This window comes from Arvicanthis niloticus, chromosome 16 (genome assembly GCF_011762505.2).
Source record: "Arvicanthis niloticus isolate mArvNil1 chromosome 16, mArvNil1.pat.X, whole genome shotgun sequence".
Lineage (NCBI taxonomy): Eukaryota > Metazoa > Chordata > Mammalia > Rodentia > Muridae > Arvicanthis > Arvicanthis niloticus.
Window position 1 is genome coordinate 26,956,026 of NC_047673.1, and position 71,669 is coordinate 27,027,694.

Consider the following 71,669-nt stretch of genomic DNA (forward strand, 5'->3'; position numbering starts at 1 on the left):
TTTGTCGCCTCTGTCATTCCTATTGAACGCTTCTAGTTTTTATTATGAATCTTCCTCCCGCTTCTTTTGCGGCCACTGATTTTATCTGATATTAGATTCTCTGCAATTCACAAAGTTGGATCTCTCGTTGTGCTGTATTCCTACAGAGAAAACCTGACTTTATGGTAGATCAACTCACTTGGGAGTCACTTTTATCCTGTTGAAGTCGCTTTAAGCTCCTTTAGGGAAGCTCATATATTTTTTCCAATGACAGTTCCTTATGACATTATGACATGATTTTGTCACCTACAGAAGTCATACTGGAGAACTAAATGATAAGGTGTTAAACATTTCCAGGAGCACAGTAGGCCAATTGTTGCCTGTCAGTGGTCACCACTGGGAGCTGCTTGCTACTTATTATAGTCCATCCAGTATTCTTGTGGTGCATGCTGGGTATTTCCCAGCCCTGTATTCTCCCAAGAAGGTTCCCACTGTCTTCTTTAAGTCTTCCAACATGTGACACCTTCTCCATGAATGTCTCATAGTAACATTCTTGAGTAGAGAAGCACTTCCTTCTTCTTCTCCAGTACTCTATAGTCTTCTTCCTCATTTTATTTTCTCCATAAGAGCGATCACCTTGTAATAGCGACATAATGCCAGTTGATTTTATTTATTGTCTGTGTTTTCCTCTACCAACTCTCACCAGCCATATTTACTACAACCAAATCTCTACAGGGAGATATGTTGCTTGTGCCATTCACCAGTGCCTCCTCAGGGTCTAGAATGGTGCTTGCAATATTAATCGATACTCTGATCAATGATGGTCTGTGATGTTAGAGTTTTAAAGGAAGTACTCCCCAAATGGGCATGTTTTGAACATGTTTTCCCAGTTAGTGATGGTGCTTTGGGAGCCTGTGAAACATCTGTGGGCTGTGGCTCAGTTGGAGGTGTAGATCACTCAGGATGGGCCATTCAAGGTGATGGCCAGGTCCAGGTCTGCCGATTCTCTCTGCTTTCTGGTCAGGAGCCACACCATCAGGAGTCTTGCCTGTGCTTCATATTTTCTACCAGGCTATCACCACCTGATGGCCTGAGAGCCTCTAAGCACGTGAGACAAAATCAGTCTTTCTTCCATTAAGTTGTTTCTGTCATGGTTGGACATGGTGAAGCAGAAGTAACTAATGCAAAATCAATTAAAGCCGGTTGCCATTCCTGAGATTGGCACCAGGAACTGGGAATTATCACCCAGAAAAGAGAACATTTAAAAAACAAAACCAACCAACCAACCAACCAACCAAAAAACAAAATAAAAAACCAAGAAATATGCAGTTCAACACCATTTCTGAACTCAGAAAGTCAGTTAAGGGCCAGTGAGACGGCTCAGCAGGTAAATACACCTGCTGCTAAGATTGAATACATGAGTTTAGTCTCTAGGACCTACATGGTGGAAGGAGAAAACCAGCTCCCACAAGTTGTCTTTAGATTTTCATTCACATGGTTCATCCCTCTGCTCAAGAATAAATAAAATAAATGTAATCATTGTTTTAGATCCAGGTAAGAGACCCGATTAGGTTAAAAGATTCTGAAGACAAACAAAGTTAAGTCCTGAGGTGTGTGTGCCATGCAAGCATTCATTACCTGCTGGGAAGGTCTCCTTGGAGGAGGTGACCTTGGAGGACGTGACCTTGGATGTGAGTTTGAAGGAGGTGCATGTTTTGAAAGGGCTGTGAGGCTTTGGAGCCAGGAAAGTCAGAAAAGACATTCTGAAAATGCTTCCTTTCCATGGTCCCTAAGCACCTACACATCCTGATCTCTGAGTTCAGGACCATCACTTGGGTCCCATCTTTTGGTTGGAGAACAGCCAGTAATGGATGCTATGGAGGAATAGTAACACTATGACAAGAATGAGCTCTCTAGTGATCCACTGTGGTTTGTCACTGCTGTGACAGACTCCTGTGAATGTTAGCAAAGAACAATTCAGGTGTATCACTTCTTATATCCCATTAATCATGTGAATCTCTGGTCTCGAGCCTTGTCACCGCCACACTTCTGGAGGCCACAAGGAAGAATCCACTGTTTACATGTTGAGCTCCTGGAAGCTCTATGCATTCTTTGCCTCCTGACTCCCAGCCAGCTAGCTCATCATTCTGACCTGGGTATCTATCAGACTGCTCTCTTCCTGGTCCTCGCCCACACTCCCTCCCCATTCTCATAAGGATTCTTGTGATGACATAGAAACCAGCTCAGGGTAATCTCCCATTTCAGGCTCCTTAAGTTAAGCACATGTGGGAAGTGGTTCAGCCATGTAAGCCATTATAGGCTCTGGGTACTAAGAGAGAGGCTATTTTTATTGGGTGGGAAACATTCTGGCTACCACAGACTCACAATAAGAGATGAAGTGTCACGCGTGGGGAGAAAAAGGAGGACATCGCATATGGCTAAAGAGAATGAGGTCCAAGAATAAGATGTTTTAAAAACAAATGTAAATGTTATTTAAGTTATTTATTTATATCACCCATGTCTGTGGTTTCTCAGCTGCTAAGAGCTTTTAAGAGTCAATGCTATTTATAATAAAAATAATAAAGCTGCCATTCAGGTGGCTATATATTATGGGCTGAATGTTTGTGTCACCTGCACTTCATATGGTGAAATTCTTAAGCAGGAGACTTTTTGACAGAAGGAGGGTGGAGAGCCATCATGGGATTAGTGACCTTTTAAGGGGTGTAAGAAAGAACTAGCTTTGTTTCTCTTTAAGTGAAGATTCGACAGAAATCCCGTCATCTGCAAAGCAGGAAATGGCCCCTCAGCAAAGTGAATTTGACAGCACCTTCATCTTGGACTTCCAACCTTTAGAAGTATAAGAAAATAAATGTCTGTTGGTTAGGCCACTGTATCTATGGTAACTTTTTGTCACAGGCCAAACTGGCTAAGACAACATATAATCCCACTTAACTGAAGAACAGTCCTACGTGTATAGGTTTCTCATACTTACCCTGTCAGCTCTGTGTGAGAACTAGTCTATATTCTCGTTGGCTCTTTTTGTCACTGGATTTATTAAAGCATCTAAAATAATCAGATTTCAGAACATAGATATTTCAGAAGAAACCAATATAATATCTTAGAAAAAAATTGTTTAAACCAGGCATTTGAAAAAAAAAGTTGGCTTATGCAATCAGAGCATACAACACATTCAAGGAAAACTTGAGAGCATATGGCATTGTGGTGTTTTCAGTTCTGTGTGATGGGCCCACCGTGAACATGAAGAGGAGGTACAAGTTACAGCGAAGCTGTCAGACTACGAACTATGGCGGACGCTGCAAGCGTGGTCTCGGGATGCACTTTGCGATTCATTTTTCTGTTTCTATTTTTTCCTAGTGCTTTATTGCTGTCTCTCATTTCCAGAGACTACAAGTGCTCCTTGCCTGTGTTTAGCACAATACATTTTAACTCCATCATGTTCTTTCCAAGAAGCCGGCGTTCACCTCTGCTGGCTTGCTTGGGAGAAAGAACGTCGACCATGCTAAGGCAGGATGTGGGAGGTGCAAGGTGGGAGGAAGCTGTGAAATTCTGTTAATCTTACCTTTACCTGCCGCTTCATCTTCTTTCTGAACAGCAGTATTGGGGGCGGGGGTAAGATGACCACCAGCTAGGTCCTTCCAACTCTCTTAGGTTTATGCTTAAGTCTGCTCAAACTCAACTTGCTCAATTAGCCATGTGGACTGAACCAGGAGTGTCCTTCTGGACTTTAGCAGTGAAAAAAAAAAAGGTATCTCTAGATCATCACTGAACCTGGGTCATTGAGAGGACTAAGTCTGCCTATGAACCCAGTGAGGAGGACTGGGAGTAATAGAGGCGGGGCAGTGGAGATTGAGATGGAGAGGAACACAGAGGGAAGGAGGGAGGGAGGGAGGGAGGGAGGGAGGGAGGGAGGGAGGGAGGGAGGGAGGGAGGGAGGAAAAGAGGGAGGGAGAGAGACAGTGAGACACAGAATTCTATGCTTTGCAAAGTAAGGTCAGAGCAGCAGACACACTGCATCACCTGAGTGACAGTGACAGACATGTCCCAATTCTGTAAAGGCAGAATATCTGCATAGTTTTCCAGGTGACTCCTGTGCAGCTTAAGTATGACTGACTTAACCCTTTCTGTGTCCCTAAAGGCCCGCTCCCAGTGAGCCCAGCGCTCTGCTTCTAGTCTCATTGGGGATCGGTGGCACAAAGTCCCCAGCCACAATGCAAGGAGATCTTCCTGGACAGAGGCGGGTCTTGCCCAGGATAGCGGGAGCCCAAGATTTGCACCAGAGAACTCCAGGCTCCTGTTCAGCAGCCTGCAAAGAGGCGTGGGAACTGGCGCCCGCCGGCGTCCCGCGCCCCTCGCCTCTTGCTCCTCCCTTCTGGGCTGTCCTCACTCAGGCACCCAGCGGGAGCAAGATCCCACCGTCTGTCCCTCCTAGGCATGCGGTGCCGGTTGCGGATGCTCTTGCTCCCTTTCTCCTTGGTGCTGGTATCTTTGGGCGGCAGCATCGGACGCTCAGGGGCAGGTGAGTGGGGCCCGTGGTCAGGGGCGCCCTCGAAAGGGTCGCAGCTCTGGTTTGCAGGGAGCAGGATGTGGGGTGCGGGGTAGCAGTATTGTACTAGCAGCGTGCTGCAGGGACAGAAGGCAAACTTCGGTTGCCTTCACTGAGTTTGCAGTCCTCAGCTGAGCAGTGTGGCTAGTAAGATGTAGAAGGGTGGGGCTGAGCATCCCACAGGGACAGCCCTGGATGATCCAGGACTGCCAGGCCCTTTGCAAACCTGTGGATAGGAGGAGAGGTAAGATCAAGGACAAAGGTTTTCTTGGAGTCACCCAGCAAGTGCCAAGAAAGCTCTCTCCAACCCCTCCAACCCGCCTAGATAACCTTACCTCTGAGATGGACTTCCTCGAGTCCAGGACCGGTGGGACTGCTTTCTAGCTCTAGTTTGCCACCAGTCACGGTCGGGTCGGGGTGTGTGTGGTTACAGACACCCAGTACAGCTAAGCGGTGCCACTCTCTAAAATCTGCCCCTGGGAAAGAACAGTTGGGAGCATTTCCTGCTGCACCTGTTGATGACACTCCCATAGACAGACCCAAAGATGTCCTGATCTGGGGGAAGGAGCACGACATGTCCCAGGGTAGCTGAGACATGTACAGTTGTTAGGGGGTGAAGTTGCTGGCTGCTGATGTCGACAGAGGTTGTAGGCACCCAGCATTTGAGAAACAGCTGCCTGGGGATTACCAATCCCATCCCATCGCGTCCCATCCCATCGCACAGGTGAACCTGGTCCTACTCCATCCAGGTACAGAAGGCAAGTGTGAAGTCATTTTAATCTTTGCATCTTTGCTTGCCGTTAAGCCAATTCCAGTCACTTTGGAGGAGCCCTTCCAAGGCTCTGGCCCTCAGGATTTGTACCTAACCTGGCCAGCATCTAGCTTGTAGCTGGTCTTCCTACACTACTTCTGAAACAGGATTTAAAGTTACTTGGTGTTTGTTTGTTTTGCTTTATTTTCTTAAATAACTAAGTAGTTATTTCACATCTTGTAGTATAAAGTTATCTTTACATGTGTTTTAGGACAACATTTATCAGTGTACCTTACACCATGATTATAAGAAAGTTACTGTGAATTAAATATCAATAAATGATAGTAAATGACATATGTGCCTTTATAGTAAGCACCTACCTATATTTTAAAATTATTGGAAACCAGTCTGCAGGTGATATCTATAATATATATATGCAGTTTCGGTTCCCAGATAATCTCTGAGACAAAATAATTTTCAGTTGTGACTCACCTAATGGTCTGAGCTTTTGAGCATTGACTGCAACTCTGAGAGATCCTTCTGGAAGGATCTGCTGCAAGAGGTGGCAAAGGAGTCGCCGGCTGATGAGCATCGATTAGCAGCCTCTGCGCCGAGCGGCCTTGTGCCGGCTTAAGCCTTCCATCTCCTTTGTAGGATCACTTATTGCCCAGACTCACTGCGTACACAAGGAAACTGAGGTCACCTTATCAGTGTGTGAGAGGGCGCACTGGGGAAACTGCTGACGGGACCACTCCATGAGCTGGTTAAGATTTCTATTGTAGATGTGGGGTGGGGAGGCAGAGGAGAGAGAGGAGGGGAGGGGATAGAAAGAGAGAAGCCAGATATATCTGGAAGGGTTCAGGGAGGGAGGGAGAGGGAAAGGAAGAGAGAGAGAGAGAGAGAGAGAGAGAGAGAGAGAGAGAGAGAGAGAGAGAGAGAGAGAGAAGCCAGAAGCATCTGGAAGCGTTCAGAGAGGAGATAGAGAGGAAAACATAGTAGCCTGAACATAGCCAGCAGATTGGGCTTTGCCAGGGCAAGGGACTCTGGGCAGAGTGGGAGAAAATAGCTATGTTAAGCAAGATCTCAAGAGATAGAGATTAGGGGATAGTGAAAAAGAATAAGAGGATCAGAGTTAGTGTTACGTAAGTGAGAATGGCCAGTTATAAAGACGGGGAGTAGCTGAGGGGAGAAAGGGTTGGGAGACTGGTGTAGGGGCTTTAGACTGTATGACAGGTACTTGTGACTAGGGACTGAGGGAGCCACCACAAGCTTTACTATGCAGCCACAGGTACAATCGATGGAGCTGTGTAAGTCCCTCCTGCCAGAGGAGAGGAAAGTGACCCCCTTTGGCAGACAGGAATCTTTGTCACAAGTTCCTGAGGAATGCTGGCTTCTATCTAACCACCAGAAATCCTATCGTTTAGGTTGAGCTCACGTCTGGGTAGGTGGACAGCTTGAGACCTACCAGACAGTCAGTAAGCAGTCCAATGAAAACATTCCAACCCAGGTGATCTGCTGACTGAGCCTGTTCCCATAGTAGCAGTTTCCAGACACGGAAGGGTCTCAACAGCTTTATTCAAGTTGCATATTATAGCCTAGATGGAAGACGCAGAGATGCCAAAGGTGGCTGCTAATCCAGGAATATACGGGACTCCTGGTGGGGAGAGAGGTAGTTTTAGTGTTTTTTTTTTTTTTTTTATGAGCCGAATTTGTTTTAAAGTCAACAAAACTGATAACACAGTCTTAGAAGAATGCAAGTAAGATTGGGATACAGTCCCTTGAGAGGAGCCATCTGCTCATCAGCTTTTATGTCCACTTCAACCACTTAGCCATAGCTGCTGCTGGGAGTAGACCTTGTTGAGTCTTCTACTGAGTGTAGAGACTCCAGCAGATACAGACCATATAGCTTATGTCTTCTAGGAACCAACCATTGGCTTTCCCTCTCTAAGAGTTAGCTCAATGCAGTAAAGTAATAGTCAGGTCTTCCTGCAGTTTCCCTCTGAGGACACTCCCCATCAACCTTTTGGCTAACCACTGAACACTGAGCTTAATAAATAGATGCTCATGACTGGAACAGAACAATACAAGTTCAGTGTTTTGCAAATGACTGAAAGCTTCCAAATACCCATAGCATAGCTGTTAGAGAAACATTCTTAAAAGAATGTCATCTTCGATCCTAAACTCCATTCTCATTAAACACGGGTCTGTATACATGTCTAAGATTCAGTGAAAGTCCTTACAGCCTAGCCTTCAAACCTGTAAGTGCTCATATTCCATGGCTTTGAGACCAAGCTAGAGCCGGAAGTACAGCACGCATGTCTGTTGGTACACAACCTTGAGTCTCCCTCAATGAACAGAACAGGCACATAGTGTAAGGGATTTCCTGGTGAGACCAAGTGAGTCTTCCTAGAGGAAAGACATGACATTCGATGGCCTCTTACCATGATGAAGAATTAATTGTCTTGTGCCGTGGAAGCCAGAAACCCTCCTGACTCTGCTCCTTGGTTGTCAACTGCAGGCGAACTAGAGTGTAACAGGACACGGCAAGTGGCTTGTGGTGAGAAGTGCATTCCTGTGACCTGGCTCTGCAATGGGGAACAAGAATGCCCAGATGGGACCGATGAGCAGTGTGGTAAGCACTTAGCAAGATGCTCTCGGGCACCAGCCCTGGTTTCCATGGTCAGGTTGAACGTTCTTAATCTGAAAGTCCGAAATGCTCTAAAATCCAAAATGTCTTAGTACAAACATGTTACCGCAGTGGGGACATTCCATACATGACTTTATGTGATGGGTCTCAGCCAAAAGACAGGTTCTCTGAAAATATCAAATAAAATTACCTTCAGGTTGTCTGTGTGGAGTATATTTGAAACACAAACTACTTGGGAGGCTGAGACAGGAGGATCGCCAAGTCCAAGGCCAGCCTAGGGTATAGCCTGAGTTCAAAACCAGCCTGGAGACGTTATCAGGACCTTGCCTCAAAAATGAAAAAATGGGGAGAGGTTAGCATATAGCATGTGCAAGACCCTAGGCTGATCCCCAATGTAGCACAAATAAATTAGAATTAATTAGATCTGGGTCCCATCCTATGGTATGTTAATGTAGTGGTTCTCAACCTTCCTAATCTGCCTTTAATACAGTTCTTCATGTTGTGGTGACCCTGAACCACAAAATTATTCTCATTGCTACTTAGTAACTGTACTTTTGCTGCTGTTATGAATCATAATGTAAATATATATGTTTTCTAATGCTCTTAGACAACCAAGAGTAGTTGGATCCCCAAAGGGGTTGCAACTCACAGGTTAAGAACTGCTGCCTTAGTGTGTTTAAGTGTGTGTGCTCATATATGCAAAACTAAAATGGAAAACCCTTTAATTTTCAATACTGTGTATTCGGTTGACAGTATCCATCCTCATGATTTTTGTCCCCCCGAGAAGGTATTCAAACATGAAGAGTGGCCACAGGTTCTTATAGACTAATCCAAGAATCTTCGAGTATTAGTGGCAACACTGTAAAAGTAAAGTTTGCACCTTAGATGGAAGCTTAAGCATTGGTGTCTGTATTAGTTTAACCAGACCAATCCAGAGGCTTGTAGGGAAGTCTTACAGATCACAATACTTGAAAAGGTCTTTTGTATGCAAATTGAACAAAAAAGAGTATAAAACTGTTTAGAAGCCAAGTTAACTGTTTAAGAAATATTTTGTTGCTATGAAGCCCCGGTTCTAGGTGCTTAGATTATTCAAAGCCACAGGTGGGTCACCTGAATGGTATTACAGGCAGAAAGATTCTTAAGTGATGAGTCCTACCCTTGTGTCCTGAGTATAAGACAGAGAATAAAGTCCTCATGGACAGAGGAAAATCCCAGTGCATTGGTGTTGATGCCCTTCCTTCCCTATCCCACGTGCTTCCTGGATGGTCACTTGCTGTCTCTAATCTCACATGAAATACCAAACACAATCAGGACTCAAGGTGCAGCACAAGGGTAGAGGGTTTGCTTAGCATGAGCAAGGCCCTGGTTAAATCTCCAGAATCAAATAATAAGCAAAAAGCAAAGAGACAAATGAACACACAGAAGCCTGTGAACGTTCACAGGGTGGAACACACTTCCATGCTTGCTTTGTTGCGTGGCCTTCGTACATTCATACACACTGTGCTAGCTCTCCAAGTCTCCTGACTTAAGTGCAATAATCAGAAGCAAAATCTATTAGTTCTCAGGTTGTCTTAGATCTGCATATAGTCTTAAATATCAAAGGAATTCTAAGAGGTGGACCACCATAGCCTCCAGTCACCTGGAGGGGTCAAAATGTCTCTGAATGGTTAAACGTAATTAAACGTCAAGTCTGTCATGTAAAACCCACCTTTCATGTATGTGTTCATCAGTCATGTGTGACCAGCTATTATTTTAGTCAGAACATGGACAAAGTATTTTTGCTGTCAAAACTTTGGCTAGATAAGAGTGTTCTAAAAGATGGCGGGAAGAGTAGGCTTTGAGGGCTGTTGGCTCATTGCTCCTTGTTAAGGCAGATGTTGACTCTCACTCAGACAGGATCTAAAATCATCTAACAGGCATATTTCTGAGTATGTCTGCAACGGTATTACCATAGTTTAACTGGGGAGCAAAGACTCGCCCTGAAGGTAGGTGGCACTTTCCCATGTACTGACGCCCCAGACTGAATAAATAAAGGGGAAAAGGAGAAACTGAGCCGGGTGTGAACATGCATCTCTCTCTAATTCCTTACTGAGGGTGCAGTGACGAGCCACTTCACACTCTGGCCACCATGCCTTCCTTCTCTGCCACTATAGACCATAAGCCCAAAGAATGTCTTCTTCTGTCAAGTTGCTTCTGTCAAATATTTTTTGTCCCAGCGATGGGAGAAGGAAGTCATGCCATAGGTTATTGCCAGGAGTGTGGAAGGGACCAGCAAGTTCAGGGTCGTGATCAGTGTCAAACTGAGAAGTAATTATTGCTTTGCTATTTAAAATATATGGCATGAAACCCATCCAACTGATGAGTGTCTTCTCCATGCCTGTTATTGAATCCCACCCTGGCCTGTAGAGCAAACATGTCTCGGACACCTACAGGCCTGGCAGTGTGATGGTGGGAAGTGCATTCCTGCCAGCTGGCTTTGCGACGGTGCCAGTGACTGCCCAGATGGCTCCGATGAGGTTTACTGCGGTAGGTACAGCTTACTTTTAAAATTACATCTATTTACTTATGTGTGGGCGCATGTGCATGTGTGTGCCCCATGAACCATCACATGTGTGGAGAGGTCAAAGGACAACTTGGGTTCCCAGGGATTGAACTCATGTCAACAAGCTTAGGTGGGCAAGGACCGGTACCGACGAGGCCATTCCATCAGCCTTGTGAAACTTGTTTTCAACTGTCCGTTCATCATCTCTGCTGACTCACAGCTTGTATTAGCGTCAGCAGTGCTAACTGAAAGTAAGCCATAAAATAGCCTCAGGCTGTGCGTGCTAAGCCACATGCTACATTGCCTTTGGCGTTATAGGAGACTCTTGAAACTGTTTCTTTGTGTTTTCAAAATTATTAACCTTATTGGCTCTCTTAAAACTTCTTTGGAGAGAAGTTTCAGTGCAGAAAGCCATGTCCATATGGCCAATGACGTCTAGCTAGCATCTCTTAGTGGTTCTGTAGTCCAGTTCCAAATCCATGACAGCCATAGCGCTCACTTAGATACGCATGTCCATCACAGTCCAGCAGTCCTCTTCTGCCCACATAATTCCTGCTTTCCAGAGAGCTTGACGGCGGCATGTCCAGACTACAAAATCCAGTCTCCAGGATCGGCTCCGTGTCTGGATGCTGGGGAACCTGGCAATGCCCATCAGAACTGTGAAGAAGGGTCCATAAATGCACACTGTCCTCACACCCGTTGCTTGGTTGGGCAGTGGCAATGCCAAAACAGGGCATGTATCATGGACAGCTGGAGGTGTGATGGCATCGACCACTGTGGTGATGCCTCGGATGAGCAGGACTGCGGTAAGTCTGGCTTCCCTACTGACATTTCAAGGGCGGGGTGTAGTATACAGGCTGCTTTATGTAGTCTACATTTAATCCCCATGGCAGAGGTTGCCATCCTTTCTCTAAGAAGAAGATGCTTCCTAGCAATAGCCAGAGTATAGTTATCCATGGAATCGCAGAGCTGCTTAGATAAAAATCTCTTGTTATATGCTGAATGAGCATCGCCTGGAATGTTCCCAGCGATGAAGAGCAGTCCATAGACAGTCTGAGCATCAGTCTATGAAGGAAGCATAACAACAGGCAACTCCTGCTCTCACATAGTGGTGGGGGAAAATCTCCCACTAAAAGGGGTAAAACCAATCTCAAAGAATGGCAAGTGCCACATTCCTCTTTAAGACAACACCCCCCCCCAGCCCCAGAATAGGGGTGCCTCTGGTTTGTTGGAGAACCAGAATCCCACTCAGTATTTCCCGAAGTTAAGGCTGCACATTGTATCACACTCGGCTTCTAACATTTGTAAATGAAGCACTTCTTAAAGGAATACTCATTTTGGGTCAAGTGGCTGGCTGGCTCTAGGAGCGTTTTAATTCCAACTATTTAAAGTCAGATCAGTCAAGTTTAGCACAGTTTCAATCGAGTGCCCAGATGTCTTGCTATTTTTGTGATTGAGTCTAAAGCCCTGATTCCCTGGAGAAGAAAAAATAAAAAAAAAAAAAAAAAAAAAGAGTAAAGAGTTCAAAATGGTAAGCTTTCCTTTCCAGCCTTCAATTGCTATAGGCTATGGAAATACCTACTGAAAGAGTTGTCTCCTTCTACGCTCCTCCCCTCTAAGTAGTAATGAAAAAGAATGATCAACTTCCTCCATAGCCTCCTGTCCAGAAGGCACTGTGAGCTGCGATGGTGGGAAATGCATCCCAGAGTCCCTGGTGTGTGATGGGAGAGCTGACTGTACAGATGGTGCTGATGAACCCAGGACGTGTGGTAAGAAACTGCTTCCTCAGCGTAAGGCGGGAGACTGGGGAAGACGAGATGACATAACCTAATGCTTTAGTCACAGTATTAATTACTTTTCGCTTGGCTGTGACAAAGTGTCTGGCAGAAGTAATTAAGGGAGCAGGGATTTACTTGGGTAGGCAGTCACAGGCCATGGCTGAAGCTCGCTGTCCAGGGCAGAAGGTGTGTGTAGTTGCTGCTTTTCTCCTCTCTGCAGAGTGGGAAGTAGAGAATTCAGGCTGGAAATGGGGCTGAGGCTGAAACTCTAAAAGTTCTGCTCCCAGCGACCCACTTTTTCTAGCTAGTTCCCATGTCCCAAAGGTCCCACGCTTCCTAATATAGCACCATTATCTTGGGAGCACATGTTCAAACATGAGAATCTGTAGGTGACATTTCAGGTTTCAACCCTAACAGTTATCATTTGGGCCAACTCCTTGAAATGAAACACACACACACACACACACACACACACACACACACACACAGAGTCATCTTTTTCCCTTATATTTAAGTACATTGAGTTTTTGCTTATTACATTAAAGTTCTTGGCTTTGGTCTCATGACTGAGCAAAATCCCCTAACTTGCAAAACAAGGGCAATTCTAAGTTTGTAGCTTTAAGGAGATTAGTTAGCTAAAAACCTATATTCAACACTGCTTCTGTATTCTGGAATAAAGCCAGGAGCGCATCATCTAATGTTGGTAGCATCCATGGATGTCACAAATCTCAACAAGGGCCAGACCCTTAGCCAAGGCTCAATCATTTGTAGCAACATGTCGAGTGTTTACCAGTCTAGAGATCCCTCTGCAGAGCGCCTTGGCTGAGCCTGGTGCACACAGCCGCTTTTGTTCAGCTTTCAGTCTGGAGGTTTCCTATGACCCAACTTGACTTTGCAGATCCAGTACAAGAAAACTACAAAATCAATTAGAGCAATAGAAACCATTTGGCAAATGTCTGGGGGAGGAATGAATCAATTTGTTTAAGAAAGAAAAAATAGAATTCTCCACAGATTTAATTGAGAAAGACCTCAGAAAGCATGTTTTCTGGTGAGGAGGAGAGGTTGCTAAAAAGTAATTCTGGCTTTTTTTTTCTTTTTTCTTTTTTCTTTTTTCTTTTTTCTTTTTTCTTTTTTCTTTTTTCTTTTTTCTTTTTTCTTTTTTCTTTTTTCTTTTTTCTTTTTTCTTTTTAAGACAGGGTCTCTCTGTGTAGCTCTGGCTACCCTGGCTTGCTCTGTAGACCAGGCTGGTCTCAAACTCATAGGTCTGCCTGTCTCTGCTGCCCAAGTGCTGGGAGTAAAGGCGTGGGCCACCACCACCCGGCTGTAACTCTGTCTTTTTAACCTTCTGATTTTCACTAGAAGAGTTACTGTTGGGCCTGCTGGAGAAGAGACTGAAATGACCTCAAGTCATTTGGTCCTCTGTCTCCTGTCTTCCTTGCCTAAGACTCCCTTAAAAGCTTCTGAAGAAACTTTGTACCACAGGAGTTCAAGTGAAGGTTTAAACGCACTAATGACAAGGCCAAGTGTAGGCTTTGTGCCCGAAAGACAACTCATTGTATTCATAAATACAAAATACAGGACTCAGTGTCCTCTTTATCCATACACCCCACAGGAAACACACCAGAGGGTCTTGGCCTCTTTGCAGGAGGAAAATAAATATACCAGCACTTGAAATTGCAGAAAGGCCTCTGGCCAGCTCCTCGACTTCATATCTCTCCAGGGCCACAGTCTTCCCCTAGCCTTATACTCTCAGGCAAGAGGCCAGGGTCAAAGCGTGGCTCTCAGGGGCCATCTGTTCCTAGGCCAGTATACGAGGTACCTGGTACAACATGTCTTGTAAGGCATTAATCTCCACTGACTTCAGTTATCTTGTCCCTACAGGTAAAAACTGCTCCCTGATGAACGGGGGCTGTGAGGGCCCATGCAGTGATACCCACTGGGGTGTTCGATGTTCCTGCACACCAGGGTGGCAGTTACAGCCTGAGGGATGGAGCTGTGGGGGTCAGTATTCCCCTAGCCTGTCTTTTAGAAGCATTCTTAATGTGGTCTAACGTACACAACACGGAGTTTTAGCATCTTAGGTGTTTTAAGTTTTTTGCTAATTGGTGCTTAGATTTATAACAAGCAACCATCACCACCATGCCGTTGTAACTCTTCTCATCATTCCAAACAGGAATTCTCTATCTATGTAACGGTAACCCCTTATGCCCCACGTCACATCCTTAACCTTTAGTAACCTCTCCCGGGGCTTTCTCTCTTTGTGAATTTGTATATTCTGTGCAGCACCGCCACATGAGTGGAGTCACACGATGTTTGTCCTCTTGTGTGCCGTAAGTCATTAGGGTTCAAGTGTCAGCCTTCCTTTCCTATTGAAGCCCAAATTAAATTCTACTTTATGTTTGTGCCTTGTCTTACCTATTTAGCTGTTAATGCTGCATTTGGATCGCATCTGCTGTTTTTGTGATTGTGAGCACCCTCAGCAGGGCTGCTGTTTGATACATTGTTTCCGGTCCCCTGGCTGTGTTCCAGAAGTAGAAAGGTTGGTCAGAGCACCAGGATTTCCTCCAGGATGGCAATTCTCATTCCCTCCTTAACTTGAGTTATTATTCTAGCTTGTGAGACCTGCAAGTCAATTATTGACCAAAGACAAAGTACTAAATTTAGCATCTTGTGGAGCTTTTGGGTTCTGTCCTTGAACAAATACCCTTGTCACTTCACAGCCTCTGCCTAGGACTCCACACCCAGGTCTGGACAGATTCTGAACTTAAAGCCCATAATATGTTTGTCCTTGCTTGATCCTTTTAGCTGGCCCTCCCCAAGCCAGTCAAACCTCAATTCTCATGTCTCTCTTTTGTAAAATGGGATTGTGGAAATATTAGGGCTTAAATAAAATATCCACATGTTTGTTATAATTAATAAAATGAAAAAAAATCAAATGGCTGGTAACCTATAGCATTATCTACAACAACACAGGATGACAGTTTGATTAAAATGCAAATACAAGAGTAACTTGTCCACCCAAAGGTCAGGTTGAGCTCTGCTCTGAGCCTCATCTGTGCACTCAGTACTCTCTTCATGAGGGACCTACAGGCCTACCCACCTGGGAAGGCTATGCAGGAACTTTAAAATTATGTTCTACAATGGTTTTTATATTAAGACTTCATCAGGAGATGTTATGAACCTACTTTGAAGTTTATTATATATAATTATGTTTTAATAAATTTCATTAATTGAATTTAAATCATTTTATTGTTTAAATTAAAGCAATACTTTACATTGTTAAATTTATTAACTCTTCCTTAGAAGCTGGTCATGGCCCTCAGAAGGGTCCAGGTAGGGATGTAGCACAGGTTTTGGTCTCTGATCCATATCAGGGCTTAGCTGGCCAAGAGCTTGACAGACACACATTGATTCACCTCCAGGGACAGAAGAATACTGTTATATTCTAGGACTGTGTGGTTCAGGAAAAATAATGTTTTCTAAGAAATGTCCCCCAAGGAACCATTTTCCTTCCTATGACAAGTGAATAAATCTCTAATAGCTTTGGCATTTATATGATGGAGAATTCTATATGATTTCTGTCGTTGTTTGTTTGAGACACAGTCCCATGTACTGCAGGGTAGAGATGGTCTTACTATGTAGCTGAGGATGAACTTGAACTCCTTGTTTTCCTGTTTTCCATCTCCCCAGTAATGGCTTAATGGGTGTGTGTCACCAGGCTTAGTTTGTGACTACAGACTTTGTAAAGCAACTGTACCTGTGTTATACCTGTGAATGTGACCTTTTCCATCCATTTAAATGAAGTGTTCCGTGGCACAAATAGTGAGCTAACACTGTCCTTTTGTGTACCACATGCCTCCAGGGTTCATGTGTCATGGCTGTAGTTTGAATCATTGTTTTCTAGGCGCTAACGCTTGTCATTCTGAAACAGATTTTGGTGTGACTAGCAAATGGTCTAGCCCAAGGATATTGCTAGATTAACACAGATTGTAATTTATGCCACCCAGGCAGCAGGGCTCCTTATTGTGAAGTTCCTTCCCATTCACAAGAATGGGGACTCCGCGGTGACTCAGTTAACTTTTATGCACTAAAATACTGGAGCCGTAATTCCTGAGTCATCTCTGACTTACGCCTCTCTGTCATCAGATGAAGATGAGTGCTCTCTGGCATATGGTCCTTGTGGCCAACTATGTCATAACACACCAGGCTCTTATACCTGTGGCTGTATTCAAGGTTACCAGCTCTACAATGGCACAGACTGTCGAGTTACAGGTGAGTTTTACAGGCAAAGCAAGCCCAGCTTCTGCTCTGTTGTTAATAGTAATTATAGAGAAAGTAACACAGGTTATTTATTTTAAGGCCTAGTACTAGACACGATGAAGCTTTTCTTTCCAAAGAAGATGCTATTATGACAGGTATTGCCTAACCGGAGTGCCAGTTGCATTGAATGTCTTTAAAGTAACATAGTTACTCTGTAGGCTATAGAAATAGGTGCTCGAGAGACTCAACCAATAGAGTTTTAACTTAGCCTGTGCTTCTTCGCCTCAGGGTGGCTCACATGTAGGTGCTATGTGACAAGCACAGATTAGAGTTCTATCTAGATGAGAGCTGCTGAGTCTGAAATCAAATAAGGCAGTGACACCCCAAAGATGAACTTTAACACGCCGGAAGCTGGGGGGAGGAGGGACTAAGAGAGCCCAGTAGATCCCTTCAGATTATGTTTTGCCTATGCCTTAGGGATAAGCAGACTTGGGTATAGAAGAAGGAATGGCATCTTTTGTTAAAGGGAAAGGCACACAAGAAAGTGTCAGCGTAATACGTTACTATTTTCCTTCTACTGCAGATGATGATGTTAAGATTCTTATAGCAACAGATAAAGAGCTTAGAATCCTGGACCGAAGAACAGGGATCCATGAGATGCTGATCCCTGTAAAGTCAAGGCCCAGCTCTGTTGCTTATGACCTGAACAGAAACATGTACTTCTGGGTGGATAGAGTCCTAAATGTGTTTGTCTTTGGGAGACCAAACTCTGTTCCCCTCTACCCAGGTTTGTTTGTTTGTTTGTTTGTTTGCATTAAAATTTAACTTTTCAAGGCTTCTTATGCTACTTATAATAAAATTCCTGAGATTACCAACCTTAAACAAGAGGACAGTACTTGGGGGTTTAAATTTGGGGGCGGGATCAATTAGTAGCATATCATGATGGAAGTAGGGGGAAGATACTTACTCCATGACAAAAGGAGAGAGGACAAGATTCCCTTAAAGGTGATACCCCCAAATGACCTTAAAACATCCCACTAGGCCCCTCACTTAAAGGTTTTTACTACCCACCAATAATAATGCCACAGGGTGGAGACCAAGCTTTTAACCTATTGGCCGTTTTGTGATACACTCCACATTCAATCTATAAGATTACTTAAGCATAAGTAAGAAGTGCTCATATCTGTATCTGTACATCTGTATCTATATCTATGTATATCTATATGGGCAAGCTTTTATGACTTCTTGTTATGAAGCATCAGAGTATATAAAATCCTGATATGAGACATGCATGTGGCAGGCTAGTTCAGTAAGAGCATTACAGAACATTGCTTGTATATAAGAAAGTACTTTTTAAGAATACAAATCTTAGGGTGTAGCCTTAAGCCACAGAGAGCATTCTCTATCACTAGGTATTTGAGCTTGTGTCCTCAGTCCTTTGACCTCCCTCACTAAGATGAGGGCACCAGCCAAAATTTGTCTCACTAGGTGAGGGCTGGGATTAACCAGACAGCATAGTAAGAAGGGACATGGCACAGTAGGCATAGTGACAGACAGAGCTCATCACAACTCCCAGAGACATCTGTGGTGACTAGTGTCGGAGCTGAGGCCACACACCTTCATAGTCTTTGGTTGTGTTCTCCTTAGATTGTGATTCTCCTCATTTCCATATGCACCTACATGCTGGAGACTCTATGGAATAATTTTGGCCATTATTTCTTGGGTCCTGTATGCCTCATGATATAGATCTAAATCAGTTGTTGAAAGGTCTTTCAAGTATTCTTTCCAACATAAACATAGACAGTAAAGACTACCTCCGTGTAACTCTGTCTCCTGTGTCAACAGAACTTCCACCTGTGAGCAGCATTTCTCTGGACTGGGTCACAGGACTGTTGTACTGGGCCAGCAGCTCTGCCAGAGTCATCTGTGCTGGATTAAGTGACGGCAGAGGCTATGTCAAAATCTTGGAAAAGGATCTTGTGCCCGAGGAGCTAGTGGTGTTTCCTGAAAAGAGGTAAGTAATGTGTCTCTTGGGATGTATGCAAAAAAAAAAAAAAAAAAAAAAAAAAAAAAGTCCCTTGGCATTTTAGATCCTTAAGAGGGGAGCATACTGGCCTTTAGGTTTCCTTTGCCTTACAAAATCCATATTTGGACATCCTAGACTGAATTTCATGTGGCCAAACTTTTCCATGCTTGATAAATATAGGAGCCGAGCTCTCTGGCTTTGGGTAGCAGTACAGAGACAAAGCTCATAGGAGAACACTAAGGGGGTTGTTGAGAAGAACGTGTGTGCACAAGTAAGGCCATTAAAAAAAAAAAAAAACACCTGTGTGTACTCCTGCTGCTTGCAGGTATCTGTATTGGGTAGATCGAGGTGAGAATGGGCTAAAGACTATTGAAACTGCAGGAATGGATGGCTCGGACAGGAAGATGCTGGCAGTCGTGACCACAGAGGAGCCCCTAGGACTAACACTTGATCATGTGACTGGCAGGCTCTACTGGATCAGTGGCTATAAAGAGGTACTGTAGATACACCCAGGGTAATAGGAGCTCTCTTTTGCCAGGAGCTTGGAATGGGTCTGAGGGCTTGTACACTCTTCTCTTACGTCTAGCATTAACCCCATGAAGTAACTTGTGGAGCAAAACAAGAAAAGCCAGGCTTAATTGCATAGCATCTCTGCATAGCGCAGACTGTACCAACAGCTTGGGAGACGTGGTGTGCTGCTGCTGTTGTTGTTGCTTTAACAGACTCTAGAGTCCAACTGCGCTACATTTTTGCAAGAATAAAGGTCATGATTTATGTTGTACCCATGATTCAAGATGGTTTTTTTTTTTTTTTTTTTTTTTTTTTTTTAAGATTTCTGGAAACTTCCATGACACTTTAAAAGTTCTGTACTCAGATTCCCAAGGCCTAATGATGCAGTTTATAATATCCCAATATGGGAAATGACAAACTAAAAGGTCGTTGTGACATAGTGACTAAAAGCAGAAGCTCATAGCCGGATGAGTCACACTCTCAAGCCTCCCATTTCCTAAGCTGTGATTTTAGGCTGATGGGGACGCTCCTCTGGGAGCTCACTGCTCTCTCTGAGAATGCATAAAGCGCCTATCTTCTAAGGCAATCATAGAATAGAGTGAATAGCATTGGTACCATGTCTGGATGTAGAGCAGATGCTATGGTAACCAAAATCTGAACAAGGACCACTTAGTGCACTGACTTTAACAGAGGTCTCTACAATCTTAGATGAATTCCTCCCTATGGACTTGATGCCACAATGATATTTAACCAGCGTCCAGAAATCTCTGGTGATCATAACATCAGTTACACTTGCTGAGGCTACCTCTAGGTCATGAGACTCTAATCCTTCAGTCCATAGAGACAGTGAACGTGGATGGCAGTGGGAGGTACACCTTTCCTCGGGTGTTTTTTGAAGACGAAGACCCCGTTGGCTTGGCTGTATTTGAAAATGCTTTCTTCTGGGCAAATCAAACTCAACTGATCCGTACCTCACCCAGCAGCCTGAAGGAGAGAGAGGTGCTGCTCCATGCCTCCATCTCTGCTTTCTCAGTCCTCCACAAGACCCAGCAACCCAAAAGTAAGCCGGCCACTTGCTTCTGAATTGCTGAGATGGAAACCTCCCAGGATGTGACCTCAGCCTGTGATTGAAACTTGCCATGTTGAGGCAGGGGTGTGTTCTAGTCACTGCCCCCTCCAGTCTTGCATAGGACTTTGGAGTAAGTGAGCAGATCAAAAGCATCACAGAGAAGCTCACTCCAAGTCCTGTGGGCTGTGCTGGGCTAAAACGTCAGCTAGATTGTTAGGGTCTGGAGTATTGAACATATAAGCTCCAGGCTGGAACGTTGGCTCAGCAATTAAGAACACTAGCTGCTCTTCCAGACAAGCCAGGTTCAATCCTCATCACCCAATTTGTGGCTCACAACTGTCTGTAACTGCAAACCCAGGGGATCCAGTACCCTCTCCTGGTTTTCAGAGACACTAGGCAGGTACATGATACACATGCATACATGCAGGCAAAAAGACTCATACACAAAAAGTGGTAAAATCAGTGAACCTTAAAAATTAATTAAGGACAAGAAAACAGACTTTCCTCAGAGGATTCAGATCATGTTCACTGATGTATGGGCTATGATGTAAAAATGGAACAAAATTTGGTACCAACTTCGAAACGGAAACAGAAGGGAGGGATTAAAAGTATTTATTAACACCAGCTGTACATCAGATTCAACTCAGATGCTTGTGTTTAATGTGTCTTTTTGTATCTATAGACCAGGCTGGCTACAAACTCACAGAGATCTTCCCATCTGTCCCAAGTGCAGAAATCAAAGTCATGAATCATCACTAGTATCTTAGAAAGTAACCATGGTGGAGAATACAGACCACTATTAATATATATATATATATATATATATATATATATATATATATATATATATATTCAGCTGGAGCCATGGGTCCTATGTGTACTTCTTGGTTGATGGTTTAGTCTGTGGGAATTCTGGGGGGGAGTCTGATTGCTTGGTATTGTTGTTCTTCTTAAAGGGCATCTCCTAGCAAACCAATGGAATATCCATTTTGCATTTACTCCAAGGGAGAAGGTGAGGTTGGTTGATGTTTATTGGCCCTAGCATAAGACAGATAGACACTTGTCTGACAGCCAGCCAGCATAGCTCAAAGGTCAGCACACCCACTAGAAGGTGACATGTATATTTGGATTCCCTTGAAGGCAGGCCATCTTATCTCTTCTTCAGTTCTGAGTTTTGAGTGGATTTGGACAGGGAAGCTAAAACTGTGTCTACTGTTTCTGTTTAAACAGGCAGACATTCAGCCTGTGTTCCAGGGTCCTGCAGCCACCTATGTCTCCTGTCCCCCATCCATCCCAAGGGGTACAAGTGTGTCTGTCCAGAGGGACTCTTTCTTTTACCTTCTGGTACATGCAGTGGTAAGTTCTCTGGTGAAATGGGTACAGTCCTAGAAGGCTTGCTCCAGGTTAGCCTGGAAATAAGGCAGATCCTTCTGAATCAATCACTTCTGTCCCAAAAAGCTCCTTTGATGACCAGTTTGTGGTCAACACAACTTGATTCCATTTTTGTTTGATCGTTTTGAGATTGGCTCTTACTGGGTAGTTCTGGATGGCAGGGAGCTCATTGTATAGACTAGGCCGCCCTCGGAATCACAGAGTTCTTCCTGCCTCTGCCTCCCAAGGTCTGGGGTCAGCTCCCAGTTCCCTTGATTTAATTTTATAATAAATAGTGCTAAAATGACCTAACAAAAACAGACCATTTGGCCATTTTTAATAGTTTGATGACATGAGAAGCATTCATGTTTCTGTGCAACCATCACCAAGAGCATCTCCAGAACTTCATCTTCCCAAATGATACTCTCTACATCTTAGGCATCGAGACTACTCTCTTTGCCTGTAGCTTCCGTCAACCACCACTCTACTGTCTGTCTGTGATGTGCCTATTCTAGCTACAATACTTGGTGAAATCGTGGGTTCTGTGGCTCTGTTGTATTTCACTTAGAATAATATCTTTAATGTTATATCTCTGTGTTCTAGCATATGATAGAATCACACACTCACTCACTCACACACACACACACACACACACACACACACACTTTTGACTTTTTGAAACAGGTCTTGACACACAGTCTGAGCTGGCTTTGAGTTTACTATGTGACCCATGCTGGTCCCAAACTCTCATTCTTTGTTGCTTGGCTTCCCAGGTGCTGTGATCACCAGTGTGTACCACATCTCCTGATTTCATTCTTTCTTATTTTTCAGTTTCATTTATTCTAGTTGTGAGAGGGGACACATTCCTTTTCAAGCCTAAGTGATATTCTACAGGTTTACATGAAAAAAACCTCACACATAAATTAATAGAAGAAATGTCTTCTATGATCCCGACACATCTCCTGACTTCATTTTTAATCAAAGTCTCTCTCGAACACTGTTTTTGTCCAATACTACTCATACAAATTTCCCGTGTTGCTGTTGTATCTCCAACATATTAAAGTCTACTCTACCTCTTGAATATTTCTACTCAACACATGTGGCTTTAAAAACTAGAACATGAAAGTTTTAAGAAGAATAAATCATGTAAATATGATTGTGCCGCAACTTATTTTTAAAAACATAATTCATGGAGACAGCTTTGAATGGAACCAGGATGGAATAAGCGGTTGTTGCCAAGTAATCAGCTCAGAGTTAATTTTGAGCATTATATATAGCTTGCAATTAAACAAACATATGCAATTTTTTCTTTAAATAAGAGAAATTAGTAAAGTTCTCTATTAGCTGGTCAGTGATGGCACACACCTTTAAGCCCAGCACAGAGGAAGTAGAGGCAGGAAGATTTCTGAATTTCAGGCCAGCCTGATTTACAGAGCAAGTTCCAGGACAGTCAGGGCTATGCAGAGAAACCCGGTCTTGAAAAACAAACAAAAATGAAAACCAATCAACCAAATAAACCAATACTCTAGTAGCAAGACATCATTAAATCAAGGAGAGCAGCATCACATTGGTTCAGTCTTACACTTCCATCAAAACCCAGAAAAACCCAATGCCTTGGGAAAGCAACACTGGTATTTTCCCAACTAACCTGTGTCTTTAGAGGCTATGGTGTTCGTGTGTGTGTGTGTGTGTGTGTGTGTGTGTGTGTGTGTGTGTATGTGTGTGTGCTGTGGAGGGATGTAAGACATTTGTGTGGGTGCCTGAGCTTCAGATACGGCTACTCTCAGGAGGGAACCTGGGAATCATCTGATAGACCGTGAAACAGCAAATCTCCCCTTTCGCCTTGTAGAGTTAAAAGTTGTATTCTCTTCTGGCAAACGTCTATACTTGCTGAAAGTCAGCGCTATGGGAAGCGCTATAGAGAGAACTCTAGTCGAAGAGCATGCTGGGAACCTGTACTTACTGGACATTGATTGGAAAAGGAACTTCATCTATTGGTCAAATGCCCGGGGACATCTTGTCTATTCAGCTGGATATTCAGGAGAAAAGCAAGAGATTTGGACCCAGCAAACAGGTGAGTTGTGGTAGGCATCTTCTTTTCTTCTCTTATTTTCCGTTTCTAAAATGTATTGGGCCAAAAGAGCAAATCTATCCCTAATCTGAATGTACTTTCAAGCCAAGGACCAGACGTGACTAATTGAATGTGAGATCTTTTATTGACTCCTTGTTCTCAGCCCTGACCATGAGGCTAGATAGAGGTAGAAGAGTTTTTATATTTTGCTTTCCTGGCCTTAAGTCAGGGAAGAATAGAAAAAAAAAAAAAAAAAAAAAAAGGACCTTTTATTCTTCAGTTTTGCATTGCAGATTTTTCATACTCTAATTTAAAAGTCATTTGCAATGCAAATTTTGGGAGAGGAAAAGCAAGATATTTGCTTAATATGGCAATATATACTTTCCCTTCCCACATTCCTAAATGCCACACCTCGCCCTCAAGTTCCCCGTACTTTGTCTAAACACAGCAAGCATCTCCGCTATAAAGGACAGAGACATGAGCTGCAGGCTGGGTAACTAGATTTCTAAACACCTGTACCTGTACACGCTACCAATATGAGAAGTAAGTGCCTTTGGCACGTTCATCAGGAATGTACAGGGTATGCAGAGGGGGCTGTAAGGTTAGTACAATGGTGGTTGAATAGCAGCTTGTAATGCCCCAGTCAGAAAACATTCAGGAAAAACTAACCAGGACAGCATCTAACAGCTATCTGGGGGGTGCCTAACTGCAGACGTCTTCCCGCTTAATGGAAGCGCTACCTCCTCTCCTCTCCGCTGGCTGGACTTACTAATTGGCTTCTGTGTTGCAGTTATTATATCAAGGACTGCTGGTTTCATCTGAGCTAGCTCTATTGTAGAGTGACAAACTTTCCAAAACTATAATAAATGACTGAGGTGATCAACTTGTAAAAAGCAAATCCTAACTGAGCAAATAATATATAAATAAGTAACGGGGGAAAGTTAGTTTGGTCTCTTAGTCCATTTGGGTTGACTTGCTGGTTTTAGATTTGTGGTGGTAGTTCTGGATGCCAATGGGGGAAGAGAAATGTCATGATCAAAATGAGAGGGCGGCGGCGGAAGGAAAGAGGAAGAGACTAGATGCCCACAGACCCTTTGAGGACACATATTCCCAATTACTGGATTATCTCCCACTGATCCTTATCTGTTAAAAGTTCCACAGTCCCACAAAAGCACCACAGGCTTGCCCTCAAGGTCCAACACCAAAACTTTATGACGATATTCAAGAGCCAAACAAATTGCAGCAGTGGTTAAACATGGCGAAAGCAATGGCATCATTCCTGCTGGCTAGACCTGCTTTATGTGCCTCCTTCTTACAACCCTTCAAAGTCCTGATGTCACCATTTCCTTTTGGGCGCCATATTCTTATGCTAAAGTTAAAAACTGAGGCTGAAAATCCAGCTAAATTTTTTTTTTTTTTAGTTAAAAAATGAGAGGACATCTGTTATGGTTTATATATACTTGGCCCAGGGAGTGGCACTATTAGGAAGACTAGCCTTGTTGGAGTAGGTGTGTCACTGTGGGTGTGGGCTTTAATACCTTGTCCTAGCTGCCAGGAAGTCAATATTCTCCTAGCAGCCTGCAGATGAAGATGTAGAACTCTCAGTTCCTTCTGCACCATGCCTGCCTAGATGCTGCCATGTTCCCACCTTGATGATAATGGACTGAACCTATGAACCTGTAAGCCAGCTCCAATTAAATGTTGTCCTTATAAGAGTTGCCTTGGTCATCATGTCTGTTCACAGCAGTAAAACCCTAACTAAGACAACATCATAAAAACATCTCTTTAAGAACCAATGTGACATTGTTTGAAGAACAGTCTATCAGTCTATGAACCTGGCAAGTATCCTTTCAACCTCAAATCTGCAAAGGGCAGATTAAGGTTAACTAAGGTTAAACCCATAGTTCATTATAAGAATGAGAGTTCTCTGAAAATTGCAGAGCTTGGCAAAGGAGAGAGAGCATTGAGCTCAGGCAAGAGTGACTTCATGGAAATATGGAGAATTCAAAAGTATTATCTCCCATGCCATGAGAGGCTGTGGTGTAGTTAAAAAAAAATGCTCCCACCATAAAGGAAGAAGACTAAGTATCATACTAAGCTCTGTGTGTACCAGCTTCCTGTGACATCCTGTCCCCTCACACCGAGTAACTCTCCATGTGTTTGTCTTCTCCCTCAGTGGTTAACATCAATTTCTCACTATCATGCCCAATGACTGTGCTTCAAAGTATTTGACAATTAGCTCTCTGCATGTTACAGTTTGGATAGGAAATGAACCCTACCCTTGGTCCAGTCATATGCAGAATGAAGACTTGGTTTCTGGGTAGCATCACTGAGATCTAATCATTAGGATGCTAACTGCACCCATAGATTAAACCAGTGAGAAATTCAGAAATGAATGGGCTTTGAGAAGGCATGGGAAAGCAGGCTGCTGGGGACATACCTGTGAAAGTACAGCTTGTCTTCTCCCCATCAACTTCCAGGACAACATGACCACTTTGTTGCACTATATGCACTCTGCCATGCTGTCCTGCCTAACCACACACAAGAGCCTTCGAGACAAATGTCTGTAGAATGAAGTCAGGGACCAGAATAAATCCTTTATCCCACCTCAGATATCAAAGGCTAAAAAAACAAAAGCAAAACAAAGACTGACTAACATAATAGGAACAACAAGTTGTGTATATATTATCCGACATATGCTTCTAATAAAGCTTACTGATATAAAGATGAACAATACTCAATCTATGACTATTTTTAAAAAATCTAAGGTTGACTGTATCTGGTAAAGTTGTTGAGGAAGTGCATTTTGACTTGAATATCATTGCATACTTTTGTTTCAATAGAAAAGTGAAACAAAGGTGAAGTGGAGAAGACACAGGGGGTTTTTGTCACCATTTGATGACCTCAACAATGCATTATAAAAACTAAAAAATGATTCTTGGATTCTCAGATTTATTGGGTATTTAGAGCTTAGTGAATTCATACATAAGTGGAATCAGTACTCTTAGCAATTCTACTTTTGTTGCATTTATTTTATTTTGTGGTGTGTGCATGCATTCATGCATGCGTGTGTGTCCATGCTCTTGTGCACATGTGCCACATGGGTGTGAGTGGGTCAGAGGACAACTTTTGGCAATCAATTTTCTGTTTCCACCATGTGGATTCCAAGAACTGAACTCAGGTTATAAGACTTGGTGTCAAGCATCCATACCCACTAAGCCATCTCAATTTTCTTAAATAATGACTAAGGGGTCACAAACTTTGTATGAAAGGCCAAAGAGTAACCACGATGCTTGGTGGCTATTTGTTATTGTAGCATGAAAATTGCCTTATACAAAGTATGACGTATTAACTATATTCCTTGAAAGGTTGTCCATAGAAGAAGAGAGTGAACCATATTTGGCCCAAAGGTAGTTATTTATCCATCTCTGGTCTAAGGACCCAAACACACAAACAAGGAAACCCCAAACAAGTCCTCTTCCATGAGCTGTGCTGACAATGTTCAGGGTGTGAATATTCCCGCAATGCCAACTTTCAATCTACCATGTTACATATTTAAAATGGATTTGAAAAGTATGTGTGGAAGTATGTCCAGCATCCAGGGGTGATTGACTTAAAGCAAACAAGAGTGTGATGCAGTCTGTGCAGTGCTAATTTGAACCTACAAAGTCCAAAATACCAAAATCTCGATGATCTTAAACACCTACATGATGCAATCAGTGGGAAATTCCATTTCTGTTCTAATCTAGTCAGATGCAGGTAGTGTTTTATAAAACTACTTCGAGGTCATATACAAGGAAACAAGGGTTTAGGCTGGAGTCTCCTTCACAAGGCCCTGTGCAAAAGCCCAGAAAGAATTCCAAATTCAGAACCACATTCAGTTCCACCATAAGGAATCCTAAACCAGTAATAGTAAATAGTAATAAAATAATTATGACTATATTAGTTGAGTATTTATTATTTAACTGATATAATTAATTTATATTGAACCACCATCTAGCATAGTTCTGGATAGTTGGCTATTGTGAGCTTGTGTGATCAGCTTTAGTAACTTACCATAAAATAGCAGAGATTATTTTAAGATTTTTGCTTGTTTTAATTAAGCTTGTGACAAGCTCATGAGAGAAGCATCCTTATAATCTACTTGAGGACACTGAGGCATAGACACAGGGTTTTGGAGGAGGCATTCTGACCTTCTAGCTTGATATTGCTCTGAATCTTAATGGTAGACTACATCCCACAGTAGCTGAATCCCAGCTTAGTTCCAGCTGTCCACTAGCTATACTGAGCCTGAATCCCAGCTTAGTTCCAGCTGTCCACTAGCTATACTGAGCCTGAATCCCAGCTTAGTTCCAGCTGTCCACTAGCTATACTGAGCTGAGTAAGAAGTGAAGAGTGTTTGGAGTTAGCGCATAACTCAATTATTTGCATCTGAAAAAAAGGATACCTATCTTAGGGTTTTTATTGCCATGAAGAGACATCGTGACCATGGCAACTCTTATAAAGGAAGAAATTTACCTGGGGCTGGCTTCCAGTTCAGAGGCTTCATCTCTATTGTCATCCTGGCAGGGCATGGTGGCACACAGGCAGACATGGTGCTGGAGAAGGAGCTGAGGGTTCTATATCATGATTTATAGGCAACAGGAATAAAGAATGACACTGAGCATCTGAAACCTCAGTGTAACTCCTAGTGACACATCTACTCCAACAAGGCCACACCTCTTAATGGTGCCACTTCCTATGATCCTATGGGGGGGGGGTTCATTCAAACCATCAAAATACCCATGATCTTTATGAATGTAGTCCTTATCATACCTGTACCCTCTCATCCTAGATTTTCTCATTGTCTGTGCTTTCTGGGTAACTTTCCGTCCTGTCTGAAGTGATGTCACTTGTCCTAGTCTGTTTTCCTAAAGAAATTTTAGCTTTAGCCCCCTGAAGTATAATTGATAGATATGCATATTGACCTGTGAGAAGAAGGAACATAACTCTGAAATTGCAGGCCTGCGTGCAGATGCAGGCCACTTGGCCATCTCCTTCAAGATGGAGTAGATCTTTCCAGGTGGCTGGGAGGACCAGTGGAGCTCAAGTGACAAGCTGCTGGATCCAGACTAGGCATTATGGGGCTCATGATACAAAGAAGTGTCTGCTCAAGGGGGCCGATCTCCTTCCCTTGACCCATTAGAGCCAGTACGTGGATATACCTAGAAGCCTTTTCCAACTCGGCCTCTGTTCCTCCTACAGTCTGTTCAGCAAACGTGGACATATCTACCGGGAACCTATTCTGGGTACCCTGTAACCGAGGTACTATTCAGAAGATCAGAATGCCTGGCACTGAGTCATACACTCTCTACAGCACTCGAAACATTATACTGCAGCTGCTCCTTGATTGGCCAAGAAGGGTGCTGTACTGGGTGGAGAGTGGGAGGCCCCTACAAAGCATGACCCTCGATGGCAAAAGCAGACAGGAAGTTTGGAGAGGCACCTGGGCAGCAGACACTCGGATGGCTTTGGACCTCGGGTCTGCTAGCATCCTCTGGACCACCAAAGGGCTTGGTAAGTACTGTACAACATCCAGTCCAGTGTGTGTGTGTGTGGGGGGGAACCTGAGAGCATACACCAAAGCTTCATGTTCGTATAATGCTTCTTCTAGTTATTTCTTTTAACTTTAAATTTATTTTTGTGTTTTGGGCTATGGTGGAAATTTTTGTTTTAAACTTTTGATGGACACAAAATAGTTGCACATACGTATGGGTTAAATTATGATATTTTGACACTCATATAAATGTGTAACGAGCAAATTATAGTAATTAATGTATTCGTCACCTCAAGCACATACTGTTACTTTGTATAGAGAATATTCAAAACCTTTCTTCTGGCTGTCCTACTTATTCTGAGCACTGCTTAAACAAAGACTTTGACTTGAAATTTGACAGTAAATGCAAGGCACTTCAAACCCATCTCTTACCTAACACTCTGGTTTAGGAATTTAAAAAACTTAGAACACTTCCAGAAATAATAGACTTAGAAGCTTCAAAAAGATATACATAGTTGTTTTTCCAAAAGTTTGTTTTAAATGTATTCTTTCCTTTCACAACTAGAAAAAACAGAAGCAAACTTCCTTTGCAAAGGAGGTGCTAGGCTGTGGTTAGACGTTGGTATCAGGTATGAGCTGTGACTGTGCAGTGAATCTGATCTTACCTGACAGCTACATCGTGGCCTGGTGTCAACATACAGCCATGGTTTTTAGTACACGATGCTTTTCTATTGCTGTGATAAAACACCATGACAAAAAGCAATTTGGGGAAGAAAAGGTTTGACCAACCCTTCAACTTATGATCCATCATGAAAGAAGAGAAGCCAGGGCAGAAACTTAGGGCAGAAACACAGAGGCAGGGAACTACTACGGCAGAAGCCAGGAAAGAGTGTTGTTTACCGGCTTGCTCCTCCTGGCTTTCTAAGTTTGTTTTTCTATATAACCTAGGACAACCTGCCCACAAATGACCTGGGACCTCCCACATGAGTCATTAACCAAGAAAATACCCCACAGGCTTGCCTATGGGCCAATCTATGGAGGGATTTTTCAATTAAAGTTCTCTTTTCCCAGATGAGTCTGGCTTGTGTCAGGTTGAAAAAAAAAAAAAAAACTAACCAAACACAACACACATTGAGACAGTGAAGCCATAGCTGCTGTCCCTGCATCTCAGAACTAAGAGCCCCACTGTCCAGGAGCTCAAGACACCCATGAGTTATTTTTAACCTATGAAACTAAAAGCTGTGACACTGACAAGGAGGGGAATGTGCTTCCTTGGAGTTTTGGGTCTTCGGAACTCCATCACATAGGGCCCATGCATCCCACCTTGCTCCAGGTCCCAGACCAACCTTCGTTCTTCCCTAGGGTTGCACAGTCTTAGTCTACTAAAAAACCGAACATGCTTGTTGAACACATCCTGGAGCGATGTGGTTATGGTGGCCCATGCGCCTTACCTGGTGACCGCAGACAAGGCAGCCCTTGTCCTGTGGAACAGGAAGACACTGGAGCCCTTCTCCATGCTGAAGGAGCCACACATAAGGAAAATGATCATCTTGGCGGAGAACCAGGAAGTGCCAGGTGAGTCTTTCCTTGTGGGGCCATCCTCCATGTGTTTTAGGGTAAAACTCCTGGGTACTCTGTTGTTTATATTACCACCATCTTCTCCTCAGCCTAGCCATCCCCCTCCCTAACTTGTTCATATTATGGGAGTTTAAGAACTGAATCCATTATTTCAAAGTTGCTAAGAGAATTAGCCAGTTATAACGACTGTAAGTCTCAGTAGTTCTCAGAGAGGTCTACCTGCCGTGGCCCTTTGGGGAAAGCTTTCATGTTAATGTATTCAAGGCTCAGTCTGGGTATGAATTTAATTAGTTCTAATCCATTCCCAAACTGATTTACTAAACAACCCATTCTTTCATGAGACACATGGCAGTGACATTGTGTAGGGGACCTTCTGTGATGCACCTCCAAGGCAATGATACAGGCTGAGTATCCTTTACCCAAAATATTTAGGACCAAGAGTGGTTCAAGCTTTGGGCCTCTATTTTAGGCTTCAGAGTCTTTTTAAGATGCATAGTGAAATCTCTGACGGATGAAACCCAAGTGTAAGTGTGAAATTCATTATAATTCGTACATACTTTATGCACACAAGCTGAAGGTCATTTCCTACAACAGTCTTAGTGTGTCTGCCTTTGAAGTGGGACCTGACACAGGAAGTTGGGTATTGAGGATTTTTGTGTGTGTGTGACATTATGTTGGACCCAGAAAGTTTTACATTTTGGAGCTTTTTGGATTTTAAGTTTTCGGACTGAAGTGTGTTCACCATGTTACAGGGAAAGTAGCATTCTTCCGTTTGTTGGAGTTGGGTCAAGGTGAACAGGTTTATGGATCATCTTTTTATATAATCCCTTGACAAGACCGAACACATCCAGTTTGAGGTTGTGGAGAAGAAAAAAAGGAGTTTCTACCCCAGGTTTCTGAACCTTCATCGGTAGTAACAGCTGGGCATCTCAGGAAACAGTGAACACCAGAGGGGTGGAACCATTTCCTCTCTGTATCCAATCCCATCTCCTCTTCTCTGTGACATACAGGACTTTTGGCTTACTGGTTGCTTTATACTGATCTTAGGAGTTAAAAGGTCTGAGGATTCTTGAGGTTATACAGATATAGTTAGTCTTCCTGCCTTAAATCCTATTCTGATTTCTAACACATAGTTGCTGGCAAATACAGCTTGTGGTGGTGTAATTTATGTATCTCAACAAGTGAGCGCCTCGCTTACGCTGGCTCTCATCCCGTGCCGGGGGACCAGAAGGACTGTAGTACATTACGTAATGTTAGGGACACATTCTGAGAATTGTTATACTATGTGGTATCATTGCTGTGTTGCTGTTATAGAATGAACTCACACAAACCCAGATGTAGACTGACTGTACAACTCCTCCAAAGAAGAGCAGTTGCTTTGTTCATACCAGTTGATTGTGTCAACAGTGCGACCAGACGGTTTTAGCTCTGTGATGTTCTTATGCAGCACCTATGTGCAGCCTGAAATTGACAGAACATGATTCAACCCAGAGTTACACTTGCTTTTCATTTCTCAGATGCAAACAGAGCATTAGGTAGCCCAGGAAGGGGAAAGAACGTGCCCAAATTCAAAGCCAGTGGATGAAGGTCTAAGCAGCTCACTTATCTAAGCATTCTTAAGATCTGGTGCTTCCACTGGTTCTGCTGGTAACGTAGAGCCATGTGGATACTCAGTGCTGACATGGTTTTCTGAGGGAGGGGACAGTGGGAATGTGTCCTATTATTGCTGGACCCTCCTGGATTGATTTGCTGAAGTGATATTGTTTGCTCTAGATCCTGGGATTAAAGAACCAGTGCCCACTGCCCCTTCCCTTCCTCCTGTTCTCTGTGCCCGGTCCTCTGTCCCCTGCCAGGATGGAAAGGGATGCATTCCCAGGGAATCTCTCTGCAATGGTGAGGATGACTGTCAGGATGGCTCCGATGAAAAAAACTGCTTCCAGGTCTGCCATCAACCAGGTGGGTAATCCTGATGTCGGGCCTTTTGCCAGGGTCATCTTCTGGCCCATGATAGGAGTTCAAAGAGTATGTTTTTAAATCTGACCTCCCAACTTCCTCTGGAAGAGTTTGCATGCCATTATCTGTTGGAATGTTGATTCCCTAAGGACACACTTCATCCATTTGTCTGTGTTTGTTTCCTTAAATTTGCGAAGTGTTTCAATATTTGCCTTCTTAGAGGCTGGTCCACAGAGTGACCTAAATGGCCCACTTATAAGAGTTGGTAATCATTTAGCAAGTTGTCAAAGCAATTATTTAAATGACTTAGTTTGGGTTAATAACATAATTGACCTGAGCATGTTATTAAGCTGCCTTGTGTATATTCTAGACATTAGAACTCAGATATGTGGGATGCACTCTGTTTAACCCTCAGACTCTGGAACACAGTGAATTTGTCTCATTTAAAATCTTCCTCCTGACCAATTTGATTCTTGGGCCTTTTCCACTTTAGGGGTTTTCCAGTGTCTGGATGGAAGCAGGTGCATAGAGGAGAGGTATCACTGTGACGGGGCTCGACATTGCTCCGATGGCTCTGATGAGCTGGGCTGCTGGAGGCCCCCTGATGACTGCTCACTGCGCTGTGACAACAAGACCCGCTGTATCCCTAAGAGTTGGAGATGTGATGGGAAGCCAGACTGTTTGGACAGAAGAGATGAACAAGGATGCTGTAAGTTTATGAGCCTCCGAAGACGCATGCATGTACATGCTTGTGTGCAAGAGTGTATGTGTGGTGTGTGTGTGTGTGTGTGTGTGTGTGTGTGCGTGTGTGTGATTATCAAAAGCAGTGTTCTGAGTGTTCTGAGTTTCACTGTATAGTCCTGGATGGCCTGGAATTCACAGAGGTCCCCCTGCCTCTGACTCTTGGACTAAATAGATGTGCCACTCTGCCTGTTATACCAGGATGTCTGATCCCTGGGAATACTTCCAACTGTCTTATAGTTTATTCATTTTCTTTTTGGAGTCTATGTTCCTCAATAGTATTCTGAATGATAACCTAAACATTACCGTTAAGCAGATACTGAACCACACTGTTCTTGAGGACAAAATAGATAAATAAATAAGTAAATAAATAAATAGTTACTTCAAAGCTCTGATCATGGCACCTTTATCACCCCATCAATCAATACATCACTGCACTGTTTTTGTAATATTATTAAAGATGCCTCTATACTGTTGACTTATTAACAATCCTATATAATATAATTTGTTTAATAAGACCTACCACAGCTTTTGTGTGTGTGTGTGTGTGTGTGTGTGTGTGTGTGTGTGTGTGTGTGTGTGTGTCTGTTTTCCTGCTTGAGACAGATTTTCACTGTGTAGCCCTGGGTACACACATCTAATATAACCATTTGCTTCATAAGATTTACCATGGCCTTTGCAGGGTAGTGGCAGTTGTTACTTTTTGTTTTTGAGACAGAGTTCACTATGTAGCCCTGGCTGGTCTGGAACATGCTACAAACATCAGATGGCCTTGCACTCACATAGATCCCCAGACCTCTGCCTTCAAAATGCCTGGATCAAAGGTGTACACCACCATGCCTGCAGTGTCCTGTTCTGGGAACATATGACAACACTTTTATTGCTCTGAGTTTACTGTAATAGTAAAATCACCAAGAGTATGAAAATGTGAAAATTATACTTCTAACTAGACCATAGCAAGGATGCCGGATAACAGAGTGAGTTGACACAAAAGGCATATGTCACCTGTTTATCCCAGTTTGGAACACACATACATACATGCACACACATACTATACTACACACACACACACACACAACACAAACATACACTACATACACACATAACACACATTGTACACTCTACACACACACTCATACATACTTTACACACTACACCCATATACATACACTACACACACACCCATATACACACAAACATAACACACACAGATAACACACACTACACTCATACATACTTTATACACTACACGCACTACATACTACATACTACATACACATACTACACATACTACACAAACATTCTACATACACTACACACACATACTACACACACTATACACACACATAACACACAATCATGCTACATACACTACACACACTGTACACATACACACACTACACTCATACACCTATACACATACATTAAACACACATAAAACACACTACACACACATACGATACACACCACACACACTACATACACTATACACATACACACTGCATACACTGTACACATACACACTATACATACACTGTACACACTGTACACACTGCACACACACAGAGTGCTGTACTTACCATGGGAGTTTGACGGTAAAAGGTTGGAGCTAGAGGCATCTTGAGTGTCCTACCATACTCTCCTTTTCCCATCACAAGAATATTTCCATTGGGGGAAAGACTAATCATTTGCAAAATTTCTTTTTTGTCAAGTTAACAATCTACCTTCCTGAATGTTTTACATTTGGTCCCAGGCCTTTTTACCTGTTGGGTCACCTCACTTGGGGGTCTTGTTTTCCCTTTAATGTTATGGGCCACAGAGTGTTGATTCTTCTTTCTAATGACATGGTTCAAAGGCCTATGTCACCTTGGGAGACTGCTGTCAAGGAGATACTTGGGATTAAAGTGGGAAGCGCTGGGTGGGGCTCAGGCATGTTTGGCTGTGGTATGGACCGTGTAGTCAGGGCTGTGATAGCATCTGGACCATGCAACCATTGGGAGGATTGAGATACTCAAAGGAACTTAAACTCTAGATACAATGTACCTTTGAGACCTATTTACATCCTTTTCTGGGGCTAAATCAAACACCTTCTGTCTGTAGGCACTGAGTCCAGCAACATAAGTTATAGAACATTTTGGATGTTGGGAGAGAATTTCTTGTATTGTTGATGCAGGAAGCTTGCAGAGGAGGGTCTTCACTGCCCATGCCAGGTCTGTGTGTAGGTTCTCCCATCCCTGTCCCTCAGCCCTTATTTTCTGGGACCAAGGCACCACCGGGGCAGTTGATTAATAGTAAGTCCTTTTTAGAGTAACCTTTAACTGGAGTTTTCTTTCCCGCCTGATGAGGCTAGTCCCCACGGTGATGGCAGAACTCAGGAGAGTCCCTGAAGTGTTTTTTCTTACTACTGGGTTGCCTCAGAGTTGCCTGAGCCCTTATCCAAAGTGTTACCTTTCTCAGTTCGTGAAAAATGCAGCTCCTCTGAATTTCAATGTGAGAATGGCCAATGCATATCTTCTTCTCTGCATTGTGATGGGAGCCGAGACTGCCTGGACCACTCAGATGAGGAAGGTTGCCCTGTCGCCTGGTCCCTACAGTGTCCAGAAGGAGAGATAAAGTGCCCGGAGAGTGGAGAGTGTGTGTTGGCAGAGTGGATATGTGACCATGATATGGACTGCAAAGATGGAACCGACGAGAAGGTAGCCTACTTCCTCCTCAGAAATTTGCAGAGGGGCCATTGCCCCTGAGTAGCCAAGGGGAGTCAGTTCTTGGATCTTCCCAGGATACCAGAATCTGTGGATGCTCAAGTCTTCCCTAGGGCATGTCACAGTATTTGCTTATAGTGGACCCATATTCTCTCACACATTAAATGGTCTCTAGGTTACTTACATCAACTAATGCAGTGTTTCTATTGAGGAAATAGTTGCCACGTGGCATTGTTTAGGGAGCAGTAACAGGAAGCAGTAACAATCTGTGCATGCGTGGTAAAGATTTGATCTTCAAAAATATTTTTGAATCTACTGATAAACACGATTGATAACTATAGTTCTCAGTCATGAAAGTGCCCCCATGCTTTCTGTTGGGAAATTCAGGAGCATGTAGAGGCAGAGAAGTCACCCATGGCTACATCAGGGAGTTACCAGGAGACTGTAGAAAGCCAAACTTCTAAGAAGCACTTGTGTGATAGGATGTATTAGAAGATGGCCACCATGGCTTGAGTAGCCAATCGAAAGCTGAGATCTGGAAATGGATAGGTTTGTCCCCACCTCCTTTGGATTGTTACCAGAAAGCTTTCTGGAGCTCAGAACTGTTCACGATGCCTCCCAGATGCTTGCATATGAGCTTAGTGTTCAACAGCTAGGAATGTATCTAAAGCAGCAGTTCTCAGCCTTCCTAATGCTGTGACCCTTCAATATGCTTCCTCGTGTTGTAGTGACCCCCAACCATAAAATTACTTCTGTTGCTACTTCATAACTGTAATTTTGCTACTGCTATTAATCATAATGTAAATATCCATGTTTTCCGATGAGTCTTAGGTGACTCCTGTGAAAGGGTTATTTAACCCTCCAAAGGGGTCATGACCTATAGGTGGAGAACCACTGATTTAAGGGCTTTGTGGATGAGCAGGTGATAGATGGCTCCTCCCCTCTAAATACCCAAATCAGAGTAGATGCAAAAGATACTGTCAGCTTTAATTCGTTGGAGCATGTATCAGTTGTGGAAGGAAGAGTTCTAAGTTTATTTCTAGGTTAGATTCCTTTGCCTCTGTTATCCAGATGAACCGAAGACTTCCCAATTGGTCATTCCCTTACTCTTTATTTACTTTCTGACTAGTCACAAAACAGTTTATTTGTATATCTCACCTGGCAGGCCACTCTTTGCGAGCAGAGGTACCCTTAGTTATATCGAGGGAATACTGACCAGGGCAATCCTACTAAGCTCAAGAACCTGAGCAGGAGTTCTGACCCAGATCTATTTGAGGTTGGCACTCCTCAGTCGTGGCAGGTGTGTAAGTGACAAGGTCAGTGCTAATGGTCCTGTTGCCATCCTTCAAGGTGAAACACTGTATTCTCTAAAATCATGGTCTGTGAAATGAGGCTAAAGTCTCACTCAGGTCCTCTCCAGGCACAGCAAGTTTCTTCCCTGGGGGCAAGATGACATGGAAGGCCATGTCCCAAGACAGAACATGCCAGGCATGAAACGAGACACAAAGAGCTTGTGGAAGCCACCGTTCTCCTTAATGAGGACATAAACCTGAGCCTCAACCTTCTGGTGGGGCTGAATGGAACCTGGGTTGACCATGATCATGCCCCAGATCCTCCTGATTCAAGTCTCCCTGCCTCAGCCTTCTCCGGGCTCTTGTAGGACATCTCAATGTTCATCACCACAGGGCAGATGTTCTTCTTATACATCAGCAATTTACATACATCTCTCTGTTGTCACACTCTGTTGTACCTGTCACCACTGTGCCGTGGCTTGAAAAGAGTAACTTCATTCTACGGGGATCAGAAAAGGGTTTTCCAGATGTGAAGTGGGTACTGGGATGTACGTGTTCACAGCATCCAGCAGCCTCGGCACCTACTTCACACCTAGTGCAGGATCATGATGCTTAGGAACACAGAGAACAGGGCCCATGATGACTGGGATCTTCTCTCCTTAATAGTCAAACTCAGCAAGCAGCCCCTGGGTCCCCAACTCTACTAATTTAACCACCTCCCAGTCCTGAACAATGTCTATCTGTTCACACATACCATAACATGCTCTAGCCCAGTCTGTTTAACCCATAGTAATAAGTGCTCCCCAGTCTGGGGCATGAGGCTGTCATTAGGTGACACAACCAGGATGCCACCATGTAGGGGGAAAGGGTCTGTGACCTTATTCTTTTTTTTGCCTCTTTAAATTGCATTTCTATTGAACACCTTGTCAACTCATTATAAACTTTATCACCATCATTAGCAGGCATATGCTGTACAAAGATTGGGAAGGCTGAAGGTGCCTGTGTAGCCCCAGACAGATCCTCTGGTGGTGCACTTGTCTGAACTCTAACCCATTGTCCCTGTACCATCTCTTGCTCTTCCTGGCCCCTGGTACCCTGTACCCTTTAAGGCTCAGGGCACCTAGCAGTGAAAGTGTGTGGAGCCGGGCAGGGCGGTAGTCCATCCAGCCTCGTTGGCTGCCCTCTTTCATCCATGCAGTAAATTCCTGGTCTCAGACATTAAGCCTGAACCCTGCACTCCTCCCAGTGGTTCTTTTTGCATTCTAAGCTCTTCTACCTCTATCTGCAAAGCCAGCGCAGCAATCCTTTCTCACACAAGAACATTGAATGAACCTTCTGAGTTTTCAGCTGTCCCCCCAATCTTTTTGAAAATGATACACATGAAAACTATGAAGCAAAACCAGAAAACCCCCTCAGGGAGCAAGGCAAGAAACCACCCAGTGGCAGTAGCTGCTAGTTTGCCCGCCTCCTTAAACAACCTTGCCAACCCATCAAAACTTGCTAATTCCTCTACTACATTAGACGTGAAGTTCCCCATTATGCCTAGGCTACATTGGGTACCACCTATATGCTTAGATTTTTTTTCCAAAACCTACTTTAGGGTTCTTCAATGCTTCAACCTCCCTTCTAGCCTACTGGTCAGAGGTAGGAGAGAAAGGTTAATAGGGAAAAGAGGGTTGTGGATCTGTTTAGAAATAGTTCTTCGGGGCATTTCCACCCTTCATTGTCAGGTTACTAGCAGTCCAGGTCAATAGCAAACACCAAACAGGAATCAGTAACAGCAGCATGATGCAGCTGAAACAGCACGGCTCCTCAGAATCAGCTGAGTCAGCAGAAGCGGCCAGAATCAGCTGGAATACCACAAGAAGTTCTTTCATGTGTTTCTATGAAGTGAAGCCCTGTGAAGTGTTGTATGGTGTAGCAATGCTGTGTGGGGGGTTCCATTTATATTCTTTCTAAACACTACACACCCTCACAAGTGTCTTTTTTTTTCAGCAAAACATCACATGCCCTCTCACAGACAGTTACCAGAAAAACATCAAGTGACACAACTAAGTTGTTAAAGAAAGAAACCAGAGATGTCCATGTCAGACATGAGGCTGGATGAGTGATTCAAGTATTCCCAGGCCTCTGTTTCTTCTAAGCAAACTTATCTCCACCAGGCTTGGCCCTGGAGCCAGTCCCTAGCTTTTCTCTGGCATTTGAAGCAGCAGAGGTTGGCACTATAGAGGCTGTCTCAGTTATGGTTTTACTGCTGTGAACAGACACCATGACCAAGGCAACTCTTATATAAGGGCAACATTTAATTAGGGCTTGCTTGCAGGTTCAGAGATTCAGTCCATTATTATCAAGGCAGGAGTGCAGCAGAGTCCAGGCAGGCATGGTGCAGGAGGAGCTGAGAGTTCTACATCTTCATCTGCAGGCCTCTAAGAGAAGACTGGCCTCCAGGCAGCTAGGACTAGGGTACTAAACCCCACACCCATAGTGACACACTTCCTCCAATAAAGCCACACCTCCTAATAGTGCCACTCTCTGACCCAAGCATATACAAAGCATATCACACTCCACTCCCTGGCCCCCATAGGCTTACTCAAACATATAAGTCTATGGGGGCCATACCTAAACATAGCATAATGCAAAATACATTTAGTCCAACTTCCAAAGTCCCCATAGTCTATAACAGTCTCAACAATGTTAACGAAGTTCACCGTCTCTTCTGCGATTCATTCAATCACTTAACTGTAAGCAAGATAGGAAACCAGCTGGGCAAACTTCAAACTCTGCATTTCCTGTCTGATATCAAATCGGTCTTCAGATCTCCAACTCCTTTTTCATCTTTGTTGACTGCAACAAACTTCTTTCTCCTGGGCTGGTTTCACTTCCTATTAGTAGCTTTCCTCAGCAGATATCCTATGGCTCTGGAATCTCAAACATCTTGAGGTCTCCAAGGCAACTTTGATGTTACAATGTCTTGTTTCAGTGTCTGGAATCCATACATGATCTTATGGGCTCCTCCAAATGGCTGCCATCACTCCTCCAGCTCTGACATCATTTCTCATCACTTCTCTGTAGCTCTCTAAGCTCAGGTTGATCTACTCCACTACCTCTGCTGCTCTTGGTGATCATCCCATGGTACTGGCATCTCCAATACACTGGGGTCTTCCTCTGCAACTAAGCTTCACCAATAGCCTCTCATAGGCTCTCTTCATGGAGCCAAGCCTCAAATCCGCATGACCCCTTCACTCCTGGGCTGTCAACTGCAACTGAGGCTGCACCTTCACCAATGGCCTTCTATGGCCTCTCACAGTGCCAAGACTCAGATGCTCTTCATGATTCCTTCATGCCTTCAAAACCAGTACCACCTGGATGACTCTTACACATTACCAAGTACAACTGTAGCTCATGGTACAACCTTGGCTATCACTGGACCACAGCTTCTTTGGGCTCTCAGAAAACACTTCTCAGATTTCACCTCAGTGATGCTGATATCTTCTTAATCACCACTAATTTCTTAGCTCCAGCTAACCAGCATCAATTGTCCCTGTAGCCTCCTTCTCCTCTTGACTATAAAACCAGAGCCAAATGACCAAAGATGCTAAGGTCTGCTGCTTCCTGAGGCTGGAACGTGGCTGCCTTGTTATATTACATTATCACCAGCTTTCTGCTTGCCAACTCTTTCCCTGCCTAAGCTTAGCTGTCCTGGAACTTGAACTGTAGACTGACTTTGAACTCATGCCTGTGTCAGGCTAGCCTTGACCTCAGAGATCTGCTTGCTTCAGTCTCCTGGAATTAAAGTGACCTTATTTTTAACATAACTGCATGACCAGGACAGTCAGTCTGTGTGGGTACAGCGGTTGGCAGCAGGACTATGTAGCTCCTCATAAGGTGTGTTGATGGCAATACCCTGAGATACCTTCTCTGGGACATTGCCTATCTTCTTATACTTCTTGAACTAGCCCACCTCCCTCTGCTAGAATGTTCATGGTGTCAAGATAACCCCACTGTGGTCCACAGCAAGTGGTACCCATATACACATGGAGTTTGCCATGTACATGGGTTTGCTTGACCTCCAGTCACAGATGTAACACAAGAAGGGTGATGCTGAGAACTTCAGCCATTTAAGATACTCAAGCTGGTTCCAAAAGTGCTGAAGCCAAGTGTCACCTGCAGTAGGGTGACAGTTGGCGTTTGGTAATACTCAGGGACCCAGACAGAGTACTAGGCATTGGAAGTCACACGCCTCCTTCACACTTTTGTACATGGCAATGAAGTAAGGTCTTCTAAGCACAACAGGGACGAAACACATATGAATCCACAGAGACTGAGGAAGTATGCACAGGGTCTGCAGGTGTCTGCATCAGATGGTGTCCTAGAGCTGAAAGGAGAAGGGAATACACTCCCTCATCCCCAACCCAGAAGCTATCTCCAATTGAGATAACCACTTACAAGTGAAATTTAGTTTTCTTCGAGGTATTCTTAATGGAAAACAAACTACTCTTAAGGGTAGGTCACATATCCAGCTACTAAGAGAGACTCTCACAATTTGTGTCCCTCTGGCATCATTGCAGAAGGGACTTGAAAGTAGTCTCCTAATCTGGTGTCTTGTCTAACTCTGCAAATTCCTTCTTTAGAGGCCACTGACTGTTACTGTCTCCTCAGGACTGTGGCCTCAAGCTGATCTCATGTGGCCCAAGGCAGTGGGCTTGTGGCAGTGGAGACCAGTGTGTGCCTGACTTCTGGCACTGTGATGGACAGAGTGACTGCAGAGATGGCAGTGACGAGGCTGGATGTAAGTTCAGGGCATTGTCACTGAGGCAGAAGGCAGGGGCTTCCGTTCAAATGCCACAGAACCAGGAGCCCACCCCCTTCTCTTATTGGATGGATGTTGGTTGTAAATAAAGGAGCCTTGTAGAGGAAGGATGCTGGGGCATGATTTTAAAACTCTAGTAGAAAGTCATCCCCTCCTCAACAGGTGTTCCGCAGAAGTGCCAGGATTCCGAGTTCCAGTGTGCCACCGGTGCCTGCCTCAGCTTCAGCATGGTGTGTGATGGGCGAGAGGACTGTGCAGATGGTTCAGATGAGGGTGGGGAGTGTTCCTCATCAGTGTGCAGCCCGGGGCTATGTTACCACTCTTGCTACCAGTCCCCAACTGGGCCGGTGAGTTGCTGAAGCTTCCTGTGTGTTCTCTCTCAGCCACATCCATACTCTGAGAAAAATCAGTAGTGCACTCATTCATGCTGTCCTCAATGGCACCTTGATCTCAAAGATGTATACATAGTAGAACTGTCTTGAGTGCCTATCCAGGTACCTGAGCCTTCCTTGCTCCTCCTGAGGCCTGTTTAACCTCTCCCCTCTATTGTGTCTCCTGGTAGGCTGTCATGAAAATTACTCCTGTATCTCTTCCCATCTCTGCTGTGAGCTGTAGGAGATACGTCACATGGTGTTAAGATCCAAATATCTGGGCAGATCAAGAAAATAACGATGTGAAGTTTTCTTCCATGTAGATATTTGGAACCTGCCCTGCTCTTAAGTTGGGGATTGGCTGTATTAAGGCAGTATTACTCAGCAGTAAGCAGGGAACTCGATTCTCATAGTCAAGAAAAAGAACGTGTTCTGATATTTGGTCACACCACTGGCAGAGGACCAATTCAGTTAGCTTCATGTGCTTTTCCTCTTATGGATGTAGCAGAGGCTCTGGTGTCCTGAGCTGAACCTAGCCATTGTTACTCTTGTCCTGTGATGGATAAAAGGGTGTAAGGGGTACATCAAATTTGATGAGGCAAACAGAAGGGACTATTCAGAGCAAAGCTGTTTTAGTTGTCAACGTGGAATGTATCACCACGTGAATCATATGAAGATCAAAGCCCTTTTACCAATGCTGTTCTGTCTTCAGAATATGTGGATGGCTTCTCTTCTCTTTCAGGTATGTGTTTGTGCCCCAGGCTTTGAGCTGGAGAGAGGTGGTCAAATCTGTCAGGATGTAAATGAGTGCCAGCAGCCATCTGGTCAACCTTGCAGTCAGACCTGTATCAATACTGAGGGCTCATACATCTGTGCCTGTCACCCTGGCTACTTGCTGGGCCCTGATGGACACACTTGTAAAGCAACAGGTAACCTGGAACTGAGACTATCTTCTAAGTCATGGATCGTGAGCCTTGAATCTCTAACTCTGTGACTACGAGTCAACCCGAGTAATCAAACATTTCTTTCCTGACCGTCTGCCCCAATATTTCACTTCCAACCATCCTAATGTCTAACAACACACGTGTGGATAAAGGAAATGTGGTGTATGCCACATGTAAATTCCATATACACAATGGAATTTACCTAGCCATAAAGAAAAATGAGTTTGTGTTACTTGCAAGAAAATGAGTGAAGCTGGAGATTGTGTTAAGTGAAGTAAGCCAGACTCAAGAAAGCAAATATTGCAGTTTTGTCTTCTATGTGGAATCTAGATTTAAGTATGAATCGATGCATGGCATGGAAGTTAAAGGGGGACTATGGGTGGGTCAAAGAGGATGAAAGGGGAGACTAGCAGAAGTAATAGAAGAAAGATCAATTGTCACACATTTTCTCTTATCTGAGGAATATGAGCATTTGCCTGTGTGACATGAAAACAGAATTGACACTACTTGAAGAAAAGGAGTGGACTAACACTGTAGGGAATGGTAGTGGAGGGAGAGAGTGATGTGAGCAAGGTACACCGATGTGTCTCATACAGTGTCACAATGAAACTCACTCCAGTTAGTGAGTTTTTTATTTTATAAGAAAATAAAAAAGATGTTACTTTTTATTTAAGCTAATAATTGTTGTATTCCATATACCTTTAAGATGTGGTTATTCATTGTTATAAAACACTTCTTCCATGTGAGCTAATTGGCAGTCCAGCCTTGGCAACAATAAGCCAAAGGCCCCATACTATGTCGTGTTCTTTCATTTAGCCTGTGCTGGTCTTCACTGTATAAACTATGGTCATGTTGACAGCTGTTTCTTTTGGGCAGGTGCTGAGCCAATCCTGCTTGTTTCGATTGAGTTTAACCTATTTCTTTCTGGACTGAGAAGTTTAAAAGAAGATATCCTGACAACTGCAGACAAGAACCTGGTTATTTACTCTGTGGACTATGACTTAGTGGATCAGAAAATCTTTTGGGCAGATCCCAATGCAGAAAGTATAAGGTGGACCAGTATGGCCACGAAGAAGGACGGGATGGTGGTGCGAGGTATGCACCTCTGGAAAGCTCTTATTAAATCCACATAACATGACACAGAGCATAAACAATATGATGAGGGGCAGGCAACTAATATAAACCTGGTTGGGTTCTATCTCTCCAATTGAACGAGACCAAGGCTTGCTGGTTAGTAAGAAATAGAAAGACATACCCGTTGTCATCTCAGTGGACGTGAGTTCTACCAAGCTGCGAACCATTGACCACTGCCTTAATGAACTTCCTTTACTATAGTATTTTGGGACACATTGATAGTTTTCTGTGTTGGATATGCACATAGCAGTTATAAAATGGACAGATATGGCATACAAGTCTAGAATCTCTTGGCTTAAGCCTGCTGAAGTTACAGTTTACATAAGCATACCTATTGAATGGTCTCTTTAGGGATAAAGCCAGACTGTATAGGGGTTGACTGGATTGGAAGAAATCTCTACTGGACTGATGGGAAGGCTGGCCAGATTTTGGCAATTCAGTTAACTGCTGTTGGGAGAGGAAAATCTGAATACACAGTTGTCTTGGATGATGACCTGATTCAGCCCCAATCTTTGGCTTTGGATCCCTTAAATGGGTGAGTCGGTTGTCAAAACATCTGGTTAAGAACCTCAGGCTCATTATCCTTCCAAGTTCTACCTTGATGCTTGTGTTAGCTCAATCCAGAATGAGTGAATTGAAAACATGTCCGGTTTTAGATCTAATGCTGATTGGTATCAATTCAGACCTTGGGAAAAGTTCAAAGTGCAATTCACATTGTGGTCAACTAGTGGTATCTAAGACAAACAATGAACTCCTGGGATGCACTTATGGTTTTTAAATGGCAGATAAGGACAGAAGTAAGGATAGTTAATTTATGATCATCCAGATTTGAGTTAAGCTTAAATGATTCCACTTACAGTCTTTTCTTTCTGAAAAAGGATGTAATTTTATAATTTAAAAAAATTAGTGTGTGTGTGTGTGTGTATGTGTGTGTGCATGCACATGTGCTTGCACATACATGTTCCAGTGCCATGGTACATGTGTGGAGTCACAGGATAGGAGCTGGTTCTCCATTCCCAGCATTTGGTTTCCAAGAACTGAACTCATGTTGCCTGGCTTCAAGGCAAGATATTGTACCATTGACCCCACCCTCTAGCCCAAAGACACACAAATTAAGTTAACATTCCCATTCTGTCACTGGGATGACTGTGTGAATAACAAATATAAGAAAAAAGATACAGGAAATCTAGGGTCCAATGGTAATCCACATTTGATATCCTTTCTTTTTCTTATCTTTTAAACACATCTCGGGAATTGTCAGCATGGCTCCAGGAAACTTACAGTAGTTTCTAGTGCATTTATCAGCCATAGGCAGTATTGGAGTTTTACCTATACATCAACCCATGACAATTTTAAAAGCTATTTTAGCCTACTTTTTAATTTTTTCTTTTTTTCTATTTCTTTTTCTTTCTTTCTTCTTTCTTTTCTCTTCCTTTCTTATTTATTTATTATTTATTTATTGACTAGCCTCTAGTTAAGGAAAAACTGGTAAGTTCTTTCCAGGATGTGGACTCCCAAGATTCTTGTGATAATTAATGACAATTAAAGAATCACCATAAAGTTTCAAGAAAATTTCCTTTTAGTATTTCACAATTGTACTTAAGAAACTGAACTCATTTTTAAAGTTGAGAAAACATTGATTGAGCCATAACTCAGTATTTTTTCCTCATTGTGATTTCCTCATCATGATGACATTAAATTCTAAGCTCCTGCTTTTTAGACACATTTGGAATCTTTTAATCTTTGTAAGTCAATACTTTAAGAAGTTAATTGACAGACATGTTCTCCGAGGTGGTGTACTACCTTAAAGCTGGCTTTTATCCACACAGATTGATGTACTGGTCTGAAATTGGAGAGGAACCTCGAATAGAACAAGCTGGCATGGACGGTAGCAGCAGAAAGATACTTGTCAATCAAGGCCTCGGCCAGCCAACTAGCATAGCTCTTGACCAGTTAAGTTGGAAGATATTCTGGTCCGATGAGAAATTTCACTGCATTGGCTCTGTCAACCTAGATGGTAGTGGTATTAGTGTAAGTGTCCTTTTGACATTAGGATCAGTTGCAATATCATGGGTCTTGTGTAAAACTCACCCCAGAAAGCTCACCTTCACCATTGTAGATGATGCAGCTAACACAGATCAAGAGCCCCTTTTCGGTCGCTGTGTTCGAAGATAAAGTCTTCTGGTCTGACCTTCAGACAAGAACAATACAGCATGTAGAGAAGATGACAGGCAAGGACAGGGCTGTCCTCATCAAGCGTTCTGGACAGCCCTTTGGACTCAAGGTATGTGGAGTACTCTTTAAAATAGCTCCCTGATCCTCTTGGAAAAGGCTATGTCTATGAGCTATCTCAAATCACCGAGTTTAGCGGCACCATCTGCAGTGTTAAGAACATTCTTGGGGCTGAGACTGTAGCTCAGAGGTAGAGTGGTGCCTGTTAAGCAGGCACAAGGACCTGTGTTCGATCCTCAGCACACAGAAAAAGAGAGAAGGGAAGGAAGGTGGAAGGTAGGGGGAGGAGGGGGAAAAGGGGAAGAAAGGAGAAGAAAGAAGAATTGGTTGACTTTCTATTTGAAAGGATTTAGCACTTAGCAGCATCCAGCTCTTTTCTTTCAGATAATGCATGAAGTCCTCCAGCCCAGGTCTTCTAGTCCTTGTCTGGACATAGGATGTTCTCACTTGTGCCTTCTGAGCCCACGAGCCAAGGGAAGTTGCCGCTGCCCGATTGGCCTCCTGCTGGCAGATGATGGAATCACCTGTGTCTCCCTCCAAGAGTCTGGGTTTGTGTTCCTGGTATTGCCCACCATTCTCACCCAGGTACTGTTCTAGAGCTTTCAGGACATGCCTAAAACTTGTTTCATGTTCTGTTTCTGACTGAATGTTAGACTTCTCCACATCCTGTTGTAAATAGTGGAGACCCTTTCCCTTGGACAATTCTTAAAACACAACTTGTGTTGTCGTATTCACTGTAGAGTGGGTGTTCTTGTGATGCAAAACATCTCCATCTGAGAAGGGCTATGCTGACCAAGATAGGGTTTTCTTGAAACGCTTAAATAAAAATGAAATGCACTTAAATTCATTTATGACATACTGAGCACACAGGATATGGTAAGGTTGGGAAGTAGAGAACATGCTTGACCCTGTTTAGTTACCCAAGGATTTATGAGGATTCAGATTAGTTTCAAAACCAAGTGGTACCTGCATTCTACCCCAGGGAGGAAGCTCATTTTGTGAGGGATCATGTCTTAAATTAATAGAGACTAAAAGCACAGTCACACAAGTCCCCACCCAGAGGACTTGTCAGTTCTTGGAATTGTTAAACAATGGTACACACTTTGGGGTTGAAGATTAGCTCCAGTGCCAGTGTGATATTAACTAGTGAGTATTATTTAAAGAGAAAGGCCTTTAACAAGGATCATGTCATCAAAATGCATGATGCAATAGCTACCTGTAAGTCGACTTGACATAAACTAGAGTTATCTGAGAAAAAGAAGCCTCAATTGAGGAAATGCCTTGTACGTTCCAGCTGTAGGGCATTTTCTTAGTGATTGATGTGGCTAGGCCCAGCCCATTGTGGTAGTATCACCCCTGGGCTGGTGGTCTTGGGTTTTATAAGAAAACAGATTGAGCAAGCCAGTAAGTAGTACTCACCTATGATCTCTGCATCAGCTCCTGCCTCCAGGCTCCTGCTTTTGATGATGAACTGTGATATAAGAACATAAGCCAAATAAACCCTTTCCTCTCCAAGTTGCTTTGGTCATGGTGTTTCACCACAGCAATAGTAACCCTGACTAAGACACATGGATTTCAGGAATTCTCAGTGCTAGAGGCATCAGAAAAGAACAAATCAACTACTTCCAGAATATAGTGTCTGAAAATATTGATTTAGGGATCCTAGCACCAATATCATATTGAGATTAAAAGATTCAAGTTGACCTGATCAGCGTCATCCACCTAATTTCTCCCCATAGATCTATCTGAAAAATCTTAAGACTACGCCACAACAAACAACTGTGCCAGAACACAGGACACTTCCCTTTACCAGTGTCAAACAACTGGCATCAGTGGATTATCTTGTCCAGGAAAAGGCCCTCTATCTGTCAGAGCTCAACACCAGTGACATCAGGCTACTGAAGCTAAAAGAACCAGGGATACTCTCGTGGCGGAGGGTCATATCTGTGAAGGGGACGGTGATTGACTTTGCCTTGGACTGGATGAGTGGAAACATATACTGGATTGACACTGAAAATCCCTATATCAATGTTGCTTTCTCAAATGGCCAGTATCCCATTGTTTTGCTCAGTGAAAACCTCTACCGCCCAACATCTATTGTCCTCCACCCACCTACTGCAGCCATGTGCTTGGCAGACCTGGGTTCACAGGATGATGGGAGACACGGCTGCAGCATTGAGTGCGCCTCCATGGATGGCAGCCAGAGAAAAGTGCTATGGCTGAAATCCCAGGTGCCTGTGGGCCTGGCCTTTTCGGATTCGGGGAATCGAGTATACTGGGCTGATACTGGTAAGCAATTAATATCTGCACCCTAAATATGAACCTCACAGACCCTGCACTGAATAATAAAGTTCTGGTCAATGAGCTTCAGCTATAACTTCAAAGAACTTTCAGATCTCCTGGATCTGCCAACCCAGTAGAGACAAATAGATGTATCCCTAAGTAGCACACCACAGCCTACAGAGTCATGCAGCTGCCCCTTTATAAAGATAAGACTGGAAATGCAAAATATATGAATGATAGCACTGAAAGAATGGGTCAGTGGGGGAAGCACCTGCCTTGCAAGCATGGAGACCTAAGTTTAGATCCCAAGAACCCATGTAAATGTGGGCATAGCAGCACATCCCAGTTTTTCTATAGTGACACTGTAGGTAGGAGCTCATGGGCCAGCTAGCCTGGTCTATGAGGAGGTAAACACTGAAGAGCCTCTGCCTCAAACAAGATGGAAAGTAAAGGCAGATGTTTCACTTTGTTCGCTGACCTTAAAACATAAGCACGACACAAGCATGCCCGCACTCACATGTAAACACATGATTACATACTTGCTCATCATGCACATACACACATGCATCACACTCACATGTAAACACATGATTACATACTTGCTCATCATGCACATACACACATGCATCACATCATATATACTATATATGTATGTGCATGTATGTATGTACGTATGTATGTATATATGTATGTATAAACAAATTGTTGTGACTCACTGGTATGGAGAGGTGAATGACGGAGAATCAATTTCCGGTTCTGAATGGCAAACAGTGTCATCCTGAAGCTGAGACAAGACATGACAAGCTTCAGGATGTAGTATAGCTATTAAGATTCAATAAAATTAACTGACCATCTCTTCCCAGGGCAGGGACTTATACAAAGTATTCAACTAGATGGCTCAAGATACAGAGTGGACTACCAAGGACTTAAGGGTCTTCACCTCTTTGCATGTGGTCAAGACATGATGTTGTGGACAACGGTTGATGATGGTAGGTCTCCATCTTCTTTTAGAAGAATGACCAACCTCCCTAAACTACAGAGGATGTGGAACTGTGCATCTGAAACCTAGAGGGCCTTTCACTTATTTGGTTATTCTTTGCATCAGTGGTCCTCAACCTTCCTAATGCTGCGACCCTTTAATACAGTTCCTCACATTATGGTGACCCTCAACCATGAAATTATTTTTGTTGCTACTTCATAACTATATTTTTGCCACTGTGATAAATTATGTAATATGATGATATGACAATGTAACATTTGATATGCAGAATATCTGACATGTGACCTTCAAAAGGCCATGAGAACCACTGCTCTATATGATAAGCTCAGGTCCTGAAATTGCTGTATTTCATAGGCTGCTCCTTATTGACACATCATCAATCTGTCACTGTGACAAAACACCTGTGGCAACCAACTTACCAACTTATAATAAGGAAAGCCTGATTTGGACTCAGGTCCATGGGTTTCAGTTCACTTGTTCCAATTGCATTTGAATCTTTGGTGAGGAAGTGTATCATGGTGAATCCATATGGTGGAGAATCCAGCTCCCCCATGGAGGCAAAAGAAGAGAAAGAGAGAGAAAGGCCAGGGACCTAAACTTCTACTTTCCTTTGCTTTGTCCCCAAGCTGAACAGCAAGTCTTCAACACACGTACCTTTAGGCAACCCTACTGCAGAGGGAACAGGGCCAGGAGTTGGGAACTAGGTGGCACGTGCACCCTCAGTCACTAGTCGTTCCACCTCATCAAGAAATAACAATACATGTCTCTAGTTGACAAAGTGAACATGAGGTACTAGGTGGAGATACAACATTCTTTCTATTTTCCTTTTCAAATTACCTTTTCTAATTTGTATGTTCTTTTGTATGTACTTCTACTTTGCACGCTCATGTACAAAGAAATGGGTTTCACTGTGGCATATTTTTACATGTTTATTGTGACGGTTTATTCCTAGTCAAACCCCTATAGCCTTTCCTAGAGCCCCACTCCCTATCTACTGATCCCCCCTTCCCCATTGCACTCCTGCATCTGCTTTCCTGGCACACAATTAGTTTTATTCCCGACTCTAATGTGGTATTTCTAGGCTATTCATTGTCCAAAGTCACAGTGTTCGTGCATTACCGTATCTGTGCTAGAGTCCCGTGAATAAACTCCTACTGAGTATCTAGATTTAAGGAAACTGGAAAAATTAAAACAAACCTGTCTCCTTAAATTTCCAAATGTCTATCAGCCACAGCAAAGCAAGTTGTCAGTACTACCCCAGAGGATCGGAGGTATGTGACCAGTCCGTTTCCACCCACTTTAAGATTCCTCTCAGTTCACAAATGAGCCGTTTCCAGAGATATGTTCTAATAGATTTTGAGATATTCTTCACTAACCACATGAATGGTATTTAAGTATCCCATGTTCTAATTATCTAGTCCAACATCTATTACTGCTCTAGATATAATTTGTTGACATGTAAATTTGACTTCCTTTATTTTGTGTGTTTGTTTGTTTGTTTGTTTGTTTCTCACTCTGTAGCCCAGGCTAGCCCCAAATTCCCAATCTTCCCATCTTTAGCTTTCCTAGTACTGGGATTAATAATTGTGTGTCACCATACACAGCTATCATGTGACTTTGTTATGGTTGAAAGTTTGTCATTTTAAAAAGTTCTCTCAGAACTTCTTTCTCACAATAAAACTCAGGAAAATATGCACCTCTTCTGAAAAAAAAATCTTTTTGCTTCATTAGATCACATGAATGAGTTAAAGTGTTCGTACTGAATGCAATCCTTTGTCTAGGAAATGGTCCTGCCATGGATTTTATTTCTGTTAACAGTTACTCACTGGCTTTTGTTTCAGCCCAGATCACCAGAGTTTGGTATAACAAAGCACAAGTCTCAGAAAACCAGTGGTTCCAAGTGGACCAGAAGATTGTAGACTTAAAAGTGTATAGTGTCCTTAGTCAACAGGGTAAGTACATGTCCAGTGACAGAGATGACATAGCAATCTAGTGAGTTCTCATGGAGGGGACACTCCACCCTACCAACTTCTTAGAATGTCTTTGTGTTTCTCACTATGTTAAAATATCCCTGTCTAAAGTTCTTACTGGTCTGCACAAAGCTCTTGTCTATAGGCAGTTCCTTACAGACTGGGTCAGGCACACCACTGATACCATTGCCTTATTAATAGCACACCAAACGTGGCTGTGGTAAATCCACCGGGCTGAGAATTGGTAGACATGATGTTAGCTTTCTATGACTATAACACACACCAGAGACAGCTGGCTTCTGCAGAGGGGAGGTTTCTTCTGGCTCACTGTTTTGGCAGGTTTTAGTCTGTGAATGTGCCCCCTTGCTCTGGGGTCTATGACAAGGCAACACATTATTACAGGAGCATGTGGCAGAGAAAAAAATCTGTGCTTCCTGTCTGCAAAGCAAAAGAGGAAGAGACTGGAGTCCTCTTCAGGGATGTGCCTCCCATCTCTAAATACCTCCCACCAAGTGCCTTTCAATAGTGTTGTGCCAGAGTCAGTCTGAACCACAGGGACCTTTGAGGGACACTAAAGATCTCCACTATAGAATCTGAGTTCTATTTTCAGTTTTGTTCTTTTAAATTTTAATTATTTTTTTCTTTATATACCTTCCAGACTGTTTGGCTTCCAGCAGTTGGTGGTGTGTTTCTTTTTCTTTTTTGGCCATTATTGTTTTGTGCCTGATTGTGTTTGTGATCTAACCCAGCTCCTGTGAACAAAGGGGCCTGAATGTTACCACTGAGCAAGCCTCTCCTCTCACTTGCGTCTTTCTTTTTGTTATTGAACATGGATTTTTTTTTTCATACAGTACATTCTGATTACTGGTTTTTCTCCTCCAACTTTTCCTAGATACTCCCCATTTCCCTATCCCTCCCAAATTCACCCTCCCCATTAGAATACAAGCAGGCATCTAAAAAATAGTAATAAAAATAAAAACAAAAAAAAATAATAGGACAAAATAAACAAACAGGAAAAAAAAGAGTCAAAGGAAAAGTACAAGACGCATATACAGACACTAAGGTGCACATGTTCACATAAAACAAAAATCTGAAACCAGAATACATCACTCTGCTCATGTAGACTAAACAGTACTAGCATTGTCATAAGCAAAACACTGACTTGAGACTTGAGAGACACCTGGTGGTTGATGCAGGCCTGTTACTTAATGAGATCCTGTCTGTAAAGCAAAATGGGTAGGAAGGGACAGCTTTGAGGTATAGCTCTTGCCTATGACACAAGGGACTTCAGGTCGAATCTTTAGCAACACACACACACACACACACACACACACACACACACACACTTGAACTTTGAAGTGGAGCTAGCCTGTTCTATTCTTCTATTGTATCCCCTTTTGATGTTGATTGAGCCTCAAACCATCAACTTGGGGACAATCAATAAGATGTGACAGGTCTTAAGAGAATGCTGCACTTTGTTTTCTGTGAAAGTCAGACCTCTATGAAAGTGTACTAGTCATGTGGAGACTGCCAGAGTCTTGGCTTCGTGGGTACATAATTTTCAGACTTCGGCCAAGTGATAGATGGGTTACACAGGTTTCTCTAAGAACTTACTTAGTTCTTAGAACTGCAGGAGGCAGCTTTTAACCTTTGTGTAAGTTTGGGTCACACCCAGCTCTGTGGTCCAGCACCTAGAATGTCTCAAGAGGTAAGACCTCATCACAAGTTTAAGATTAGCCTTGAAGAATGATTTTAAATGAGAAACAGCTGTCTTATTCAGATTATAAAAGGGATAACAAACCTCGCTGTTTCCATGGTTTCAACTAACAGTAGTTTTATGTCCAAGGACTTTGTGGTTCTGTCATTTGAGTGAAGCATGCCCACAATGTCGTCTTGAATGGTTAGGAGATCCCCTCAATTATTTTTTGCAGTGGGTGCTTGTTATATGTTTAAAGTCACACTGAGCTATGAAGAACTATCCATTACTCAGAGTCCGATTAACTATAAAAGGAATCGAATTGAAGAGCTATCTAATTTGTTGGAAACAGCTGTGTCATATGCGGTTAATGTATTTGCAGAAAGCGTGTAGAAAACTTCCCCCGGAGCCTAATCTCACTTAATATATTTTGGCTTGGGAACGGGGGTGATGTTCAGGTAACAACAGCTGCTCAAAAGACAACGGAGGATGCAGTCATATCTGTTTACCAAACCCCGAGGGCAAGACTTGCCGGTGTCCCCATGGGTACTGCTTGGTTGATGGCCATACCTGTGTGGAAGCTGTCCAGTGCTCTCCAACGTCACAATGCTGTAAGGATGGTCAGAGGTGCATTTCCAAGGAGCAGATTTGCGATGGTCACATCGACTGTTTGGATGGTTCTGATGAAGTGGACTGTGAGTACCTTCTTCTACACAGCACCCATTGTGTCTCAGTATGCATGGCTTTTGGAAGCACCCAACTCGATACTACTCTTTAAATATTTATCCTATATCTCACTGCCATGTTATCACTGGGTTTTGTTACTGGACAACATGGAATCTCTACTTTTGGGCATATACATTATTATGCATTTCTCTGGAAAGCTAATATGCCTTTAGTTTTAGGACAGGGAGCATGAGAGTGAAGTGTTAGAAACTGGACAGTTGTTTGAACATGTCTGGATAGCACCAGCTTAGATAGAATGAGTAACCACAGCATAGGGGAAGGAGGTTGGGCCAACAATTCCATCTGTCTTGGTCTTTGTAGGTTTAAATCCAGGTAAAATCCATTCAACATCAACACTTAAGAAGCCAGAAGCACAGAAAAGGTTGATACCAGAAGCTTTTGAACTTTTCCAGGGTGCTGAGTCTAACACAGATGTATATCTAGGACAAGAAGAAAGGAGGCATCCTGTCAGAAAAACACTAACCAGTCAAATGACTTCATCAGGGAGCAAGGTCCCAGAAACCAAGGGAAGGGCGGAAACTGTTCAGTCCAGGGATTTACAGATGGTAACACAGACACCCTGTAGCCAAGACTTTTGCAACGGGAGAGGGGTCTGCGTAATGGAAGGAAAGCTAAGAAAATGCCGCTGCCTGATGGGATATGGCGGAGAGTTCTGTCAAGAAGCAGGCCGTGGCCCTGTCACTGCCTACATAGCCCTGGGCGGACTCGTTGCTTTATCAGCTGCTCTGGCAGTTTTGGGGCTGTTTCTACATTCCAGAAGAGAACGTAAATTCAAGAGGTGAGTGATATGAGTGTCTTCATGTGAGGATTATGTTTCAATGGCAGCTTCTAAGAGAAGATGAGCAAGGTTGAAGGTTTAAGCCCATTCTATGAATTCATTTTCTGAGGAAAGATTTAGATGAGGCACTTGTTAAATGACGGGGAAAAGTAGCAATCGGGTTGATCTCCTTGAGACCCGAGGTGTGTGACACAGTGTGGGGGGTGAGACATTTATATTGTAAGGGTAAACTCTGCTTTAAGCCCAGTCAGTGTTGAAGCTGCAGGAAGAAAAGTGAGGAGATTCCCCATCTATGACATGATAGGTCAGCACCTGGGGCTGCAGGAATGTCTGTTAGGAGGTTAGTAATTTGCCATGATGCCAGGCTGGTTGTCACAGACAACATGAATGCATGCTCTCAAGAAGTCTTAGCAGTTTGGTCTGTTTTGACGTTCCTCTCCTTGGATGGTAGATGATGGACATCTTCCTTTCCCCTTCACAGTGTCTTCCTGCTCTTTTGTGTCTGCATGCCCTCTCCTGAGGGAGCCAGGCCTGTTGTCTCGGGGTTCTTGTTTTGGACTCATGTAACTTAATCGCCTCCTTGGAGACCCTACCATCACCATCTATATTTCATTAATTTGGGGACATCAGTGTGGGCTAAGTTGTGAACTTCACAGAGGTGAAGTTCAGGAATAATGCAAAGAAGCTATACTAAGTTTTATCCAAGGGCAAGAAGGCCATTAAAGAAACAAACAACAGCTAATTGGTACTCCCGCCATTACAAGACAGAGAGTGGGAAGGCGTGTTCGAAGGCGGTGATAGACATACTGAGAAGGAGCATCAGGCGGCTGACAGGTGAAGAACTATAAAGGGGCCTGATGCTCTAGGAACTGCCTTGCTGATCTGTCATCCATTCACAGACTGAAGAAAAGGCAGGAGTGTGACCATGTCAAGCAAAGGCTGGTTAATGCGTAGCTGGTTTACTCTTGGTCCTTCTGCCATGTTTACCTGCTTCCCAACTTCACTTGTGGTCCGCTGCATCTTAACTGCCCTTGAAGTTGTTTCTCATTGACTAGTCACTGGGTTTCCTTCAGGAGAGAAACAATACTATATTTTCCTAGTAACAAATATAATTGACTCAACTATCATCTATTTTAGATCATTTGCTGTATTTAAGAGGGGATTAAAATGAATCACAGTTTCTATGTAATTAACCATGACAGTGGATAAGTAATTATATGTGTGTATATGTATTAGATTTATTTATTTTTATATTGAGTGCATGAGTGTTTGACTAGATGTATGCATTATGCATGTCTGCTATGTATGCACCGTGCCTTCAAAGGCCAGAAGAGGCCGTTGGACCATGGAACTGGAGTTCCAGACAATTTTGAGCCTCCACATGGGTACTAGAAACTGAATTTAGGTTCTCTGCAAGAATAGGAGGAAACGGATGCTCTTAAGAGCAGAGACAGCTCTGCCCCTACTGTAATAATATTTTAATCCTTGTTTCTATACAAACTGTTCTATTCACGTTGTTTTCCCTGATTGTAGAACATCATCAAGAAATTTGGACTATGATAAAGGAAATAACCAAGAAGAAGAAAATCTAATGAAGAGTGAGACTTTTGTCAATGGAGTCTATGATGACCAGGTATGCGGAGGGAGCCGGGGGCCGTTTACCTGAGGGAAAGGGCTGGTGAGACATGCTTTAAAAAGGTGACTGTGAAAAGTCCAAGCTGGGTGGATGTGGCTGTAATTTATACTAATTTCTGCTTACACAGTCTTTGGTCTTCAGCTCCAATTTGGAGACTTAAAATAAAATATGCATGAAATAGCGACCTAGACATTTCAGTAGAGTATACACGGGGCAAATGGTATTGGGAGTGGGGTGGGTTGCTTTAGGATTAGAATTGCCCCCCCAAAAAACATGGGTACCCCACCCCCATGATCTCTACTAACACCTTAAAGTTCCACCAACTTACTTTCTTGTTTTGTACAAAGGCAGCGTATTGTCTCTAACTCCAACTCTCTTCCCACAGGAATCCGTAACCTCCTTACAAACTGAATGACCTCATTAAAAAAAAAAAGAGCTAAAACATTTAAATAAATGCTGCTTGTCCAGTTCGTTGTATGCTGTCTTAACTTTCCTAACAGTTTGTGGTAAATCCTGATGACTTCTTCAAGTGATTTCTTCTTAAATTAGAGACGGTTGTCTGGTTTTAAGATCCCGAAGTGGAGTTCAGAAACCTGTAGATTCTTAGATATGGTGAGAATCCAGTTTGATTTCCATGTCGCTTAGGCTATGACTCAGTTCCAAGAGTGCGTCAGCCCATGTCACGTGACCCAGTGCCAGTCGGGAGTTCTAGATTTAAATCTTAGCTCTGACACTGACTTTGAGGTAGTTAGTCCTCTAAACCAGTTTTCTAGTTTAACAACGTGAGGGATCTTCTTGCCATTCCAGTTAAAAGCCAAGTTTCTGTATAATGGCAAATGTTCAAATATTTAATCTAGCATTACTGGCCTGGATAAATTTCACCTCTGGGTTGGCAATTGTATATAAAAACCATTTCCTTTATGACAATGTCAATCAATTTTGAAACTGATGGAACAGGTACTTTGTAGATATAGAGTCTCAGACACATGATATGACTCATGCTATTTAAAATAACATCAGTGGTTACTGTCATCATCAACATAGAATATAGGCTACACCAGGATTAATCCTAACTAGCTCTTGCCCAATAAGGACCACACAAGTGCTTGGCCTGCTAATGTGTCTGCTCATCTTGTCAGGTTATAGTGCTTCTTGGGGAATCAAAGGCATTGAATTTGTGATGCACATGGGGTCACAATGGTAGTGTTCACAATGGTAGTGTGACCTAAAACTTGGTAGGAGCAACCTTGGGCAAATCACTTTGTCTTGCACAATACCTATGCATGGCTTAGCATGGTACCTGAATTCACTCACATGAGTCTACATTGTAATATGCCGAATATCCTTTGGAAGAGTTTCCTTGTTTGAGATCTTTTCTAGCCATTTGCATTTTGTCTCACAGAACAAGCTTGCACAAGCCACTAATGAGAAGCCCTAGGCTTATTACTGTGGGCAAGGCATAAAATGTTCCATGCTCTTCAACGAGGTATAAAATCTTCTAAGTAAAGATCAACTTGACCCAAAGAACAAATGCCAGGGGAGCCTCCCTTCCTGATTAGGCTGTGCAAGGTCTTTCTGGCTAAAAGGTAGGACAAGCGTCATTAAGTTGTGCAGAAGCTCAGCTGTACCAGAGAAAACCCATCTCCACTTGCCAGTACCCCGTGTCCCTTCAGCCACAAAAGGAGTTTGCTTTTTCTACCTCCTAGAAGCTAACATCACTGGTCATTCTGCCCTTGACAAGTCCCTGGCTTTACTCTTCACACATGTATGAAAATGCCATGGGAAAAAAAAAAAAAACAGGCTCAAAAGCAGGTGGTATACATTACTGCTGTCTCTTTGGATAGGATGGAGTTGCTGCCTCGGTCTCCTCAGGACCTTTATCCTTCTTCCAGATCCTCCGGGCTTGTGTTCTGGCTTTCTCAGTCAGCTTCTGCAGGCTCAGTGCTTGCATGTGACTGTCAGTCATTCCTTAGACCCAGATTCCAATGCAGACCCAGGAATTCCTGCCATTCAGTCTGGGTATCACCCTCTTCCTCCTCCCCCTCCTCCTCCCCCTCCTCTTCCCTCCTCCTCCCCCTCCTCTTCCCCCTCCTCCTCCCCCTCTTCCTCCTCCTCCCCCTCTTCCTCCTCCTCCCCCTTCTCCTCCCCCTCTTCCTCCTCCTCCCCTTCTCCTCCTCCTCTTCCTCTCTCTTCTTCTTCTTCTTCTTCTTCTTCTTCTTCTTCTTCTTCTTCTTCTTCTTCTTCTTCTTCTTCTTCTTCTTCTCCTTCTACTTCTCCTTCTCCTACTCCTTCTCCTTCTCCTTCTCCTTCTCCTTCTCCTTCTCCTTCTCCTTCTCCTTCTCCTTCTCCTTCTCCTTCTCCTTCTCCTTCTCCTTCTCCTTCTCCTTCTCCTTCTCCTTCTCCTTCTCCTCCTCCTCCTCCTCCTCCTCCTCCTCCTCCTCCTCCTCCTCCTCCTCCTCCTTCTTCCTCTTCCTCTTCCTCTTCCTCTTCCTCTTCCTCCTCCTCCTCCTTCTCCTTGTATCCTGTGTCTGGACTATCTATGTTTCCTATGAGTGTATGCCTAAGTTTACTCCATCTGAATCTATTGTAACAAATCCCTAATGCTTTTCTCCATTCAAGAATTTATACAACATACTGAATGTCCTTTTCAATAAAAGGGCATGATTTTAGAATGGATTCACAAGACTATATCTAACAATTTCTATCCATCCCTAACTTCTGAGCTAGGTTGTCAATTTCATAACCTTTTTTTTTTTCTGGTAGAAATGATGCATTTTAAACCATAAGAGCCTTCTAGTGTGACAATGTCTATGTTATATGTGAATTTATCAGTTTCTTCTCATTTGTTCTCAGAACCTCAAGTTTATAGCTGCCTTAGTTAGAGTTCCTATGGCTATGATGAAACACCATGACCAAAAGCAACTTCAGAAGGAGAGGGTTTGTTTGGCTTACATATCCTGAATCACAGCCCATTTAGAGAAACCAAGGCAAGAACTCAAACAGGGAGGGAACCTGGAGGCAGAAAGCTGATGTAGAGGCCATGGAGGGGTGCTGTCTACTGGCTTGCCCAGCCTGATCTCTTATAGAACTCAGGGGCAGAAGTCCAGGGATAACCCTACACACAATAGACTGGGCCCTCCCACATCAACCACCAATTTAAACAGTGTTCTACAGGCGTGCATATGGCCCAGTCTTATGGAGTCATGCTCTTCATTGAGGTTCCCTGCTGTAAGAAGACTCTAGCTTGTGTCAAGCTGACATAAAACTAGGCAGCACAACAACATAGTTGCCCATGAATAAATAGAACAGGAAACTCATGATAGTAGTGGAATCTCTGGGTGTTCTTCTGGAAAAATAAGAATATTTAAAAAGAAATGTTGATTGGCCTGTGCATTAGGCTCAAAGATATACCACACACATCACCTTCTATGTTTACTATTTATTTATTTATTTATTTATTTATGCTAGCAAGTTAAATTAGGCACTTTACACTTCTTCTAGAAAACAGCCAGGCAAAGGATTCTCTACTATACTATCTCCTGGAAGGCTTAAGGAATTCAAAGAAAGTGAAACTCTGAATACAGAGTGTGTGGCTCTCAGATCAGCTTCTAGCATTGATGGCAATCAGCTTCCTGAGCATGCCCTGTCCATCTTTTCTTTGTGTGTGCTCAGCTGAGCTCTGAACTGTTACCTTCAGTGGACTAAAGTGAAGGAGTCCCTCTGGTAGTATCCAACAGTCTTTCCAGATTTCCAGACTCATTACAGATGAGGCAAGGGCAAGTCTCATGCCAGCAGCATAGACCACACATATGCTAAGAAAATTGTCCACACTGTTTAGCCCCTGGTAACCCAGTGGTAAGAAGAATCTATTTTGGAGCGCTATGGCCATAAATGGCTGTGGTGTGGGGAGGGGGTTGGTAATGGAATTAGCCACGCAAGTGGCAGAGGTGCTTGAAATCTGTGAAGTAATATTCCTGCTCTTTCAGGTCTCTCTCTGCCTAACAGACACATTGCTTTCCAAGTGGGGCAACTGACTCACCTACTTGTTAGTCTGGATAATGTGTAAAGCGAGAGTCTTCTGTTTCATCCTTTGTTCTATTGTCTGACACAGGGTCCTGCTATGCCAGCCAATTGCTGTGGACTCCCAGTACTCCTACCTCAGCCCCACCCCCACCGCCAAGTGCTGGGATTAGAGATGTAAACCACACTGAAGGCAGCCCTCAGCTTTCCTACTCACCAGCATTGTCCCCTCTGCTGAGCTTTATCACTTTTTTTTATTTGAAGATGTAGATAACTGAGTCCCTATTTTTATTCTTCTCTCACAGGGAGAAGGAACTCGTCTATAGTGACATTCCCATGGGAATTAGAAACAGTGGCCATGGATATATATAATTTTTTATATGCATGACAAGTTATGTATGAGAAGAAAGGCTGTGTGTGTGTGTGTGTGTGTGTGTGTGTGTGTGTGTGTGTGTGTAGGGAGCAAGGAGCAAGTATCACAATGTCCCTAGGCTGGCTACAAGCTCACAATACAGCCTTGAATGACCTTGAACTTCTAATCCTCCTGTGTCTACTTTCCAAATCCTGGGATTATAGGCATGCACCATCACACCCTGAGAATCCAAGGCTGTGGGCTTCTAGTTACTTGCCTGATGGTTTATGGGGCAACTCATACCTTGGCAGAATAAAATGTTCCTCAGCAGCTAGCTAGTCATATGTCAAATTGCTTTTTATTCTAGAAGCATTCTATAATACTAATTGTATTTGTTCCAGAATGTGTCTCCTTTTAAAGATACTATGACTTACCCAATAGAGAGCAAATGTCAAGATGTACCTAGTCTTCATTGCTAGCTTCTAGTCCTTACCATTCGACTGTTAAATGAAGGGAAGTGAAGGACAGAAGAAAGGAAGCAGGTCCAGGGATGTGGACTCCTCCATCCCCAGTGCCTGGGATGCTCCCAACTCCCTTCTTTCACTGTTCTACTCCAACGTTACCTTTTCCTTTCTCACTGTTCCTAAAATAGCATCCTTTTTCCTCCATCTCCTGACCCTGACTTACTGTTCTCCATCCTATTCTATGATATCCCTCAGCAGAGTATGCCAGAGCCAAATTGTTTCCTTTTCCAGTGTCCACAAGTGTGCTTGCAAAATGTCAGGTGTTTAAAATACTTACTGGGTGGGTGCCCTGTGCAATAAAGAAGAGGCGGATTTCGGAAGCAGCCGGCCAACCCTTCCCACAGCCTCCCCGTGGATAAACAGCTTCGGCTCTGAAAACCACACCTCACGCTCCTCAGTGAGGCTCACATCCCAGGGAAAGCCCCACCTGCAAACAGGCACAGCCAATACTGTGTAAAGCAACATCTTTTCTTTTTCTTGGGCACTATGGACTCCTGGGCAAACTTGGAGAGCATAGAAAGCCTGTGAGCATTAAATGATGTCACATCCTCTATGTGCTGACCGAGAGGGTTTGTCACAAGTGTAAAAAGCTTGATGGCAGAGCCATCCTGCACCAGTGAGTTAACATCAGTGCAGCATCTTGATTGGTCAGTATGAACCTAGGGATCATACACAGTAAGACTCCAGAGTTTGCCTCCTCCGCCATCTTGTTTAAAGCCCATTGTGTGTGTGTTTCTGTGGCAGAGAATGCCCCCTGGGTCAAGACAGGATCCCAACCCTATGCAGGACTCTCCTTCCATGCTGTCCTGAACATTTTTATGGCAAAATATGTGTATTTTAAAAGGGAAGTTTGGGTCCATTTCTGCTGCTGGGGGGGAGGGGGGGATGGGGATAGTTTTAGCTTTCAGTGGTCAAATTTCAATCACCAGACATCAAGAAGCTATGCCTATAAGCCAGGGAGAGTAAGTGAAGGAAGAAAAGTAAAAGGCTCAAGAGACTAACTTCCCTCAATAGTAGCGCATACTAGCAGTACTCGGAGTCAAGATGCGGGTAATATTCAGTACTTTCGAGAAACCAGGTCCTCCAATTTGTTAGCTACCTCCGGACTTCAGAACCTCCTGCTGCTGTCTTTGATGTGGTAGCTGAATAGATCCAGGCTACTTTTCTATATTCCTAGCTTCAAGGCCATAGTATGCTGGCTAGTTTTAGGTCAACTCAACACATGCTAGAGTCATCTGAAAGGAGAGCCTCAATTGAGAAAATGCCTCCATAAGAGTAGAGTATTTTTTCAATCAGTGATCAATGGGGAAGGCTCAGCCCATTGTGGGTGGTGCCATTCCTGGGCTGGTGGTCCTGGGTTCTATAAGAAAACAGGCTAAGCAAACCATAGGGAGCAAGCCAGTAAGCAGCACCCCTCCATGGCCTCTGCATCAGCTCTTGCCTCTATGTTTCTCCCCTATTTGAGTTCCTATTTTCAATGATGGCCTATGATTTGGAAGTGTAAGGCAAACAAGCCCTTTCCTCCCCAACTTGCTTTTGCTCATGGTGTTTCATCATAGCAATAGAAATCCTGACTAATATACACTCAGTAAGCTTCCACCTTCTAAAGCATCTATGTAGTAGGTGCTCAGATGTCTGGTGTTGAGTGGCCTCCTGCCCCTAACTGCATTAGGTGAGCCAGGGTCCCAGCTGAAGCTTTGTCACTTGGTGTACCTCCAGGACCATATACACTGGGGTGGTGACTCTCAGCCTTCCTAATGCTGTGACCCTTTAATACAGTTCTTCATGTCGTGGTGACCCCTGATCATAAAATTACTTCATTGCTACTCCAGAGCTGTAATTATGCTACTGTTACGATGGAAATATCTGTTATGCAGATATTTCATAATGGAAATCTCTGATATGCAGGATATGCAGGACCCCCCTTTGGGGGTCGAAACCCACAGGTTGAGAACCTCTGCACTGTGGTCTTCTGGGGTCTACTTATGAAGTTTCAGGGGTCTCCAGCATTGGAATCTGCATTTGAAAAAAAAAACCCTCTAAAGTGATAAAGCTGGGGTCCTTAAGAAACAAGATGATTCTACTCCAAAGTGACAGGGGCTGCAAACTCCTACCTTCTTGGCCCTCCACAAGCTTCGGCTCCTCTGACTGTAACTCTCCACCATTAGCCACTGCCTCCATGTTTGGTTCCCACTTCTGAACTTTAAATAACAGGTTCGGTTCAGTTAAAGGCGCTTTTAGCCCCAGTGTTTAGGCAGACAGAGCTTCTGGGGATTTCTGTTCCCTCATGCAGCACAGCTGCCTAGCTGGGACATGAAATACCTGGGCCAGGAGAGGACCAGAGAGCTACCATCTCATCCCTGAAACTGGTACTGCTAGGTTTTTTTTTCCCCCAACAATAGACTTGGCTTGCAGTGAAAACAGTCCGAGCCTGAAAACAAAGCCAACCGGGATTTAAGTGGGGCCCCTTGGCTCCTTTTAGTAATCTTAGGCGGAGAAGGACGAAGATGTGAGATTGCAGACAGGTGGCTCAGACGCCAGGAAACTGCTTAGTGACAAATGCCAAGACTCCCAACAGACACCGGAGACAGGCTTTTGTAGGAATCCCGAAACTGACATTTACGATTTTTATTTATAAATAAGTTATGTACATGTGGACTCTAGCCAAACTCAACTTAACAGTTCGTTTTGTACAAAATATATCTCTGTTCAGGGTGAGGTATCTAGAGAACAGGACAGTGTAGCATCGGCCTGGCTTCCGGAAGACAAGCTCAACTTCCTACACAGAAACAGGTGAATAGAAAAGATAAATACTATGTATGCACGGAGAAATATAAATATGAGTTGAACAAGTTACTTCACTTCATAAGAGCCATTAAAGCTACTGGCTTTATGGTACAACCAACGGGGTTTTTTGGCCATTTATGTTCTCGAGAGACTGAAGTGGGGAGAAAAACAAAACAAAACACCTCAAGAGTGATGTTTGTGAAGGCTCATGGGTAGCTTAGAATACTGTACTTTCAAGGACTTTTTAAAGCCTGTTGACTGATTGCAATTTTGTCGCTACTGCGATGAACAGTATGCAAAATGCCACCCACTCTTGTCACTGCCTAAGAAGACCTGGTCCCTCTGGAGAGAAAAGTAAACCTCCTTAAAAGATAAATGAACCCAACCTAGTATCTGGAGAGGCGTTTGGCCCCAGGAAAGGAAGGCTTGCCCTCCAAGTAGAGGAAGGTGTCCAGGACTCTGGTTGGAGATGTACTGGCCATGCGGAGTTCAAGTCACCCTCAGACCCCAGGCGGAGCTCAGGTGAGCCCTGTCTACAAATCGGAGTCACAAGGCAGCGAATTTTGGCAGGGCCGAGTGCTGCGAGAGGAGGAACCGCCTTGGGAGGTGGCTGTCTTCTTTTCTTCTCCCTCAAGCACATCCATCGGGTTGGTGTAGGCCTTGGGTGGCGGTCGTGGCATCGGGAATCCCACCTTGAGCTTGCCGGTGTCCCTGTGCTCGGTGGGAGGAGGCCGATGCTGACCCTCGCTGTAGTACTTGATGGCAGGTGTGAGCGCGGGTTCTGGCCAGTCCACGTAGACGGTGCTGATGCTGCTACGGCGCGGGCCTGCTGAGGGCGCCTTGCGACAGCGGCGACAACGCTCTTCGCACCAAGGCGCAAAGCTGAGCGCCAGCGAGAAGCCGCCCAGAAGCAGCAGACAACTGCCTAGGTAGCCCAGCACCAGGCTGTAGCTGACTTGCACGGTGACCGGGTGGCTCGGGGCGGCCAGGACGACGGAATCTGTCAAGAAGTGGGTGTACCAGGAAACGGGGATGAGGCTGAAGAGGCCAGCAGCGAAAAGCACGACCCCCGAGAGGCCGGCTAGCCCGAAGTGGGGCTCCTCTTGCCAACAGCGCACGCCGAGCGAAGCCAGCAGCAGCCCTAGGGCGGTAGTGGCCAGTGACGTGACCATGAGTCCCCGGGCCACCTGCACTGGCTGGGTCTCGAAGTAGTTCCACTCGTCGGGCTGGCCGCACTCGCGCTCGCGACTGCTCTGCTCGCGACATATGTCCCACAGCCCCTGGTACAGCACCAAGTCCACTGGCTGGTCCCGAAAGCCCTTCACCAGCCGCCAGCCGGGGGCCAGCGTACTGACGAGATTGAGCAGCAATCCGCAGGGCGTGAGCACCATGCCCAGCGTCATCACCACCGGCGTCCGCATCCCGCGTAGCCTCGTGGGTCCCCAGCAGCTGTGGTTGCTCCGCCGCTCACCCTGTCCTCAAGTCTGCGAGGTTGCCGGGCTGGGTAGCAGCGATGCTCGCTGCGCTTTCTGGGCGCTCTTTGTCTCCAGCGCGGGACTGTCCCCACCGAGCCTCTCACACCGAGTCCCCTCCTCTCTTGCGTCCCGACCGCTCCGCCCTCTGGCCCAGCCGCTGTCCCTAATCGAAACTAGCTCGGAGTCCGGTCAGACCGAAACCGCGCGCCCAGGTGCGGCCCCCGCGGCCAAACCCTACCCGGTGGGAGGGGCGGGAGCGCCGAGGCCACTTGGCAAGGAGGCGACCTCGGACTCTGAGGACCCGGACACCTCACCCCAGTCCGGCCGCTCCTCCCCACCCGCCCGGATGGTTTAGGGCTCGAGCAAAGGTCGCCCCGCCCTAGCTCCCTGGCACCTCCCGCTCCCTTGTAGGCGGGACGAAGGGGGCGGGTAGCTCGTGTCGTCTCACCTGTCGCAAGGCTACACCTTCTCCTCCCTCTTCCCAATCCTTCTCTGGTCAGGTCAGAAAGCGTCCCTACACCGCCCCTAATTTTCCCCAACTCTGCCTGTGGACCCTGCCAATCCAAGTCTCCTTGCACTCCCAACTAATGACCAGTGGCCCTTGAACATTTTGCTCGGCCATCCGCAGCCACGTAAGGGAGAGTGGTGAGCCCAGGATGCACAGGACTGGTGTGCACCATGGTTTCCAGGCCCAGGGTGTATCCAAACAGTTGCACTATGGAAACTTTGCTAGACTTGCTTAATGAAGGCTCCACGCTCTGCCTGAAGTTTAACTCCTCCAAAAGGGAGAGTATTTGGGGGTTGAGGACTTGCGAAAGAATTTTCTTTTCTGTCCTGTAAAGTCCTGCAGGGACTTGATGTGTATGTGGGGTAATGGGGGGGGGGGGGTGTTCCCCTTCTCAGGGGAGAATGCGGGAAGGATCTGAGTGAGGGGGTACTGGGAGGAGAGGGAGGCTGATATTGGGGTATAAAGTGAATAAATTTTAAAAATTAATAACAAACCAATTTTTTTTCAAGTGGATGAGAGGTTGACTCGATTTTCCCGTTCAGAACTTGGCAGGCCTATAATGTACTGCAGAAACCCCGAGGTTCTAAAAATGGAGTCTCCAGATAAACGCAAAGAGATGGAACATGACGAATTATTACCCAAAGAATGTCAACTAGGTTTTTTTTTTTTTCATGAAAAAGGACAAACTTGTAATCAAGGAAATATAATTAGAATCGGCACGATATTCGCCTTTGATTGGTTAAAAATGAAAGCTTGAAAATTTGCATGAGCAAAGGTAGGAGCTAGTGAATTCCCGACATCACTGGTTTAGTGTACAGCCTTTAATTAGCCAATTTGACAGGATACAATGTTTACAATCCACATGCTTAAGTTCCTTTTTAAAGGGGTTTTATAATGAGCATATAATTACCCACAATAACGTAATATGTTTTGCTCATTAAATACCACCTACTTTGGCACTGGCTATCAAATTCATCTTAACATTCTTGTTGGCCTATGTATAAGATATTCACATTCTCCTTAAGTACCTTTATATATTTGGAACATATTCACTTTATGTTGGTCAAGAGTCATGCTTTTCCTTGAAAAATGTTCTCTTATAATATTTCTCTGTATTCTACATATTTCTTACATTGGAAATAAATGTTTAATAATTTGCTGTAATTAAAACTATTTACTAAGATCAGGCGGTTTCGTGTTGTAGATCATACTGGATACCTGGAGATGGAGCTTGAGGCGATTGTGAGCCACTAGAAATGGGTGTTAGGAACCTAACCTTCATCTTGTGCAGCAGTGGTAGACGCTCTTAATCACTGAGCCATCTCCATATTTAAAAAAAATTCAACTGGGGCTAAGGGTGCAGCCCCAGCTTGCTTTCAACCAAAACCAATCTCCGAAGAAAAGGGTATATGTGGCTTCCACTTCCATAAGCATTCCAGTCCACTGTTGAGGTAACTCAAGGGAGGAACCACTGTGTACTGGCAGTTTGCTTTCTTATAGAACCCAGGAGCACTTGCCCAAAGATGGCACCATCCACAGTGGGCAGAACTCTCCCATGTCAGTCACTAATCAAGGAATACCCCCCACAGACTCACCCACAGGCCAAGCCACTGATGGATGCAATTCTTCAAATGAGGCTCCCTCCTCAAGAGTGACTCTAGCTTGTGTTGAGTTAATGCAGTCACCAGCGTATGAACCTCCTATAGAGCTTACTGGCCTGGTTACTCATTTTTAACTGCACAGTTTTACAGCAGGAAGAACACTTTCGTTGTGCAGCCAACACCAGCACCCTGCTCCAGAACTTCTGAATCCTTCCAAACTCAAACTGTTTAACTCGTCAAACTTTTAGCAGTGACGAGTGTGTTCCTTCTTCCCTGACTCCCTCGCTAGGCATCACTCTACCTTCACAGGGTTAACTGGATACTTCACGTAAATGGAAGCCAGCTGTCCCTGTGTCTAGCTTATTTCAATAAGCAGAGTGTCCTCAAGGTTTATGTATCTGTATATGTGTAAACTGACCTCATGACCAGCCCATGGTGTGCTTAAAAAGAAGTTGTTTTTTTCTTTGTTTTTTAAATTGTAGCTATGAGAGAGAAAACAACAGTCAGAGGCATCAAGAAGAGTCCAGAGCAGGGAGAGTAACTAGTAGAATGTGCATAGCCAGCAGACTGTGCATGACCGTGAAAGAAGCAGAAAAAGGGTGGAGGGCTGGATGTAGAGGGGGAGGGGGAGGGGGAGGGGGAGGGGAGGGGGAGGGGGAGGGGGAGGGGGAGAGGGAGAGGGAGAGGGAGAGGGAGAGGGAGAGGGAGAGGGAGAGGGAGAGGGAGAGGGAGAGGGAGAGGGAGAGGGAGAGGGAGAGGGAGAGGGAGAGGGAGAGGGAGAGGGAGAGGGAGGAGAGGGGGAAGAAAGAGAGAAGAGAGGGAGGGGAGAGGGGGAGGGGAGGGGGAAGGGGAGAGGAGGAAGAGGGAGAGAGCACAAAAGAAAAGAGAACATGGCTACTTGGGGGGGGTTATAAGGAGAAGGAGTAGCTGGAGGGGAAGGGAGCCCATGAGCTAGAGAAGCTTAGGGTAGGGGAGGAGCTGAGAACTAGGATGCTAAAACTCAAATTTGCAACAGGTATTTGTCATAGCAAGGGAGCCTGGGGGCCAGCATGCTCTTTGGTGCACTAATAGGCACCACAGACAAACATTTGTCCACTGCCAGTGTGAAGGAAAATGGTTCCTTTTGGTAGAAGGGAACTGGCTTCTGTCTAGCAGAGAGAATTTGTGAAAATGGAGCTTCCTCTGGACCTGATAGTGACATGTATTCTTATTCTAGGCAGAAGAAGTGTTTCCTGTGGAGTTTGGGCCACTTGGGTTTATTGTGTTATCTCTCAACAGACACCAGGTCCTTTCAACCCTTTAGCGAGTGTGAACTGTGCTATGAAGATGAGTGTCCTGACGTCTTTCTGACCCAGCTGTTAGTTCTTCTGAGTGACGTCCACAAGCGGAATTACTGCATTGTGTGAGAAACAACAGCATCTCCTTACAGCCCCAGCTTAGCCATGGCAGTCCTGATTGCTCTGACCTTTTCAAAAATATATCTTTCAGTTATTCTCTCTCTCTCTCTCTCTCTCTCTCTCTCTCTCTCTCTCTCTCTCTCTCTCTCTCTGTGTGTGTGTGTGTGTGTGTGTGTGTACATGCAGTCCATACATAGAGGTCAGAGAACAGTTTTGGAGAGGCAGATCTCTCCACCTTTATATGCTTTCTGGGGCTGAACTCAGGTCACCCAGCTCATGCAGCAAGGACCTTTGACTGCTGAGCCACCTTGCCAGCCTACTGTCTTTGGTTTAAGTAGGTCATTAGAGAATCCTCTTTCTCCACTTTTAAAAGTATGTTCAAATTAAAGTACCTTAAAATATTTTTGCTTTAAAGCAGAGAACAGAGATGGATGTGTGTTGGTGGTTTCCATTGGGGTTTGCATAGGCTTTTTCAGAAAGAATTGGAGAAAGGAGATGAAGATTTTTAAGCTGAATACAGTTGTACATTTTTGTTACCCCAGGGTTTGGGAAGCTGAGGGAGGAGAGTTGTGGATTTGAAGGCAGCATGGGATTCATAGTGAGACCCTGTAAAATATGTAAAATAGTGGTTTTGTTGCATGGCTCACTAGCATGAAGAGTATAGGATGAATGAACTTGCTTCCATGTGTCCTGCAGTGGGAATCCCCTGAGAAGCTTACCGTTAGGTCTCAGAAAGGGCGTATGTACAGAAACGGCTGTCTTGACTTAGCTCAAACTGGAATAAATACCTTGTAAAAACAAAACAACAACAACACACACACACACAAAAAAAACATTCTCTATGACCAAGCAGCTACTGATCGTGTCCTCCACAACTCCCACATGTCACCGAACTCTTGAGACAAAAGATTCTCTGAAACAGAAGGGCTGGATCCACTAACGGATTTTGATACTTAACAGGCCCAGATGCCTAGCTCAGTGGTAGAGCGCTGGCCTAGCATGCCCAGGGCCCTGAGTTTGGTCGGTATTACTGCAAAAGCAAATAGAAATAGCAGATGTTTGCATGAAGAGGGACCAGTGCTGGGATGAATTTTCACAATTATAAATACACCAACTAGGTTGCTGTTACTTGGCTTTCCTGTTGCTATGACAAAACACCGGACAAGGAAATGCTTCCTCGGCTCCTAGTTTCAGAGGTTTCAGCCCACAGTAACTTCCTGCTTCCCCACCCCTGGTAGGGCAGTGTATGACGGTGAAAGGGCATGGCAGAGGAAACATGCTCGAACTGTGGTAAGGAGGAACACTGGGGACAAAAATCTATCAAAGTCACGCCTCCACAGATTTACTTCCTCTAGCCAAAGACCCACATCTGAATGCCCATTCAGCTATGAACTCAGCAGTGGTCTAAGCCATGAAAAGATCAGAGTCTCCATGAACTGGAACCATTCCCCTCTCAGAGACCCCACCTCTGAGCACCTTTGCCTCAGACCCAATCCTTCAACACAGGAACTTCCTCCTCCACCAGGCTGAGGAGCCATCTGGCCCTTCGTTTTTATTACTTTTCTCATTCAATCACCTGTTAATAAACATATGTATCCATGCAAAATACCAAAATAACCAAGGTGTAAACACATCGATGATGGTGATGCTCAGAGCTGTCCTGGTGTTGAGGCTCTCCCTGCCAGGCAATCCCTGGGAACCACCTACCTGCACTCTGCCAATACAGAACAGTCTGTAACTTCTAGCATTTTGTATTATGGAGGCACATGATACACATAGCCTGCAATAGAACTTCAGCTTGCTGCCAGCAGCTCACTTGACTTTCCAGTTTGCTCACAGACAGGGACCACCTGGGGTTCCTGAGCCACATTCCAGACCCACTGAATGGTGCTTTCTAAGAAAGAATGCATAGTAACCCCCTCCCCCCCCCTTCCCAAACACACACACACAGAAAATTCTCCAGCTACAAAGGACAATTTCTGCTTTTAAATGCACGTTACGATTTGCCTCTACCTTAGAATCAGAATTATTGTG

The 71,669-nt window shown here is 44.1% G+C and overlaps 2 protein-coding genes and 1 pseudogene across 3 annotated transcripts; 1 reads left to right on the forward strand and 2 right to left on the reverse strand.

The window, feature by feature from the left end:
• The first annotated feature begins 4,114 nt into the window (after positions 1–4,114).
• Positions 4,115–57,434, forward strand: LOC117721952 (low-density lipoprotein receptor-related protein 2-like). Of its 2 annotated transcripts, XM_034520840.2 has the most exons (33): positions 4,115–4,516; positions 7,813–7,926; positions 10,348–10,467; positions 11,047–11,289; positions 12,139–12,252; positions 14,143–14,262; positions 16,408–16,533; positions 17,105–17,308; positions 18,367–18,535; positions 18,873–19,041; positions 19,892–20,117; positions 21,357–21,482; positions 23,347–23,571; positions 28,813–29,124; positions 30,467–30,679; positions 32,456–32,638; positions 33,129–33,344; positions 35,834–36,072; positions 42,030–42,159; positions 42,343–42,527; positions 43,294–43,480; positions 44,372–44,590; positions 44,981–45,164; positions 46,459–46,660; positions 46,749–46,913; positions 47,246–47,446; positions 48,601–49,150; positions 50,008–50,133; positions 51,986–52,096; positions 54,269–54,505; positions 54,858–55,335; positions 56,869–56,968; positions 57,357–57,434. In XM_034520840.2, exons 1-33 carry the CDS (start codon positions 4,432–4,434, stop codon positions 57,384–57,386), a joined length of 6,309 nt encoding a protein of 2,102 aa, XP_034376731.1. In that variant the 5' UTR covers positions 4,115–4,431; the 3' UTR covers positions 57,387–57,434. The 2 variants fall into 2 exon arrangements, with proteins under 2 accessions (XP_034376731.1, XP_076770145.1); XM_076914030.1 differs by lacking the exon at positions 57,357–57,434 and having other exon boundaries at positions 56,869–57,346.
• Positions 37,314–38,907, reverse strand: LOC117721669 (elongation factor Tu, mitochondrial pseudogene; annotated as a pseudogene).
• Positions 57,435–64,460: 7,026 nt separating the features above from the next.
• On the reverse strand, positions 64,461–66,496 carry Cldn23 (claudin 23). Its single transcript, XM_034520395.2, has one exon. The coding sequence runs from the start codon at positions 66,073–66,075 to the stop codon at positions 65,188–65,190; it is 888 nt and encodes a 295-aa protein (XP_034376286.1). The 5' UTR covers positions 66,076–66,496; the 3' UTR covers positions 64,461–65,187.
• Positions 66,497–71,669: the final 5,173 nt, after the last annotated feature.

What these genes read in the sequence shown, in the direction of transcription:
- LOC117721952 (XM_076914030.1), top strand. Translation starts at nt 4,432, where the DNA reads ATGCGGTGCCGGTTGCGGATGCTCTTGCTCCCTTTCTCCTTGGTGCTG. An exon ending in TGATGAACCCAGGACGTGTG is followed by an intron (nt 12,253 to 14,142) that starts GTAAGAAACTGC and finishes TTGTCCCTACAG; the next exon opens with GTAAAAACTGCTCCCTGATG. An exon ending in CCAGGTCTGCCATCAACCAG is followed by an intron (nt 32,639 to 33,128) that starts GTGGGTAATCCT and finishes TTTCCACTTTAG; the next exon opens with GGGTTTTCCAGTGTCTGGAT.
- Cldn23 (XM_034520395.2), bottom strand. Translation starts at nt 66,075, where the DNA reads ATGCGGACGCCGGTGGTGATGACGCTGGGCATGGTGCTCACGCCCTGC.